Source organism: Uranotaenia lowii, chromosome 2 (genome assembly GCF_029784155.1).
Source record: "Uranotaenia lowii strain MFRU-FL chromosome 2, ASM2978415v1, whole genome shotgun sequence".
Lineage (NCBI taxonomy): Eukaryota > Metazoa > Arthropoda > Insecta > Diptera > Culicidae > Uranotaenia > Uranotaenia lowii.
The window spans coordinates 88658146-88730234 of NC_073692.1; positions in this window are offsets into that span (position 1 = coordinate 88658146).

Consider the following 72089-nt stretch of genomic DNA (forward strand, 5'->3'; position numbering starts at 1 on the left):
CGAGTTCGGTATGATTTTTTTTGCATTTAATCATAGTTTAGATTCTCCTCTATTGATGTGTCAGAAAATATTGTCTTATTCTTTTTTCTGTGCTTGGTGACACCTTATTGAAAGTGTTTTAAATTTAGATCGAAATAAAGAAAAACCTAAATTGTGAAATTATCACGACACAGGAGCATTTTAAGGAAAAATTCATACTTGTCATGACCAATCACAGCATTTAGAACAAATTGAAAATATTTTGCAGGCTTAAAATGTTTCAGATTCTTCAAAACAAGGGTGGCGCGTATTAGCCACATGGGGCGTTATATGAACTTTTCCCCTATAGAATACAGGGGGCTATTTTAGACCGTCACAATTATGGGCGAATGATGATTGTTTGATGGTTATCGATAGAAATTCATAAAATAACTGAACACTAAAGAGAAGAAGAAAAACAAACTAGGTATGCGTCGTTTGATGCAAACGCCAGACTATCCATGTTGAGGAGCTAAATCGTTGGTGACTAGGATCGGGGTTGAGAAAAGTTTGAGTAGGCTAAAATTGGTGCGTTGAAAATGTGATTTCAAAAGTATTTCCTGCGTGTTTCGACACATTTGGATATATTACGCATGCAGAAAAAAATCAAAATATGAGCGCTAGTAATCAAAGCAGCTTTGCCTACTAGCGACACGTCGCATACGTCGCGACGTTGAAATTAATAACGACGCATCGCGAGTTTCCTAGGAAACTTGAAGCATGCGATTGATGACCTAGGGAAAATGAACAGTAAATAACGTAAACAATGTTCTAGTACTACATTGAAATCGCCTACTGGACTGAAAAGAGAATAACAAACCGGCGAATGACAGGAATCTCGCTAGTAAAAAAGCGTCGCTAGTCTTGCTGTCGCTATTCGGTTTGGTGCGTTACACATAATACTTCTTCAGCTTAGGCACGAATCTGAGGTTGATGAAAATGGTGTCCAGCAGGGTTGCCAAACTTTTTTTAAAAAAATTGAGCAGTTTGCAATTTGAGCAAAGTTGCAAATGATCAGTGTCAGACAGCCAACATCAGTCGCCTTTGATATTGTTTTGAATTTCAATGTCATGCAATACTAAGTTTTGGTCAGCGGCATGAGCTTATAATGTCACGACCAATGAGAACTAAAAGTAATTGCTTGCTGTGACTTTTTTTTATTAAAGCTCACAACTACATTTTTACAACTGCTGCTTATATTATAAATCCCTTCCAATACAGCCATAAATAGAAATAGGAAGATGACCGTATGCGAGGGGAATACAAAAATGTCATTCAATAATGGTATTACTGCCTGGCTGAAGCTCTGGAAAGAAAAATAAAAATCAAGGTATATGATTTAACGGAAATGTCTGTCGCCGTGAGGACCTTATTTTTGACGTCAATCTACATTTTGACCTCAACCAATGTCTTTCATGCACTCATTTTCTATCATATTCCCATCTAATCAGGATCATTTATAAAAATCAGAGAAAACCCGGAGGCTTATCTAGTTGGCTTTACAAACATCAGGTAAATCCTGAAAAATTAGGTACACTGGCAACCCTGGTACCCAGTGTAATTTCAGTTTCTAATTGGTTAAATAATGTATTAAAACTCAAATCTTGACACTCAAAAATCCTACCTCGTCTTCGAAATGGGTTTTCTTTTCAAGTTCAGAACATAAAATCTTACGATTTACTTCTTACGATACTCAACCGTCAGTACCGTTATCCGTCAGTAACCTAGTATCCATTACTCCATTACTAATCACTTTGATTCTAAACAACCGAGTATGTCATTTCATACTAATGCTGATATGGATTGTTTTTCAAAATCCAATATCACTCCAATTCTATTTTGTGTTTCTTGTTCTTCTGAATGATCAACTTTATACACCAAATGGTTTTGATAAATTACACAAGTCCACAAAATTCATATTTTTCTGAGGTGCAAAAATTTTAGAGCTTTTTTTTCTATCAGATTATTTAAAATAACTTTCAAAAATACTTTGAAAATCATGCAAAAAAATTAAAATTTAAAATAAAGGTTAAAAACTAATGACCAACGATTCAGGAGACCGCAAGTAATTTTAACTAATGCAAAAAAATGTTAAAGAATTTTTAGTTAGCTTTTCCCCATTCTGTAACTAATTTTTAGATGATTTTAAAGGAGTATTTAAATCATTTTGAAATCTTCAACAAATTTCTTTAATGAAACTTTGAAACTTTCTATAGTTAAGTCGGAAATAATTGCAAAGATATTTTGTCAAATTTCCAAATATTGTAGAATTAAAGCTTTTAAGATCACCGTATTTCAGTAAATAGATTTTGTAGGCAAAATATTATTGTTTGATTGAATGGAGAATAATTATCAAATTTAGAATCATGCCTTTCCCGTAGGTTCGTTGTTTCACCATTTATTAATAATTGATTTCACTTAACCCTTCATTCCATGATTTTTTTTATTTTTCATAAAAAAAATCATTTTTAACAGTTGAAAATGATTAGTACATCAAGAAATTTTTTTTTAATAAAATACGATTTTTCAAATTTTTCATACATTATTTGTTGCAATTTTTTTACTTTATGAAACGAAGGGTTAAATCTGATTCATTTTTCTACTCATAAATCGCTATATCATCAAAACTAGAGGTGATAAACATAATCTGATAAAAAACTCAGTTCAATCAATCAAAAATGTTCTTAAAGTCTTGAGATAGAAAAAGGTTATTAATATTTATTTATATTTACAATGTTAAGAAAGTAATCTTTTTCATTTTCATATTTTGCAATTAGTTTTAATCAAATTTACCGAATTTTATAGTTCTTCTTTTATTTTTTTTTTAAATTTAATTTGTGTTCTTAAAACTTAATCTTTAGTAGCATTTGAATTAAATATTCAATCCGAAGAACATTAATTATACCTTTTGTCCTTGGCAGGATCCAAAATCGGCGAATCGGCTACAAAATAATCAGAGCTTAATCTATGAAACTTGTGCTTGGAATGCCTCAATTTTAATTTTATCAGTTTCTTGTTGATTTTTTATTAAACAAAATTTTCCAATCTATATTTGTCAGCCATCAATGATCAATTGAGCATGTTGTATTATGAATATATAAGGCTATATAAAATGAAGCCTTTGATAGTTGGAAGATTTTGAATATAATTTGTACTTGGATCATCGGCTGTCTTGAATGAACATTAAATAAATTAAACTTCTCATCAAATGAAATAGAATCATCAATTATGTGTGTCAACTTGTGTGTTCTCTTAAATTGAATAGTTTCCAATCAATTTAATTTGAAATTTAAATTCAAATTTGTTTTCTGATGTTTTGAAAATTTTGATTCCAATCCGGAATTTTTCAAAGGTTCGTAAAATTGATTCAATTATCAAAATAAGAAACTTTAAAACTGCTCTGAAATCGTGATTAATTTTGAAAACACCGTAAATAATATGAATACTGAACTTTTCACGGCTGTTCGGGTCAATATGACCCGAACGCACATCATAACGATCCAAACAATATACTGAAGAGCTCAAATTTTTGAGAGACTAAGTATGTTTTATGAAAATGATAATAAAGTTATCAAAAAAACTAATATTTGAGATTTGAAAATCAGTTTATTGAAAAATGAATTACAGCTAAGCAAAAGTTGAAAGTAATTTTTATGTAAGAATTATAAAGTTTATTTTTGGTTCAAAACTCATCTATGATTTTTTCAAAATTTGTAATTAACGTTTACATGACTCATGTAACATGAGTAAATTTGAACTTGTAGGTTTGTAGCTTAGCTTAGCTTAGCTTACTGACTACTCATATCCACCCTAAATCATTGAACTCGAAATGCTTCATGTATAGGTTTTTTTTTTAAATTTAAATAGATTCTAGAAGAACTTCGTTTTTTTTTAAATTTTATTTAAAACTATATATTTCGAATTCCATGATCGCTGGCGTGGCTGAGCAGAACAAGTTCCACGTCACCAATGGTTGCTACTCCGTGATTAATTGAGGCCATCAATTTTTCACAAAGTCCAGAAGAATGATGCTTGGGATTAGCAACCATTTTCATTGCACAAAACTGATGCTCTCACTTTTTTATATGATTTATATGATTAATAACGGCGCCGGCCACGTCCTAGTAGTCTATGGGAAAAGGGAAGGATTGTTAGTAAGATACTCTTTAAGTTCAACTAGCAACCTCTTGCTCTTGCATACTTCAAAATTTTTGTTTCGAAATAGTCAGAACCAAAGACAAGCTAGTATCACCAACTATGGAAACCGTCTATACGTCTCCGAATCCGTATTCAAGTATCCAAGGAAGGAGTTGTGTTAATAAGAGAAAGGTAGAGATCAGGGTCCATTTTGGCAAATGGTGCTATCATGATCCCTGTAGAAGCAAAGAGTTTGCAAAAGGGCTTAAATGGTTGAAGACGGAATGTAATTTAAAATAAAAATGAAATAAATTATGATATTTAGACCCAGATTAAAAAAAAAATTTAACTTTTAATTTTGCATGGAAAAAAGTTGTTCAGTGGATAATTTTCTTAAAAAAATTCATAAAATGGTACAAAAAGCATAAGCGAGCTTGATTTCATAGAAGAAAAAAATATGTAGATTTTTTAGTGCAAATATTCGATTTTCCCATACAGATCTAAAAATTCGAATTTACTCATGTAAACGTTAATTAAAAATTCTGCAAAAAATCATGGATGAGATTTAAACCAAACGAAACTTTTAAGACCCCAGGGTTTTAGAAATTTAAAAAAAAAACTCCAATTTGACTTAGTCTACTGAGCATGCCTTTTGCATAAAACAATAGGTTTGTCGAATTTGTTTGATTACGCATTAATTTTTATCCTAATTGATTACTACTCTTTTCGATAACTGTTCAGTTTATGTCGGAATGTAAAAAAATCTGCAGGCAATTTTTATATGCCTCGCCTCACCTAGAAAAAAAATTACAGGACTTCTGGTTTAATTTTCCCTATACATAGGGAAAATAAAAAATTATGTGCATGTGCAACTTTTTTTGCTTAGTTTAAACATTATTTTCTTTTTCAATTAACTTTCTCCTTAATATAAAATATTTAAATGGAATTCAGAAACATTTTAAAGTATATATATAAGAAATATCAGCTCGTTTCATTAAGAATTATCTATGAGTTCTTGAAAAAATTAAAAAAAAAAGCTGCATAGTCAATGATTGACTAGATCTTTTTTGAACCTAACGGCAACACTATTTTTTATGATTGATTCAAGAAGGAGATTTTAGACTGAAATGTATATAGAGTCACTGTCTCAATTTTTGAGTCAAGTTCCATCTCTGGGTCGCACTAGGAAATTAAAAACAGTATTAAGATAGTTTTGCCTTTGATACAATGCATGAAGCGATTTTAAGTATAGATTTTTCAAAAAGATAGCATAAATGGAGAAAAATCCCTCTTCCAGGTACTCAAGAAATAAATAACAAATGACTCCATCGTTCCAACGTCGTCAACCTTCTTGTCAACACAAGTCATGGTTGATTTTAAAATTCTGGGAAAAATCCCTCATCGATGACAGGGATCGCCATTAATCAATCCGCATAAAATATGTTGGCAACGGGACTACATTATCACGCAAAGAAGAAGCCGAAGTCTTTTGATTTCGATCCGTCCCCCGTTCCGGTAGAAAGCAATCAATTATTTGTTCAAAAAAGCCCCATTACTTTTGGCCTTTCAACGGCACAAGCGTCCGGTTCAGTCCATCGTCGTCGGTTGTTTGGCAGATTTGGTCCCGGTTCGATCAAATGCCCGGGATGGCTCTTTCAAATCAAGAAGAATGCTCGGTGCGTAAACTTCCGGTCAATATTTTCCCAGCTCTTTCTTCTCTTGATTGGCCGACAACCAAACAACAAAACAATCCAAACCGGTAGAGAGACTATTCCGGGCCCATTGATGTAGTATGCTCGCTTTTTGGGGGGAAATATATTGGACGTCCAGCAGTTTCGAATTTTGGGGGAAACAAGCAAGTGGCTTTGCGGAAGTAAAGCATCCTGAGAAAAATAGGCCTTCACCTTTTTTTGCTTCATCCTGCTGCTACTGCAGCTTCTGGAGCTGGTAACGACCATGTTCTTCGTCTTTTTTTTTTGCTCTCTCCTTCATCCAGTTGCCGTCATCATCCTGGAGGTCAGAATCCTCCAACGCTTTCTGGACTACATTGCTGGAGATGCTTTGCTTTCTTCTCATTGATGAAGGAAAACTGTTCCTTTGTTGTTCATAATATATTTTGTCACCTCCATTAGAAATTCAAATTAGCTCCACAAAGAAAGCTACCCGTGCTTCTACTGTCGGGAAAAGGGGACGAAACGAGACAAAAATGCACAGAATGCTCGGGATGGTTCACTGGACGGAAAATCCTTACAGATTTGGGACCGAAAAGGCTTGGCTCTGACAAATCTCTCGTTCGTTTGGTAAAGATTTGCACAGGAACAGGATTTTCTTTGCCTAATTGATGGATCAAGGTGTGTCAGTAGGATTTTTCCAGAATTTTTTTTCTGCATATGCAGCGGTTGACTTAATTGGATAACAACTTTAAAGATGCTTGTTTAAAAGTCTAAATTATCCTTGAATCAATTTTCCTGGAGCAGTTGTCCAATCTTACTGACCTCTTAATTCAACCCTGCTGTATCGCTGATGAAATGTCGAGAAGTCTACGATCGCAAATCAGGGGTCACTTTCGAATCCATCCTGTCCTTTTTTTTCCCCCTAGCACAATTTCCTCCCGCTGGGATTGACATTTCTTCTTAGCTGCTGTTGAATTCGGCCATTTTCTTTCTGTCCACCCACGCGCTAAATCAAACCAATGCGTGCCCCAGAAACCCCGGAACGGTTCGGAAACTCTTGGGAAATGAATCTTCCTATCCGGCACCATCTACCTTCCTACCGAGCTACCTGCCTAGGAACGTTTCGGACCTGGGCCAAGGGGTCTCCGGAATTAATAATTTATGAGTTTCATTCGAAGGTGACCACTTTGATGGCTAGCGTGAGCTTTTTCTTTTCGCCATTCGGTGCCAATAAACAGGTTCGGTTCGAGCAGGGTTTGTCTGGCAGTGAACTTCAAATGCAATGAAGATGAATATTTTTATTGCACCTGAATCTATGGATTAAACCATAGGTATCCAATCTAGCCTTGAATTGCAAATGCTGACTAAGTGAATCCGTCTTCTCCATAGACACTCACTTCGATCTGATGAAGTGAAGATCTTTCGGAACTGGCACCAGAGTCCAAGTACCACAGGAAAACCAAAAATATTGGGGAACATTTATCGGCATTTTTTCAAAAAAAAACCTGGCAAAATCCGAGCATGGATTTCAATTTTTCAAATCCAAAAATCGGGCAAAACCCGGGCAAAATTAAGATGTTATTATATATAAAAGCAAAGAAAAAATGCAAAAAAATTAAATTAATTATTTATTAATGTAATTGCAGACTTCCAAAAACTTTTTGGAACACTTAAATATTTAAAGGTTTATGAAAGTAAATCAACGAAATTATTTTAAACAACCGTTGAAAATTTCCCTACCGTTAATCGATTTTGCTGAAACTCACTCAAAAACTTTGATTTTTTTTTTTTGGTATCTTTGTGAAAAAATCCGGGCAATATCCGGCCTTTTTTCACGATATCCGGGTAACCGGGCCGGACCGGACTTTCTCGAAATTTTGCATCAAATATCCGGGCAAACCCGGATAAAACCGGGCAATCTGGCAAGTTTACCCTAATACCATCCCATGACAAATTTGGTTCCATTTGCTAGATTATTTCTTCAGCTATACAAAATGTTGCATTGGAGCCCTTTTCTCCCGCTCCTATTTCCCCATTGGAAGGTGGTAAGGGTTCCAAATAATTGTAAAAACAATGTATATCGCATACAAATATCCTCCCATAACTAATTTAGTTCCATTTCCTCGATTTGTCCTTCAATTATGTGAAAATAGTAAGGGAGCCCTCCTCCCCTCTTTCTATCTTCCCACTGGAAGGAAGGATGGGTAAACAAAATATTTGTTGAACTATTTCTTGAACCCTAATAGCATCCCCTACCAATTTTTTTACCCTTTGCTTGATTAGTTTTTGAGTTGTTTAGAAAGTTTAAAGATCAAATAATCATAGAAATATTTCGCGTACCCAAATAACTCCCATGCCAAATCTAGTACCATTTGCTTTATCGGTTCTTGAGTTATGCAAACATTTGACTTTAGTTTGGGAGGCCCTCTCCTTCCTTCCTTCCTGTGAGAGGGAGGCGTCTTAAACTATAACAAGAACTTTCCCCAGCCTTCAAAACTCCAACATTCCAAGTTTTACGTAAGTCGGTTAAGTAGTTTCCGAGTCTATAACAGACAGACAGACAGACAGACAGACAGAAATCAATGACACCGACTTTAAGAAATTGCAACAACCGGATCTACACTGAACACAGTACTTACTTCAACGATATGGCTCGAAATAAAGTGTACCATTAGTGTATGACTTGGCAGTAGTTATAGAAGGTATGATGGTGGTGTAGTTGCCTTAGTAAACGAACAACATTACCCATATTCAGGTATTACACGAATAGGCTCATTGCTAGAAGTCAACTTCCAAATGCGTAAGCAAAAAGCATTCTTTCAAGTTCGTCTCGACGATTTATTCATCGATGCCATATGGTAGGTGGAGTTTAGAGATGCAATACGAACTCTTTTAGGAATATGAAAATTCGGCTAAGACAGAAACCCAAAGGTTGAACCACTATTGATGTTAGGATATTGCGTTTTCCTTTGCTTTCGAACAGGTACCCAGTTCAGGTGTTTATACCGCATAGGAATTTTTAAGTTTCTTTCACGAAAACTGTAAGTATTTGTAAACTACTGCTTGCGGAATATCATCCGCGCTTGGTAGTCTGCCAACTGGGTCTCAAATGAGGAATACATCGCCGGTGTCATCAAAGGGCCCTAGAAATCGAGATTCGAGAACGTAAGTGGAGATGGATTGGGCCCACGCTGCGGAAAGATGAGAACGAGATTTGTAGAGAGGCACTTGAATGGAGTCCAGAAGGACATCGAAGAAGAGGCAGACCGGAGGATCGTCGTGGGACCATTAAGTTAGTAGGTTGAACTAGGGTGGACTAACCGGTTTTACCGCAACCGGTAAAACCGGTAAAACCGTCCATTTTCTCAATACCGGAATACCGACTTTTGGGACGGTAAAAAACCGATATTTCCGGTAAATTTTTCATCATTATTTGGCATGGTTTTTTATTACCAAATATTTATGAGTCCAAAATCCAAGCTCAATAAACCTTACTGAAAGGTTTATTAAACTTGTCTATGTATTTTTTTTTTATTTAATGCTTTTTTCATGAAACTTTACACATTTTAATTCAGCTATCGAACTAACGCCCCACAACATTTAAAGACTGTACAAGTGTACAATGACTGGAAAAATATACTGCTACAAGAAATTTAAGATTGCTTTGCTTCACAATAAACACAAAATTTTTTATTTATATGCTGGAATTTGATGAAATTTGCAAAAATATTGTATCTATAAACCAAGTTTATCAAAATCGTTCTAAGCGGTGCCAGGCTTTCACAAACTTGAAATTTAAAACGAAAAATATTGAAAACTTAAACGCTAAAACTTATAAAAAATTTCCTAGTTTGTCCAAAACATAGAAGAGTCAGCATTGAAACACATGTTTACATCAATTCTAACTTCAGTTCTAACGAAACTTTCAACAGAGTTAACATTTAAACACTTGTTAGATCGTTTGTATAATTTTTCTTAACAATATTTTAAGGTAATTGATGGAACTTTGTTGTTTTTATTTTTAACGCTGTGAAGCATTTTCTTTTTCCAGGCAATGCAGTAATTAAGTTTTTATAAATTTTAAAGAGTATTATAGCAACAAAAAGCGTATGGATCAGATCAAAACAACTTAATTGTTTACTGTGTTTTGACTAATTTTTCATAGATTTTTATTTCTTTTTTTTTTGGAAGGCAAACTTAATGCGATCACGACCTAGGTTGCGGGGAAAACATCCGTATTTTAGATAACAATAATCTGTAATTCTGCGAGTCAACTAAAAACTTTGTGACTGTGCTTTAAGTTTTGTTTATTTATTAGTAAAGTCATTGTTTTGACGAAAAATCATTTTGTAACCAATTTCATATCATTTTCATGAAAGAATATACAAACTTTTACTAAATCTGTAAAATCTGTTCTTAAATATGAAAACTGTTTTACAGAATATAGGACAAAAATTCGTTGAAAGCAATATGAAACTTCTAGAATTCCCGCAACCTCACAGCGAAATTATATTAATAAAATGAAGATGATAAATATTATGATTATCATGAGGATGATGATAGATTTATGATAAAGGGATGATTTAAAGGACCATTTTTTTAAATTTAAAATGTTGCTGACCGTTTTGCGTTATAAATTCTGAGCATTTTATACCATTACTACTGCAATTAGACGAAACCTTTTCATGAATTCGATATATTTTGAAAAATACCGGTTTTACCGGTTTTATCGGTTTTGTAAATTACAAATACCGAAATACCGGATTCGAAAAAAACCGGTAAATCCGACCACCCTAGGTTGAACTGATATTGATTTAAATTGTTATTTCAAACATGAAATAAATTACATTTATTTGCATTGTCTGGTAAAACGGGTATACTCGGGAAGAAAATACGAACACTCCGTAGATAATGTAGATTTTCCTTAGAAAAAACTCAGGACGGGATTCCTTATAGGTAGGTACCGTAATCCGGGGTAATATTGATCACTTTTTTCAATATATTTCGATTATTTTTCCTGTTAAGGGAAATGTGGCATGTTTTATATTTTTAAAACCAGTACTGGACTCCTATGAACGTAAAACATGGATGCAGAAATTTATTAGACCGTTTTAAATTTGATTTAAAAATCGTTTTCGTCTCTGTTCAGAATTTGATGCTTTGGGGTGACATTGATCAGTCTCTATTCTGACGGTTTTAACGAGTTTTCTTGATCACAAAGGATTCAAAATATCTTTATCATATTTACAAATGGTAGTTTATCAAATTAACCTTGATTTTTAATGTTTTATTTTAAAAATATTTATAATCTAAAAAAAGAGCTATGATGTTGCCTACATTTAGGGGCAAAAATTATAATAATTGCAAAATAGTTTGAGCTTCAAAATACAAATGAAATTTTACTTTCACACATTCCCCTAGGCTCTCCCACTATTTCCATTTTAATTTTTTCTTCAAAGTTAACGATTTGATAGGGTTCCTATCCATTTGTCCAATATGGGCTTACTCTTGGAAAATGTCCTTAGTTTTTGAATATCAAAAATTTATCATTAAATGACTATAAAAATAGCACTATAATTGTTCATGTACAAAGAAAAAAAGTTATTCTTTCACATTAAGCAACCCGTTCGCTTCTAAACGCTTTTTGGTATCATAAGAAGAGCTGTTTGTTTGCGAGCCTTGAAAAAATAGATATTTAAAGATTTTGAAATTAGATTTTTTACTAACAGAAAAAAAATTCAATTACAAACCCAATTTTGCCTATTTGATGCCCAATTGATAGGCTATCAAACGTAGAAAACAGTTTCCAAAAATTCAAACTATAGACTGAGTTATTGATGATAATGTGGAAAAGTTTATTGTTGGTCAAATTTACCCCGGTGATCAAAGTTACCCCGTTTTACGGTACTATCTTTCCCAGAGATCCTCGTTTGACGGTCTGTATGGCATATTTGAGATGCTGCGAGGCTACTGATTGACAATTGCTCTAGCTGAAATTCTTTGAAGGCCTTCAGGTGGACCAAACCGATAAAAATAAATGTTCATACCTGGCCAAACTTATGCGTTAATTTTATCTTGAGTCTCAAGCCTTTTTTGAAAAATCATCTGGGAGTCCTAAAGGTAATCAATGAGGAGGTAAATAAACTTTTCACCGTTGAAAATGGTTATCTCACGTCTCGTGTCTATTTTAGCAGGTCTTATGTCTCACATTTTACTTCTGATTTCCCGATGATCCCGTTTCATTGCTCTCGTCTTACGTATAAATTCTCACGTCTAGCTTCTTACATTTCACTTCTCACTTATCACGTCTCACATCCCATGTTTCACATCTCACATCTCATTTCTCACTTCTAACTTTTAACTTCTCATGACTCATTTCTCGCGTCTTACTTCTCTTATTTCTCATGTCTCACATCCCACATTTTCTGGTCTCAAGTTTACGTCTCAAGTTTACGTCTGAAGTCTCATGACTCTGGTGTCATGTCTCATGGCTTAATCCCATGTCCCAGGTTTCAGGTTTCACGTATCAAACCTTAAATCTCAGGTCTCAGGTCTGAAGTGTCAGTTCTCAGATTGCAGGTCTCTGGCTTCGGGTTTTATGTTTCAGTTCACAAGTCTCAGGTGTTCTCATTTCTTTCGAATGGGTATTGTCGGTAGTCACGACTGAAATTTTAAGTACCGTCAACTGGGGCAACATGCAACAATTTTGAACTTCAATAGCTTCTAAAAAACTTATGTTCACAGTTAATCGTATCCTTCATGCATCAAAAGTTTTAAGGATGCTGGGACATCAAATTGGCGTAGTTAAAAAAATTATTGGTTTCTTCAGTTATTTTTAATTTTATAAAAAATTGCGATTTTCACCCTCCTTAGAAAATGGGGTAACTTGCAACAAACTTTGTTTTTAATGAAAAATCTTATGAACACGTACGAAAATTCATAATTTTTAATATATTTGCGATGTCTTAAAGACCATTACGCATGACAACCCCAATTGCAGTAGTTTTTGGGTCTGTAAAAACAAATTTTCACATTTTTTGTGAAATTAAGGATGCTGCATACATTTAGGGGTTAAATAATACTACGAAAAATTCTAAAAGCTGAAATCATAAAAATAAATGTTTGGATGAATGAAATTTCAATGTTTACAAACGCGTGATTCAAAACATTCATATTCCAACACTTGGAAACGAGATTTACAAGGTATTTCTTTGATTTGCATTTTGTTGCATTTAACCCCAGACACCTAACTGAATATAAAAAAATATTCATTTAAAAAAATTGGGTGATTGTTCGAAAAATATTTTTACACCAACAATGTTGGTATAATATGAGGAAACCTGTAAAAAGTTTGTAGGTAATTTTATCAAGCCGATCTGTCATACTGGGTAAAATTTTTTCCGGCATCAAAAAATGTTAAAATTTGTACATTTATTGCTCGATTTTTCAAATTTTAAATAAAAATAAAAAAACTTAAGACAACTAGCTTAAGATGCGAGAAATTATGTCATCATCATTTTGTTATCATTAAAAGATAACTTTATTACAATACATTAAATTTAAAATTGATTCAATGTAGTGTTATATAAATGTTGCATCGAACCCCGCTGTTGCATGATGGCCCGTTTGACGGTACAAGGTTTATCTTTCGGGTAGATAGTATAGCATAGCATTGGGTGACTACACACATCCTGCATTGGCTGAGACACCAGGTACTACTTGTAATGAAAACCAACACCAGATGCCAAAAAAAAGTATCTGGAAGCAACACTCATTTCAAATGTTGATTTTAAAGATAAGTTTGGTACCTTAATGCAGAACGTGACAAGTCAGTGTAATTCCAATAGAGATAATCTGATACATCAAAATGATCTTTTGAGATGCAGAGAACTCATTCGACCCAGGGTGTTGCATTAAGAATGGTTGGGGAAAATTATTTTTCATGGGAAATCCTATTTGGCAAAAAGGATGAATAAGTAAAAGAATAATACAAATATGATAAAAAAGATATAATTTTTAATAAGAAACGATCTCACCAATCTAATACAAGGTTTATCATTCGGGAAGATATTAAAAAAGGACTTGAATGGTGTCACGCATCAAATTGCATGAAAGTAAAAATGCTGTTAAAAATTACCTAGTTGTCTTTCCAAACTTTCAGACAATAAACTATGAATCATTTGTGGTCTTTTGATATTTTTACTTGATTTTACTTCAATACCATATTCGTACACTCGTATATTAGGCCCCACTATAACAACAAAGTAGCCATTAAGACGACTCCAAAATGGTATTTGTGATGAAAATTGGTCCAGTAGTTTTGCAGATAATGCTAACTCTAAGGAGTGTATTCGAAAAAATGCTAAACTTTGTTTTGTGATTAACTTTTGAAGGCATGGACTAAAACTGATGAAATTTTCAGTAAAGCTGTATGTAATGTAATGAATAAGTGTAGAAAATTTAATGACAATCTGTCAAGTGGTTTTTGAGATAACGCCCAGTACAGAAGTTTATTGACAAAATTTTTGGGCAGGATCGAGAAAAATTCAGAAATATCCCAGTCGAAGACTCAAAAACATCTGGAAATCAAATATTTGACCAAAGTTCACATGATGAAGTGTTCAAGAAGTCCATGAGGACCCAATAGTGAGCTAAAATTTTGATTGTAAAGAAGATTACTGATTCTATGAAGCGATAGGAATGTGAGAGATTTTTTCTTGCTCAATTCGAAAATATGATTAGAGGAAGTAATAATAAAGTCAGATTTTTTAACCGGTTTTTCTAGCTGACTTGAAAATAGGCCTGAATTCATTTCTGCAAGGTATGAAAGCTGCCCACCGATAAAATAAACAAAATAAGGTTGTCAAATCGTGCGAAAAATATTTGGACTGCTTGTGAGGAGATATTATGAAAAAATTAATAATGAACAGCAAAATTAACTTTTCAGCGGTCACTTTCCACAATTCTTACCAGAAACTTTGCGTTGACAAGTCTCAGCTATATTTCCCAGAGATAAACAAGGAGAAAAAAATTGAAATATTTTATGTCTATCACTTGAGGAGCCTAGCGATCGCAGGAAACTGCAAATTTCGCAGTCTTTTATAACGATTCACACGATAAATGGCTAAAAATACTTAGAACACTGCCTCCAAATGCGATCGTTTTCTCTGCAAAGCACATCAATAGGTCCCACAAATTTTATACACTGTTATTGGATATGGAATCGTGTCATTTTGCGAAAATGGTGGTGGAGTGATAAAAAGTCGAATATGTTTTTTTGTACCGAGGAGAAAATTGGCTAAATTTGTTATAACTTCAACCACAGAGAACAGACGTTCAAGCTCGAACAAAAAATCTTCAAAAAAGTGTGTAAAATTCCAAATGCTGGCATCCAAAAAATACGTGAAAAATTGACTTGAAATAGTGCCATCTATTGCGGCGTTCAAAAGTTACAAATCAAATTTTCAAGTGCCAGTTTTCGAAAAGGCTTATCGTGTATGAACACATTAATAATGCAGCTCTAAAAAAGACGGGTTAATTTTTTTTGCTAGATAAATGCAAAAAGAGTTACTTTTGATTTGGCAGAACTTCACTCCCTTTATTTTTGCACTACTGAGGCAGTCAAAATAACTAACAGTTTTGGAATAAATTTTTTTACTTCTTGGACATTTATCGTCAGAGGACGAATCAGCTATATCCAGTCAATTAGGTACACTCTTTGCGATCTGATCCCATTAGAACCAATTATTGACATCTAGAAGCGGGTTACTATCGAAGATCACTTTTGCATCCCATTGTTCAAAATTTAGTACTTTCTAGTTTGAAGGAAAGAGGGGTTAAATTTTAGGTATTTTTCCATTATGCAATGCGACGAAAATTTCACGAAACTTCAAAAACGATTTTCTTGAAACATGCCAAACATTTCATACGACCTGCTCAAAACTGACCAAAGTTTTGTTTGTTTTTCTCAGTTTGGTTTTGACAGTTCCCTTTGGTGTGTTTGGGGACATCTGGTGACCCAGCCAAAAAACAAAAATTGAGTTAAAACGGTCGTTTGATATTTTACACAAGTTTCGTGGGCTAGCTTGTACGTCTGTTCTCTGTGCTTCCACCATATTAAAAATTTTGAGTTATTTTGAACGTCAAGCTTCAGGAAACTGGAAACGTAATCTAAAATATTCTTTATTTGAAAAAAAAAGATGGTTCATAATATGCATAAAAGATGGCGCACGTGTTGCTCAAAAGTTGAATCCGAAAAAAATCTTCATTGGACGCTTTTTAAAACTTTACAGAACAACTTGACGCTTGACAGAAAATCACAAAAATTTGTTAATGTAAACATTACATTAACAGGTAACTTCACTAAAAATCTAATCGATTTACACTTATGCATTCAAAAGTTTTCACAAAACAAAGTGTTTAATTTTTTTCGAATACAATCCTTTTAACCCGTTTTTTTTTGCGAATTGTGATTATGATCAAGAAATTTGCTATAATCAGTAGTTATACGTTGTTAAAATTATATTTAAGTCAAATTTAATCAAAAATCTAATGCAATATCTTCAAAAATGCAAGAAAAAAAATGGAAAACTGTTTTGGTTAAGGTTTTGTATGGATCCGCTCTGTAATTTCCTGAGCGAAGTATACAGATTTTTTCTAAAACTTTATACACTGCAAGCGAGTTCTAACTTAGAACTCGCTTGCAGTGTATACAGTTTTAGAAAAAAATCTAACTACTGATATGATATCATTCGGACCCCTTATTTTCTTCTGTTGATTCTCAGAACTGTGTTATACCGATTTATCACAAATCTCACAGTTGCAGCACGATTACTAGTTGATTTCGAATGTTACGTTTAAAGAATTGAATATTTTTCTGTAGATTTGCGAAAAATACAATAGCCTCATTGCTCTTTGATTGACTTTATTTTCATGTTTCAAAATACAGTCAAAACAATAAAACACCTTGTAATCTACACACTTTTAGTTTTCTTTGTGCAAATTTTCAAGCAAAAATACGATGAATGATTTTTTTTAGCATTAGCAAAGTGATGCAATTTGTTGTGGGACACCCTTTAGAATAAAATACTTCAAAAATCATAAATCATCGGATCATAAATCAGACTTTGTTTTCGTTTACCTTTTGAACATTTTAAACGATTATATCACATATTATTATTACTCTTTGAAAAACAAATTAAAAGTTTTTATTTGGTTTTATAACATTAAAAAATACAACTTTAAAAAAATTAAAATAAAAAATGTAATAATTTAAATTGAATAATAAATCTCTTCACAGGAAATTCTTTTCCATTGAGATTCATTTTGTAATCTTATTTAGTTCAAAAACGGAAGTGTTCAAATTGGGAAAGGAAATAAAAAAAAAATAATTAAAATGTATTTAGTACTTTGAATAATCGCTAAATGATCTTGCAACACTTTTAAAATTAAAAGAAAAAATGGTCTACAAGGGTTTTCCATTTTGTTCATTAGATTTGAGGACAGATTGCAGTTTTTAACTCAGTAAAGAAACTTACAATTTATATTTAACATCATATTCTTCCTCCTCACAATTAATTTTAACGGTGTGTGCAATACTTATGGAGAATAAATTAAATCAAACTGTTTATTAATGTTTTTTTTAAATTTTGTGTGATGTGATCAAAAACTTTTATGATGAAGGGCGGAAGTTACTGAACTATTTTATGTCAATGGAAATTCTAGTAATTTTATTTTTTATATAGGCTAGTGCGGGGTGTTTTGTGCCGGTTATTTTGTTTGCTCCATTATTTCGTCCAAATACAAGATAAAATAAAAATGCAAAATGGAATAGTTTTCTACGTTTCTTACGCATCATTTTAAAATTTATGAATTTTTTCACAAATTGATTTCCTCCAGCTAAGATTGTATAGAAAATATTTTTTCTGAATAAAAAAAAAAATTTGGGAAATTGTGGGCAACCAAATAAAAAATAACCAAACATGCAATGTTTATGACTAAGATTTTTCTCGAAACAGTCATTTCAAAATTCATTGAGTTTAATTAAGATAATTTTATGTCAGAAACTATAAAAAAGAATTGTGTATGATCTAGAAGAAAAATTAGTAAGTTGGTTAAAAATCTCAATAAATAAACAAAATTAAAAAACGCGAATATGCCTGGTTCTATCGCATTCAATAAAATGATAATTTATTCTTCATAGTCCTGCATTAGACGTTGAAAAAATCAACAAACACGGGAAATGTATTTTTATTTTGCCGGCGGTCTCAAATCGATCACCGCTGGCGTTGACATCTTATGCCAATGACGTTGAAATATTGAGAACTCGTAATTGTAGTAAATGCTGAATTTTGGGTGTATCATTTGCAAATTGGTTGCGTTCGAGCGACTAATTGATATTTCATGAAAACATGCTTTTCCATGTGAAAGAGCATGACAAAACGATGATGAGTAACAAAGAGATTTTTTTTATTCGTTATGTTCCTCCCGATGCAATTTAAGAAAAATATCAGATTCAAAGATTATAGCTAGTTAAATAAAAGAATCTCATGATGCGTAGTCAGGGCATTAACAAATGGACTCAATTGACATTCGTAGAGTGACGCCAATGAAAGTAAGATTAAGATCGTTCTCGCAAACAAACATCTTAGATATCCGAAGTAGTCCATGTTTACCCATGGTCCACGATTCCCCATTCTCCTTATATAATTTTCAAACGATGTAACTTTGTCTAAGAGTCTGAACCAAGGTTTCCGAAATCACAGAAAAATCTGTAATTTCATTGAGTTATGAGCGAATTTTCATCACAAAATCTGCGTCACAGAACACAGAATTTTGAAATATTTAAAGATTTCACAAAATTTAATAATTTTGAATGGATTTCTTAAAATATAATTATTTTGTAATTGAGATTTCTTACTTCCAATTTGAAAAGTATGATAAGATTGGTGAAGTTAATTGATTTTTGCCAACTAAAACGTAAGAAACACAGCAATATTCAATTAATTAAAAAGAAATAGAATCACAAAAAACTATCAAAGATTTTTTTGGTAAAATCACAGAAAGTCTCCGACTTTTTTAAAACACAGAATTTGGTCTGAACTGCTTTCTAGTTTTAACTAAATCAAACAACGATACCAACCGTTTAAACATCAATGATGATTTCTGGTAAGTTTAAATTATTATTTTTAAGATTCCTTTCTCCATTGCAAATTTTTACCAAAAATTAAGTTAAACATTCACTTTGGTTTTTATCTTATTTCAACTCTTGATTCCCTAGGTTTTGCCCAAATTTGCCAGAATATTTGCCAGGTTGTTTGAAGTTTATCGTTAATTTCACAAAACAACATAATTTTAATGTGCAACCATCAACCTACTCAAATCTTTTAAAGTGATTTCACTTCCAAGCTCAGATTTTATCGTGTCTGAACACCACTGCCCTCGTATTATCTCAGGTCATTCATTGAGGCTCCAATGAATGCAAAACTGGACACGCGGATACACGCGGGAGTTTTTGCTAGGCCTTTGCATACTTTGAGCGCTTGTTCACGTTTTTTGCTGCATTCATTCCTATCACCTCGGGCCAAGCCAACCGCAGCTGCCTGACAGAAGAAGGTTGGCAAGCGAAGGACGCGACGATGAATTTTCGGTGGCCCCACCCGGATCAAATTTTTCGATCCTTGTAATGCCTGGTGGGCTAATTTTACGGATTCAAATGAACCAGATTTTCAGTCCGAGCTTTTCGTGTTTGGTGCGGATTAAATTTTATGATACTGTTGGGATTTGAAGGTTCAGACTTCTTTTGGTGAGCCGGTGTTTTTTTTTATTGAACTTTCGGTATCTTCCTACCGTTTTCGCTCGGGCTTCACTGTTGCATGACTGGGCCCAGTTTGAAAACAAACATTGAAAACTGCTTTGGGGGCAGTGAAATTTCCGCACCCTACAAACGACGTCCCAACCTTCCGGTGCGGGTCCCTGTTAACTAGTGGGCCAAATCCAGCTGCTAAACTTTTCGCGACAATGATGATGTAATGCCCAAGTAATCGGTCGGCCAAAAAGTGAAACGTAAAGGCGATGACTTTGGAAAGAAACGATTGATCCCAGCTTGGTTTTTTTTCTTGACTTACCCAGCCTGTAAAACGCTATTGGCCAGGGCGAAAAAAACGAATAAAAAAATGGTAGGAATCTTTAATGAATCTTTAAAACTGTGAAATATTGGAAAACTTTGTGAGAAGGGATCTGGCCCGGAATAATTACTTGGACGACTTTCTGGTAGCTTAGAGCTCGGACTGACCGACCGACATCAAGTGCGTGACACAAAACATGCTGGAAGGTGTGGTTTTCCCTTGAGGTTGATAGAATAAATTAATGAGTTCAAAGTCAGCCCAGATCTGGGTTTCGAAGATCGACAATGTTTGTGTTTATCAGTTTAGTTCTGTGTCGATTAGTGAATTATTCATGAATTTTGAAAAAATAACTGCCAGTAAGAAATGTTTTCATATAATTGGGCTCAATTAAAAAAAACCTATTAAGGTTAAATTCAGGATTGACATTTGTCCTTCCATTTGCCTCAAAATGTCATATTTTCAGCTCCAACTGCTATGCATAAAAACCATTCATTATAAACATTTTGTTTTAACTTGATAAGATTGAATTTTCAAGGATTTTTTTTTGGAACAATTAAATGTTTGTAGGTACATAAAAGATATGCATTAAAGGTTGAACTGGGAACATTAAAATTTATGTCTGGCTGGATCATTAGCCAGAGTCGACTTGGGTTCTGTTCACGCGTAGCGGAATATATTGTCGTCGGTTTGCCATAAAATTAGGAAGAGAGCTTATCTCTCTTATCATATGAAAAAATCTATCCCGATCGCACGATCGAGAATCCGATCACCAGCACATACGTGCCTATTGTTACTAGCTAGGTAGATAGCAGCGATATCAGCTTAAAAAGCGTGTGAAGCAGAAGGCTTCCAAGTCAGTAGCCAATAAAGTGCCTCACAGTTAACTTTAAACCGCGTTTCGTTTTCGTTTGCCTAATAAATTGGAATTTTGCTAAGTTCTAATTTTTGTAGTTATAATTTCCTCAAGAACAATCTTCCGAATTTCGTACAGGTTCGTTTTTGAATTTCTCAACCCCTGGGGTCTTAAAAGCTCCGTTTTGGTTCAAAACTCATCCATGATTTTTTCCGAATTGTAAATAACGTTCACATGAGTATATTTGAATTTTTTGGCTGGTATGAGAAAATTCTAAATTTTCTACGGAAAAACAACATCCTTTTTAATTCTTCTGTAAAACCTGCTAATGGTTTTTGTGCCAATTTAGAAATTCTCTAAAGGAAATTTTCCGCTGAACAACTTTGTAGAAAACTGTAACTTCTTATCTTATCCAACATAAAGTTTTCAGGTGTTGAATAGGGGCATGTTTTTTGGGATTGAATAACTTAAAATTCACCACCACCAGCACCAGTAGTGATGTCAACCCAGCAAACATAAAATCGCATTAAAAATGATATCTCAAGTCATTAAAAACGATACTGTGAATCAAAATTTCAACTAACGCAAGTAAAAGGTCGTAGAAATCGTTACTCGTAGTCGGACTAAATAGTTTAAATCGGATACGATAAAAATCCTCCATGTTTGTAGATTTTGAAGACGATTTCGTTCCTTTTTTTATCACCTAATTGACTCGTTCATCTACAATATACCTACACAGCAAAAAATATTGTTAAATAACATTAAATACCTGCACATAACTTGAGTTGCAAATTTTACTTTTTATTTCATCGTCTTGATGTATCCGGCTGTTTGAAATCATTGAATAACTATTGTACTGCTCTTGCAAACGACCGAACTTCCTTAAAATAAAAAACTATGAAATTATATTTGAAGCTATAAAAGACATACACCGTCTTAGCCGAATAAGGCTTTACAGACTGAATAAATGACGTGGACAACTTAAGATTTACATTTAACAATCAGTACCGAGATGGGAATCGAACTCATGCCATCGGTGAACCAGCGATTACCGTCGTACCACGCTAACCACTCGACCAGCGAGACGTACGTCGTCCATTGTTACATTATTTTTCGCTGTGTATATTAAAACATATTAAGCAATGGATTTTGGGTATGGTGTACGCGCTGCATTGGAGATTTGTCGAACTTAATAATCTAAGAATGAATGTGAGTACATACTTAGACAGAAGCCGCGGTGAATCCGTGCACTTATGGGGAATAACCAACATCCAACATATATACGTAGGGTTAGTTGCCCTTCTTTGGATCCTTTAAGAGGAGGTTTTCAAATAATCACGTTTTCTCATAAATGGTGGGAGGTTTTTATCTTTCAGCAAAATTATATATAGTCCATGACCTTATCTGCCATTATCAATGAGAATTTTCAACATAGGTTTCGCCGTTATTGAACATTTTTCAAAGATATGGATGATCATAATTTCATCATAAATGTTTAAAATTGGTTCTGATTATTTATTTATTTTTTATTTTCATAGTATTCAACCGTTCTCCAATTCCTCGGGCACCCCACGTTCGCCAGATCACGCTCCACTTGGTCTAACCACCTCGTTCGTCTTGTTCCTACCGGATTCGTGGCGAACACCTGTTTCGCAGGACAGTCATCCGGCATTCTCGCAACATGTCCCGCCCAGCGTATCCGGCCAGCCTTCACCACCTTCTGGATACTGGGTTTGCCGTAGAGTCGCGCGAGCTCGTGGTTCATCCTTCGCCTTCACATTCCGTTCTCCTGTACGCCGCCAAAGATGGTTCTTAACACTCGTCGCTCGAATACTGCGAGTGTACGCAGGTCCTCCTCGAGCAATATCCATGTCTCGTGCCCGTGAACAACCGGTTCAATAAGCGTCGTATACAGGTTACTTCGTGCGAGGGCTAAGTCTTCTCGACCGCAGTTGCTTGTGGAGTCCATAGTAGGCACGACTTCCGCTGATAATTCGCCTCCGGATCTCACGGCTGGTGTCATTGTCTGCGGTCACCAGTGAGCCGAGATAGACAAAGTCTTCGACTATCTCCAGCTCGTCGCCGTCGATCGTGACCTTGTTATTACTGGACAGGCGGGTTCGGTCGGTCTCGGATCCGCAGGCCAGCATGTACTTCGTCTTGGACGTATTAATCATCAACCCAATCCTTCCTGCTTCGCGTTTCAGTTTGCGGTAGATCTCCTCCACCGCCGCAGATGATCTGCCGACTATATCAATGTCATCGGCAAAGCAAATAAGTTGACTGGATCTGTTGAAAATCGTGCCCCGCATTTCGCCCACCGCTCGTCGAATAACACCTTCTAGCGCCACGTTGAACATCATGCAGGATAGACCATCACCTTGTCGAAGCCCCCTGCGCGATTCGAATGAACTCGACAATTCACCCGAAATCCGCACACAGCACTGCGTTCCATCCATCGTCGCCTTGATCAGTCTGATCAGCTTCCCGGAAAAGCCGTTCTCGTCCATGATTTTCCATAGCTCGTTACGGTCGATCGTGTCGTATACGGCTTTGAAGTCGATGAATAGATGGTGCGTAGGGACTTGGTGTTCGCGGCATTTTTGGAGGATTTGCCGTAATGTGAATATCTGGTCCGTCGTTGACCGTCCCTCCAAAAAGCCGGCCTGATGACTTCCCACGAATCTGTTTGCTTGTGGCGTTAGACGGCGGAGTAGGATTCGGGACAACACTTTGTAGGCAGCATTGAGGACAGTGATCGCTCGGTAGTTCTCACAGTCCAATTTGTCGCCCTTCTTGTAGATGGGGCATATTACCCCCTCCTTCCACTCCTCCGGTAGCTGTTCTATGTCCCAGATCCGGATTATCAACCGGTGTAGGCAATCGGCCAACCTGTCCGGGCCCATTTTGATGAGTTCAGCTGCGATGCCATCCTTCCCAGCCGACTTGTTTCTATTCAGCTGGCGAATGGCTTCCTTAACTTCACTCATCGTTGGGAGTGGCTCATCTTCGTTTGGTTCTGAATTATGCCCGAATCGAAAATTTGCATCTTTGATGATTTTTTGGTATTGAAACAAAGTTTTGGTGATGTAAGGTCTAAAAATTAAACACCTAGGTCGAAAGTCTCCTATTCCCTTAACATATATTTCGGGAATTCCATTGTTTTTTTTATTTATTTTAGGAAAAATGGTAGTAGATAAGTTTCATATTCTTTACAGTGAAAGTAATTTTTTTTCACACTTTGGCTTGGACTGTGAAAAACGTAAAGATTCCTTATTCACTCTAATTTCCCAAAATGCGCCCAACTAATTGAGCTGTCTGATTAACCACTGATGAGGAGGAACATTTTTAAGGACGTTCAGGAAGAATAAGAGTTCATGGTGTGCATACGGATATCTTTATCCGATGCTAGCAAAATGAATTATTTACAATGTTCGGCATTTTAGAACTATATAGCCTCTAGGTCCAAAGTAGGAGCACTCACCCTATATAAATTTGAGGCCTCAGTGTTTTGATACAGAATCTTTTTTCCAAACCACTTCCAAACCAAACCTAACGATACCGTGATTTCTTTTATTCCTTCCAAATTTTTTTCCTGATGTAACGTTTCAACGTTTTATAATCATTTTTGAGAAAATATAAAATTTTCTGATAAATGAACTTAATATAACAACTCAACAAAATGACTTGTGCAGATTGTTTAACCAAAGGCACTCAAATAACCTTTTTTAACTTGAAAAAAAAAGTTTCATGTTTATAGCCGTAATTTATTTCTTAACAGATCCGCGAAGAAATCTAAGCCAAGAATCACCGATACTTAACATTCTACATCTCAGGAACTACTGGACCAAATTCTATAAATTAAGTTTCTTCAAGCTGCCGAAAGTGCTTAGTTCAAGTTTGTAGAATAAAGCTCCATTATTGAATCTATAATTTTCATGTTATGCTAATTAGTGAAGCACATTTGCGGCGAGCGAAAAAACGAGATATCTCGTTTTTGCTCCGCAATGTGTTAAGAAACAACACCTTTTCATGAGTTCCATTTGAATCCGAAAAAGTTTGTGATTTCTTGAAGTTTGTTAGTTCTTCAACTTTATCTAACTTTTGGTCAATAGTGTCGGATTCTTCTCTCAGTCTTCTGGACCACAATTTCAATAAACATCTATCACCGCCAAAATTCGTTAATCAACTGACCCATTTTCATTTTTCTTTTTTTTTTCTTTATCCGTTTCTGAAAAAGCCTTTTACACGCTCAGAAAATAATATTCAATTGAATGTATATATTGATCAAAAGGATTAACCATTATTTGAAACCATTCTCATCTGTATCCTACAATCTCCTTCTCCCCTACTCTCCAAAGATTATTTATGCATCATATATTATTAGGAAAAATGACTCTTCAATTAATTTTTTTTTGTGTTTTCGTCTTCTGCAAGTTTCAATGTTAACAAGTTATGTTTCTCATCATATAATTAAACAATTTCGATTTTTTTTTCTATTCCTTCATAGCTAAAATTTCCCCGTTTGTTTTGTTGACAAGCTGCTAATACGACTACCCCTTTTCTGATTCATCCTTGTTTGTTCTGCTTATAATTTTATATCTTATCTTCGAAATTATTATTTTCTTGTTAACTTAAATTTATCACACCCATTTTTATTGAACTTTTTATTTCTCTTATCTTTCAATTGCTTGTTTGCTATTATCTTCACATTTTCAAATTCATAATTTTTTTTTGTAAAATTGTTCCTTGTTATTTTTTTCCGTTTTGTTTTCATTTGTATTTATACTTTTTTTTTACTTGAATAATTGATTTTTTCAGTTTTTGCCTAATTTTTTATTTTCACATTGGATTTTCTTCTTAATTTTCAAAGCCCTCATTGTTTTTATAAATTTATTTTTTATGGTCATCTTCGTCATTCATGCACCCCACAACCAATAAAATCAATACATTAATGCCGTGAAGGCATAAAATTTAAACTCAATCAATAATCACAGTAAATCCTTCATAGTATTTTTTTTAAATAATTTTTCAACATTTTTTCTAGTATAGCATACTACCTTTGGATTTGGTCTCAATTATACATCACCGTTAAAAAATATTCTTTTTATTCCTTTTGTTTTGATAAAAATTCGGATCAATCTGAAATAATTTTTTTTCCTGTTTTTTTTAAAGAAGCTTTTACACCAATTTTGTTATCTTGGATAGGTTTATTTCTAACCTTCGAAGCTTCCTTTTCTCTCTAATTCAAAATTATTTAGGTTTATTTTCTCCCTCTTTTTTCCAAGTCGAACTTATTTTTCCGAAACTTTGCATTTCCATCGAAATTCCATTACTACTGAAATATATATATTTTTTAATCATCAATTATTTCTCGTTTTTTTCCTTATTTTTTCATTTGAGTTTTTTTTTAACCTTAATGTTTTTTGAAATTAATATTTCTTTTAAACTTTCAAAGCCTCCATTGTTTTCTGGTAACTTTTTTTAAGTAATTTTCATCATTCATTCAATTACAATCAATATTTTTTTAAAGTGTGGATTCTGAAGTTGCTTTATTGTGTCATTAATTTTTCTTATTCCTTTTTATTTTCTATCTTTTTATGTTTCTTTTTTTTCCAAGTCGAACTTATTTTTCAGAATCTTTGCATTTCCATCGAAACTCCATTAATACTGAAATTCCTTTTTTTTTTTGTAAATATCAATTATTTCTTGTTTTTCCCTTTTTTTCATTTGAGTTTTTTTATTGAACCTTGATTTTTTTTTAAATAAATATTTCTGTTACTTTAATTTGTCGGCCTTAGCGGTGAAAAGTAGGCCCGTGAGGAACAAAAATTTGATATGTGATGATATGCTTCTAAATAAATTCTACCCGCTCATTTTCAACATCTTTCATTTTCATCTAACCCTCTATCTATCTATAAAATTTCATAAGCTTTAGATGTCCCTACTAAAAAGGACATCACTTTTCACCGCTAAGGCCGACAAATTAAAGTAACATACAAACATTACGGTGGTTCATCTCCTCATTAAAATAAATATTTCTTTTAAACTTTTAAAGCCTCCATTGTTTTTGGTTGCTTTTTTTTTAAATAACTTTCATCATTTATGCAATTCCAATCAATATTGTTTTAGAGTGTGAAATTGCTTTATTGTGTCATTAATTTTTCTTTTTTCACTCACCCCCCTGAATCAATAAGATCTTTTAATAAAATTCAATCAATAATCACTGTCAGTTCTTCATAATAATGTTGTGTTTTCACCATTTTTAATATGATTTTGTTTTTTTTTACCACTCAAGGATTTGGTCTTAATTGTACCGCTCGGTTTGGAAAAAAATTCTCTCTATTCTTTTCGTTAAAAAAATCGTTCAATCTAAAAAAAATCATTTTTATTTTACTTTAACAGAATTTTCTACCAAAGCTTGATTTTGTTTTTAATAAATTTTGTAAGAAATCTTAGAAGCTTTCCATTTTTTCGAATTAACAAATATTTATATTTCTTCATTTTTATTTTCTCTTTGAAGAATTTCGCCTTCTCATCGAGATCCAATAGTTAAGAAAATTATTCAACTCCGCCTTCCCATCGAAGTCAAATATTGTCTAAACAGAACTTCGCCTTCCCATCGAAGTCCGATTATTTTTTTTTATTTATTTTTTTTCCAAGTCAAAGTATTTTTTTTTTTCTTTAGAAAACTTCGCTTTCCAATCGAAGCTTTATTAATTCTAAATAATTTTTTTTTATTTCTTTTTTTTTCAAGTCGAACTATTTTTTTTTTCGAAAACTTCGCCTTCCCATCGAAGCTTCATTATTTCTATAATAAAATTTATTTATTCTTTTCAATTATCATTCATTAGGATCTTCGCCTTCCCATCGAAGTCCTGGTTTTGAATAGTGCCATTTTTTTTCAAAGAATATCATTTTACTGTCTCTTTTAATTCGTATATAAGCTTCTAAGGTTCTTTTTTTTTTCAATGTATATGAATTCTCATGCACTTTCTCTTTTAAAACTACTTTCACTTAAATTCGTTGGCTTTCGCATTCACTTTAGATGTCTATCCACACTGCAAAGCATCTGGAAGATACTCACCTAATCTGGGGAGCCACAACCTACCGATTGTGCCATTGTCGGATTCTTCTCTCAGTCTTCTGGACCACAATTTCAATAAACATCTATCACCGCCAAAATTCGTTAATCAACTGACTCATTTTCGTTTTTCTTTTTTTTTTCTTTAACCGTTTCTGAAAAAGCCTTTTACACGCTCAGAAAATAATATTCAATTGAATGTATATTGATCAACAGAAAAAAACGATGTTAAAATCCAAAAAAAATGTATGTTCAACTGGGCTTGCAAAACGTAGTATTGAGTTCGGTCTTGTTTTTGATTTTAAAAACACTTAACTTTTAGAAAAAAACTCTCGAAAAACTGTACCACAATCTGTGCAGAAATGTTTCTCATTTAAACTAGGGGCGACAACGACGTTGTAAGCAAATAGAAAGATAAAATTAGCTTCGTATCAGCTGTAACGGGCCGTAGTAGGCAAGGTGGTAATATCAGTAGTTTTTCCAAATCATAATAAGAACATGTATCATGTCAGTCTTACTGAGAATGGATCATTGTGTACTGAAGTGTAAGTTTTCGGAAAAATGAAATTGCACCCATAAGGACTACAGGATAACTTATCGTTATTCTGGCAGTCATCATGAGTTAAATACCAATGGAGACTTTCCTTTGGGAAGTTGTAAAATGGAATTTTCTTGGACCAAAAACAAGAAAACGGTACTTGCGGCGGTTTTTTACTGTTTTCAAATATTTTCACCCGTTTAATCGGTACCAATTATACGCGCCGCGTAAAAAGTGAAATGAGATAAATTGCCAAGGAACTGTTTTTTAAATATTCAAAATTGGTCTAATTGGGAGAAAATCTTTTCAAATTTTTTTTTTAAAAATAAAACCGCTGAACATTCAAATTGCAGAATGTTACTTTCTCAAAAAAAAAACATTAACAATAAAGGATACCTTTGAATTAATTTTATCTTTTGATTAATGGTTCTTACATTTCGAAACTGAAAAAGTTGCCATCGCCACTTTTGACTGAGAAGAAACATAAATTAATCAAAAAGATCAATCTAGTGGACCATCTTAACCGGTTGATCATAAAATTTAATTAACTGTCAAATTTTCAGCTTATGAGTCTGGTCTATTTGTCTCTTTAAATTTTATATATATATATATGTCTCACAAAAAAAGAAATACCGTAAATCGTGGTTACATTGATCACCGGGGTAACATTGATCAACATGAAATTTTTCCGCATATTCATCAATAACTAAGTCTAAAAGCGAAATATCTCAAAATTTTTTTCTACGTTAAAAACCTTTAAAATGAGTTTCAAATAGGGAAAAACTTGGTTGATTTATTGAAAATTTCAAATGTTAGTAAAAATGTTATTTCAATATCTTGAAAGAGCCCCTGAGAGCCCCACTGTCCTTCGTTTCACCCCCTGCTGCATTGAGGTCGTGGTCTTGAATAATCATACACATTTTTTCGAGCCCCAAAATCCTCTCATATCAAATATAGTTACATTGATTGATAAATTTTTAAGCTTTACAACAAAATTTCTTCTCCTCTCTACACTGTAAAGCGTAAGGGTCTTTAACACTCGTAGAAAAATATCTCGTAACCAAATACCTTTCCATGCCATATTTGTTTCCATTTGTTGGCTTCGTTAGCATAAATTCAGAACATATGCTTAAAAAATTGTATTGGGCTCACCTCCCTCCTCCTATGTACCTACTCACTGAAAGGAGGATGGTGTGTCAGATAATCATAGAATCATTGTCCATCTCTCGGATTTTGTAAAAAAAAATGTTTAATGTAAGCTTTCCTCTTCCCTTCCTTTACTCCCAATTCTATCATCCCACTGCAAGAAAGGAATTTTTTCCAATTATTTTTCAAGAAAGGAATTGTTTGACATAAAAAAAAATTCTCGTATTGAAATACCATTCCATGCCAAATTTGGTTTTATTTGCGTTGTAAATTCTTGAGTTATGCATAAACTTGAAAGGAAGTACCATTCCCTTTCCGTTCTCCCCATTGAATGGAGGAAGGAGAACTTAATATTAACGAAAGTATTCTTTGTACTCAAATACTTTTTGATACAAAATTTTATTTCATTTGCTCTATTAATTCTCGAGTTATGGATAAAAAATTGTATGGAAGCCCCCTTTTCTCCTTTATATCTTTTCGCTGTAAAAAAAGGGGGGCTTCTATTTATAATAGAATCATTCCTCGTAACCAAATACTCTCACATGTCAAATCTGGTTCAATTTGCTCGATCAGCTCTCAAGTTATACTGAAAATTGTAAGGGAGACCTTTTCCTCCTTTTCATCCACCTTTTTGAAGGAATGAGAAGTACCAAATATTCATAGAAGCATTTCTCGTACCCAAATATCGTTCCATGCCATATTTGGTTCCATTTACTGTTGTAGTTGTTGAGTTATGCAATAAAAAATCCCTCCCTCTTTCTTTTCTCCCCGCTGGAAGAAGGAAGGGGTCTCAAACAATCATTAGAACATGTCACGTTTCCCCTCCCTCCTTTATATCTCCCTACTGGAAAGAGGAAGGGGTCTCAAATAATCATAGAAATATTTTTCCCTTTCCAAATACCTTCCTATGCCAAATTTGGTTCTATTTGCTTTATTAGTTTTTGAGTTATGAAAAAAAGAATATGAAAGAGGCCCTTCCCCCTTTCAACTGCAATGAAGGAGGGGTCTAAAACAATCATGCCAAATTTGGTTGCAATATCTTAATTAGTTTTCGAGTTATATGAAAAATTGTAAGGAAGCCCCCCTCTTCCTTCCTATCACCCCACTGAAAGGAAGGAGGGGTACCTAATATTCATTGATATATTCCCCGTTCCCAAATACTACCCCATGCCAAATTTGATATCATTTGCTTGATTGGTTCTGGAGTTATGCAAAAAATTGTCTTTTCTTTGGGAGGCCCCTCCCTTCCTTTCTGCTAGGGGGAAGGGTCCCAAACCATAATAGGAACCTTCCCCGGCCTCCAATATCCCCACCAGCCAAGTTTCACGTAAATCGGTTCAGTAGTTTCCGAGTCTATTAGGAACAGACAAAAAGACAGACAGACAGAAATTCATTTTTATATATACAGATTTCAACAAGATACTGTTGTTATATTTTTTTTGTCAATTTTATACACAATTAAAAAAAATCACAGCCGATAAGTTTATGAAATATGAGAAGGCACCTTCACATTTTACTAAAAAAGGATGCTGTAGTTTCTCTTGCTGATTCTATACGAGCGATATGTAGTTGGCAGTCAACCGAGAGAAGTAGAAAGTATCGAATTACGAAGTAACTGGTGTTACTGGACTGGTTAGATGTCAAACCGCCAGACGACAACAAATGGTGACACTGAAAGCAACGAACAAGCTATTGTATCAACAGGTAAACTCAACCAAGAAAAACATTAACTTCGAAAAAGGCTGTGGTTGGATTTTCTCTTTCCTTTATTTTTAATTGAAACAATGGATCCCTCACTATGAGGTAGCTTGTTTGGAGAAAGGTGGATAAACAGATTAAAGTAAATAAAAATATTTTATTAATTTTGAATCTAAAACGCAGCAGTACAGAACTTCATCAGGATATTCCAGATAATTCCAGATTCAAAATTTATGCTTATAAGAACTATTATTTCAATGTAACATTTCAAATTTTTCTTCCACATTTTACTTCTTGATACACAGAGAATCATTTGAGATTAAAATTCACGCTTCATGTGTAATTTTGCTTTCTGGAATATTTCAAATGCAGTCTGGAAAGGTTATCCTCACTTTTTTGTCAGGTTTTTAGAAAGGGGTGTTAGAGCTCTGTTATTTTGCAAAACCGTTCTTTTTAAAAGGCTTTCAGCAAGTTTGGTAAACAACGGACAGGAATGATTGATTTTAAAAATGGCGCGAACCCTTTGCCCAATGGGAATCGAAGGTTTTTGGAACATGTTTAGAGTTTTTTCCAAATCCTCAACTTGGCTAGCCCTAGCTAAAAAGCATGAATTGTTTTGCAAATGTTATGTTTACTTTCAACGCTATCTGCTCGGGTAGGTAGAATTCATTGGGCATGGATTTGTTTTCTTCCTGGGTAATTCCCTAGCGCTCCCTGACGACGGACGGATTATCGTGCTTTTTCCGGTTGAAGTTTGAATTTCGCCTGCCGGCCCGGGACAAAAACGCTGCAAAAATTCGTTGGAGCTTTTTTCTACCCTGAAGCCTTAGCTAGCACCCCCGTTTGTTGGACTTGGACGTTGGGAAAAGTACCCATCCGCATCAACCGGGCCATCCACCCACTCACCGCCATACGCCCACAACCTCCCCAGGCAAAGGCAAATCCCATCGATGGGTACGATACTTTGTCGTTGTTTTAACAGTTTATCCTTCTTAGCGGATGATGGTTTTTGTGCCACAATTGAAACGAAAGGTTTTACGAAGCTTTCACAAGCCTCGCCCCTGGACCTGGACGAATTTTCCGTTCGTAACCGTCGTCGTTTTTTTCCCTCGGCTCTTTCATCCCTTCATTACGACGACGTTTCAACCGTGTTTCATTCAGTCATGTGTTCTTGCTTCATCGTTCATCGGATGACTGGAGTTTGTGCTTCGGGTTTCTGCTGTTTGTTTCCCGCTCCTCTCTTTTTTTGTGTTGGTAGGAGATATAGTTTTTCCTGACACCTGATGAAATTAATGAATCGTTGCCCGGGTTGATTCGATAAATCATTGCCAATGGTTCATGACCGTGAGAGAAAGAGAGCAAAGGCTATTATCTTGTCACGGGCTTTTTTTTTTTAAATAGAATCAGTTTGAGAACGTTTCTTGAAATGTATTTGATTGTTTATTATGATCGAGAGGTCCCTCTGAAGACTGTTTTCCTTTTAATTCAATCTGCGTGAAAAATGTCAGCTTTTAGGTGCGCAACCAAGTTTCTGGTTCTTGATGGTAGAAGGCTCCAGCAGCAAATGTTGGTGGATTTCGACATGCCTAAATCATCATAACCAAAGCTGTGACATTCAAAAAATTGCCTCGATACATAAGAGTTTTCCATGATGCGCCATACGCTTTAAATTGTGTAGAAATAAGAATATCTGAGAAAAGTTAACGGCGGGCATGTCAAACTGGGGGTTTGCGACCCGCATGCGACCCACGGCCTTGGGCTACACATAAGTACGCTGGCTTTATCGCCACAAAATATTAAAAAAGATTTTTTTTTGCCACGAGGGGAAATAATATTATTTTTGAAAATGAAAGGTGAACGTGTTGGACATTTTCAAGCAGACGACTGGGTTCAGGATATGGCATTTGACGTTGATCTCACTGGCTCACTGGCAAGAACTGAAAAGATCAAATGAGGCTGCATCATTTTGTAAATACATACTTCACCTAGAATCGTTAATAGATGCATTCAAAAGCCGTTTTCGTGACTTTAATTCGTACGAGCAAGAATTTTCGTTGTTTGTATCTCCATTTCCGTTTGCTCCTAAAAATACTGCTGATAATTTGCAACTAGAGTTGATAGAGCTGCAGTGCGATTCTTTATTGAAAGCGAAATACTTTGAAGTGACTATACCAAAATTTTACAGCTATTTGCCTGAACGCTGCGTTAAGTTACGGAAATTTGTTGCCAGAATTCTTGCTTTGTTTGCAAGAAGCTATCTATGTGAGCAGTTTTTTTTTCCATAATGAAAGCTACAAAAACTCCTCATCGTTCGAGATTATCTGATAAAAATTTATCATCAATAATGAAAGTGTAAGTGACAAATAAACTTCAACCTGATATCAGAACAATAGATATAAAGCATTATAATTCAAAAATGTTAAACATTAAAAGCTTACATAAAAATTTAACGCAAAATTTCATTCCAAAATTACTTATAACTACAGACCCCGTTCGTTTTTGGCAACATTTCCGAACATTTTGTGTTGCCAAAATCGAATGTTGCCAAAATCGAAAGGTTTTTTTTTGAAATTTTTTTCACTTATTTTTACAAAATAACAATTTTTATTATCATTAACGTTATTTTAAGTCGACTTCCGACCATTTTTAGATTTTTAATAGTTATTTTCTCATGTTTTTGATGCATTTTGCACTATTTTTGTTTTGATTATAATCTTTGTTTTTTGTCATTTTTGCTGTTTTTGTCATTCTTTATAACTTTTAAGTTGATTTTGTCATTTTTTAATCTTCTGTTTGTATTTGTTTTTGAATTTTTTATTTTTTTCATCTTTTTGTAATTTTTGAGTACTTTATAAATTATTTAAAAAACTTTGGTTTTTGTTGTTGTATTCGATCACCATTTCTGAACGTTAAAACGTTTTTTGGTGTTTGTCTTAATTATATTGGTCCTGCTTTAGAGAAAACTAAAAGGTAATGTTGCTTCTAAAACCCGTTTGATTTAGGCATATGTGCCAAAATCGGATGTTGCCAAAATCGAATGTTGCCAAAATCAGCCTCTACGTGATAAAAAAAATTTAATGCGGCCCGCACACTTAACACGTTCGTCGCCACGCTCATCTTGGTAGTTTTGCTAGCCGGGCCCAAAGAAATTTTCAGAGAGAGAAAGCAAAGAGGGAGAACTCCCATATTTGAAACGTGTGGCGAAGCTGAGCGGTAAACCCAAGTAAGAGAGCGACGGCCCCCCCCCCCAGGAAATACACCCGTCTGCCAAATATGGGTGGCGACGAACGTGTTAAACGAGTTTGACATGCCTGGTTTACGGGAATACTTCTTTGAGTGAAACGACGTGTTGTGATTGGTTCCGTCGCTTCAAAGATGGCGATGGCGTCAAAAAATCGTTTGAATTTTCGAAAACTACGTGGAAAAAGACCTGCTACATCCAGGATTTTGCTAACAAAACCGCGGTGTATATGATGTGAAATCTCAAGGGAATTCGTTCAATGTGCAAACAAGGTTGCCAGAAAATTAAATGTGTTTTTTTTTCGTTTAAATGATTTCTTGTAGTCTTTGATTTTTTATATTCATTATGTGACAAAATTTTGAGAATAAAAATAACATTGCATAACATTAAGCTACATTGCGTAAGCGTACTATGAAATGCTAGATAGCAGTGTTAGGCGCAAAATCGTTGATCCACTAATTGCTAATTAGTCCACTTGCTTTAGCGGTTTAATTTTTAAGTTATATTTTTACCGAGCCAGCGAATTAAAAAGTTCCATTATTATTTAGTTTCACTAATTCAAGACAGCTAACTTCTCAGGCGCGGTCCTAGATATGACTCTTGGGGGTGGAGTGCGGGTTGGTGATTTTCCAAAATTTAAAAAATCAGTCAACATTAAGGAACGTTAATAACTGGTGAAAAAACGATAATTTTGAAAGAGCGAAAAAAGAGATTATTCGGAAGGGATCAGTAGCAATATGAACTGAACTCCTGAGCTCTCCTTCTCCCCTTGAATTTTACTGAACAAAATCAGTTGAATTTCGATAAATATGAAATAACACGTATAAAAATTTTTATGTTGTATGTAAAATTTATGTTAGCTCTTCCATATCACAGATTTTTTGTTGAATCCATTATTTTACTTAATCAACATCTATAACTATAATTAATATAAAATAAAATAAACTAGCGTTCATGTTAAGTTTATTTGACTGTAGAGGATTTCTCAACCGTTTATCCCTAAAATTATTCAACAGCTAATAGATTCGGCTATATTTTCCTAGTCTAGATTATAAAATCTTATGGTTAGTTCTTGTGCTTAACTTGACGTTAAATTTTTTCATGAACAAAGCAAGAAATTTTTCTGTCTGACGATTTATTTATTCAGATGATTTTCTTTTCAAAATCAATATTACATGTTTTCAGATACATTGAGAGAGGGCGTACTTTGAACCCCTGATGGTCAACCCAGAAGGTGAAAAGAAACCAACGATTATCAATATCATACCTCGTAAGTTGCAAAGTATTCTTTAATTATTGAAATTTTTATCACAATCATATTTTAATAAGAGCTTTAATTTTCTTTCAGCGGCGCGCAGTTCAACTTCCACCAGAAAAAATAACAGCATTTTGTTTCAGGGCCCTAGCAGCGGCTCCCCCAGGAGCAGCAGCAATAAAAAAACACAAACATTGCAGTGGTTAAAATAAGAAATCATGCCACTGATCTTAAATATAATTTAAACTAAAAGAATAGAAATATGTTTCATTTAAAACAGAATTGAAAAAACCATGCATTTTATCTCGTCAAATTAATATTATTAGTATTTTGAATCTACAATGTCCCATGTTCACGAGGAGCAATATTTGCAGTAAAAACAGTCATACTAAATCAGCAAATTTATACTTTCGTAGCATCGCATCCTCTGATGGTTGGCTTGATCGAATTTCCGGGTGAAAACCACACAACCATATTTATGTTCTAGTAAACGCGTTAATTTACTGATATAAGGTGAGTGCTCCTTCTTTGGACCCAGGGCATACTGTTGTCCTGAAATGCCAAAAATCTGAAGTAACCCATTTCGTTTGCATAGATTCAAGACACTCCTATGCAAATCATGAACTCTTATTATTCCTTCATCCTATCATACCACTATTTGCAATAATTTTTAACGTTTAAATAAAAATCCTTTCTCTTTAATGGTAAAACAGACGACTTAATTAGTGGGAAGCATTTCGAGAAATAAGAGAGATTAAGATTAAGAATAAATCACATTATTTAACAGGCCAAGCGTAATTTTAAAGTAAAACTGCCATTGCTGTGATTAAAATGAAATATAGGGGAGAGTGAGGATATTTCATCCCTGGAGATACTTGACTCTATATCGAAACTGGAATGTCCTTTAAAGATCAAATGTTCTAGACAATTTTGCCACATAGAGCAAAACAACAATGCTTTAAGCTCCAAAGATTGTAACAAAATAATTGTTTGAGTAATTGAATTTTATTTGAAAAACTTCACGAAATGTGACTTGAAGATCTTTTTTCATCACTTCAAAATGTTCCTTACATGGAAAAATATCAAACGAAATATTTGTTCACATATATAAATCGTTCGAACGTATATGAACATCATAATATCATATTTGCAAGGCAATGGAAAACTATCAAATTAAAAAAATTATTCTAAAATATTGATTATGAATTCAATTGATCCCTAGAGTTAAAAACTGTATATTATTCTTCTGAAATGATCGTGATTATTGCTGATTCCGAGATTACTTATATTAATCCAATAAGTTATATTTATCCAACAATTGTCTGCAGAAAAAGGCTAATATTAATAATTTTCTCTTAATTGAAGAAAATAGCGCCTTAAAGTATGCAATGTAGTTAGCGTTAAGATCAAGTTATAGAACTTTCCTATTGTCAGTTATAAATTGTGAAATGAGAACAAAAATGATCAAAATAGTCAACTGACATTATATCTTGGGGTTTTGTTTAATTTTTTTTCAATAGAGAATCAAGTCTCCCTTAACTTAAAAAATATCCGAATTTTTTTTTTACTCCCACGAAAATGCTTCTAACTCGTCTACGGGTTCAAGTATCGTTCTTATGTTTGAGGCTTAGAAACTTGAAGTAACATGCTGTCATAAAATGTAAAAGGGTGCGAGTTGCATTTTTTTTTTTCAAAAAGATATGGTGAAAATAAGGAAAGGGGATAATGTATATCAACTCTATCTTACTATCTATTTTTCTTGAAATTATAAAAAAAAAATTGGATTACCCGAAAAATAGGTTGATATAGGGTCCAAAAATTGGTATAGGGTCAAAAAATAGGACACTTTCGTGCTAACGAGGAAAAAGTTTGACAAATTCATAACAAAATTTAGGTTTTTAATTGAATCGTTAAAAATTCCCAATGTTAGTTCATGGTATTTTTTATGTAAAATAAAATATTAACATATATAGCATTTTGATGTTTTTTTTTCTAAATGTCTCATTTTACAAATGTAAATAATACACACGTTGTGGTGAGAATGGAAATGTAGAATCAATTTTTTCTTGAGCTTCTTATTATAAGCAATAGGTTCAAATAAAAAAAATTTATGATTCTCAGTCTGCAACAATATGTTTGAAAAGGCAAACATTTGAGATAAGTGTTAATTGCTATGAATTTCAAACTGATATCACACTCTGTAATTTTTTTTTTATTTTTATGAAGTATTTCACGTTCCACCGATAAGACCGATCAACTGACCAACAAACATATGTATCTAACCGTGATTAAATTCTTCATTGGAGTATTTTACTGTATCTGGATTGGAGAATTTCGATTTATCATTTTTGATTTTTGAACATTTTTCTCGTTTTAAATTCTGATTTTGATTTTTCAATTTCTTAATTTAAAACATGGACTCTCTTAATATAAATTTAGTTGAAAACAAGATTATTAATATCAGTTTCAGGAGTATGAACTTAATTCCAATTGATTTGCACTTGAATTTCAATTTATCATACAAATCTTTCAATTTTGTTGAACTGAATCGAATGACATAGTCACAAATATGCAACATAAAATTATAAATAAAGTGAAAAATCGATTATTAATTTTTCATGTAGTCTACACATATGTAATTCCAAATTATTTGAATGATTTTGAACTATAATAAAACATGATGATTAATGATAGTTAAATCTTTTCTTTATCAATTGAATAGCCCAACTTTCAGATTCAGAGTATCAAACCGAGGGCCCCTTAAATCAACCTGTTTTTTTCATATAATATACTAGAGAACACATAATATTTTTAATATATGAAAAAACTGTAAAGCTTTCGTTATTTTGCTTTAAAATAACCATTTTGTCTAAAATCTTCAAACAATAATTGCTAATCCATCACGTGCAAACATTGCGGTAGAATCAAATAACTATTCGAAAATAAAAATGCTCATTAGAGCGATTTAATGCAAAATTCCACTCAGAATTTATTCAATAATTCTATTGCCAGCCAAAAATCTCTGGATTAGAAAAAAATAAGAGAGAGATATTTAAACTTCTTTAATTAAATTATCAAATACTTGGTATGAGCTTCATCGAAGGCAAAATAAATATTTTCCTAATGACTATTGGGAAGTAACATTAAGACTTCAGACAAGGAATCTAATATAAAAATAGATTACTACAAAATGAAACTCAAATGTTTTGTAAATACAGACAGTTCAACAGTTAAATTCAAAACCTTAAATTGGATTTTATTCAGACACAGTCTCAAATTAATCATTACAACAGATATTTAAATTCAAAATTAAGAATCAAAGTTACAATCAGAGGAAAGCAGGAGTAGCAAAGTTGATAATTCAAATCCAAATGTTTATTTCTTTTTCACATTTCCAAAACACAATAAATATCTTGTTCTATTAATGCATTGATTTTTTTTTAAATTTAATGCGGGTTTAAAAACCTAAGTCTGAAAATTATTAATTTATTTTTAAAAAAATATCAAAAAATAAAGTAGCTTTTGTATAAAGTTCTTCTAATGTGACAAAAGTAACCTTCGAAATCAATAATTCAGAATGGAAACTAAATGTTCAAGACAGAGAACCATACAAGCAGACAAAGATTAGATTGAAAATATACAAATACGCATGTTTAAATAATTGCTCAATGAAACTCGCAATTTAACTATGAGAATATTTTTTTTAATAACAATAATATGAGAATGCTCATTTGGAGAATGATATACATGCTGAATGCAGGATATATTTTTAAAGAAGAGGATAATTTAAAAAAAAGGTACATCAGAACCAAAAGTGTGACATTCGGGCTTTATCAGTTGGAAAAGTTTCATTAAGAATTAAAAAACTTAGATTCAAACTGGAATAAACATTAAAATGTGGAACTCAGTTTTGCCAATTTATCCTAGTTAGTCAACTACAGTTACCTTCTAATTTAATTTTTCAATATTCAAGAGGGTGGAGAGTATTGAGTCCCAAAATTGCATAATGTCTGGGAATCTGAAAGTTCACCCTCTAAATAAAAAATAAGGATGTGGAAAACATACTTTTGTATAAAAAAAATTGTTTAGAGATTCCGCAAACCCGATCATTGAAAAAAGTCCACGTTTCAAAGATCTGATTTTACAAAAAAAATCAGGGTTCTAAAGTTTTCACAATTTTTTTTTTGTTACTTTAAAGTTATTTTTTTATTTGACGTGAAAAAAATGAACTGAACTTGTATCAAAATTTAAAATCAGCAAGCTATTTTCCAGAAAAAAAATTGTATTGTTCAAAAATGTTTTATTCAACTGGCCAAAATTTGTACCTATAGTGAATTTTTTTTTCTATCAATGCCTTCGAAAGGTGTGGATTTTTGTGCATTTAAATTTTGCTCAGCAAAATATGTTGTTTGTATCACAGTGTGAAGAGTCATTTACGGTTTAATCCCTAATAAAAAATCACAATTTAAGATATTTTTTAATTAATTTATCAAATCCGCCTTAAACTTCTTGAAAATCAAAACACTTACAAAAAAGATTTTTATGATTTGAGGAAATTATCGCTAAGGTACACATTTTGGTCAGTAGGGCCAGTAATTTTTGGACAAAAAAATTTTGTTTTCAAGAAAATTGATTGCTGATTTTAAATTTTGATTAAAATTTGGTTCATTTTTTATTTTTTGCATGTAGTTTTTATCTCAGACCAAATTTAAAAAATACAAAATTTAAAAATTTTGTAAAAACTTTTAAACCTATTTTTTTCTAAGTCAGATCTTTAAAGCGTGGACATTTTTCAATGATCGGGTTTGCGGAGCCCCTAAACAAGATTTTTTTTATGTTGGCTCCATGCAAAAGTTTTTACTCCACATTCTTATCTACCATTTGAAGGGTGAACTCCCAGATTCCCAGACATTATTCAATTTTGGGATACCCTAGTTTGGAGTGTATAAACTTACGCAAATTTCAATAATGATCGAAAAACTAACTTTGATTTTGCATTTTTCATACATAGTCATGCTTATAAAGTAAGCAGTCCAGATTTCCTGGTTTTATTAATCTACAAAGTCTGAGAAAACTTATAATTTATAAATATTTTCAATGTTTTTCTTCTGTTTCTTTGCTTTTTCAAATTAAGGCATATATACTTTAAAAAATGATACTTTAGTTTTTTTTTAATTTTTGACAAATTTTACAAAAAGTTTATTCATCTCCTGTTGAAGCCGTTTTTTGATGAGAAGAAAATATTTCCTTATCATAACATTATTCTTGATGCGCTGCAAACTCCTGGAATATGTTCTGTATTCAAGAAATAAGTGAAAGTGATGTTTTATTTATTGTAGGGTATGGATTCCGAATTCCCCGGATTAATTCGGACAATTTAAGATAACTAAGGTCTAAATTAGGCTCAATTTTTTGCGCTTGTTGCATCCAAATCCCAAAGTATATTTTGGGAGTTTGAAAAGAGAACGCTGCTGACGTGTTTCGATGAAAAAAAAATGAAAATTTTAGGTGGTCTTAGTCACTTTCTTATTGATTTTTTTTAAAATAATCATTGTATTCTACTTGGATTTGTCCGGATTTTATGTCGAAAAATTCGAGACCAAATGTCCAGATATTACCAGGTATTATAACAATTTGTGCCAAAAAATGCGGAAAATTTCTGGAATGCTGACTAAAGGGGCTCCCCTTAACTTATATTGGAGTGAAATTATTAGAGATATTATTTCAAGAGGGCCCCTTACCTGTTATAATCAACATTTTACTTTTGATAATCATTTCTTTCCTAGTTTTCTATGCTTCTTCTTGAGATTGATTTCTTTTAAAAATGTTTCCAAAATTCCCATAATTGATTTTATATTTTAAAGGTTGATTTTTTAATGTAAATAAACCATCCTTAACATCTAATCACTTCACAATCAATAATTTGTTGGTAGAATACTATTCCAAGTCTTGGTACAATCAGTGATGAGAAGTTCCAATGTATTTTTCAAATGAATTAATATTTACTCTGTTTGTGACATTCCATCTCTTTTCTCTCAATTTTTATCACTTTGACGACGAAAAGCATGCTCTAGACCCCCTGATTGATTATTTCAAATTTAAGATCAAATAAAGGGGAAAAGTCCCAGCTTTCGAATGGTGCTATATTTTGAAAAAAAAATTCTTCTAGAGACACACACTATTGCTAACTTCCAAAGGAAGGTTTGTTTAGATAAGTATTTGATACTGAAAATTTTGATCTATTCCAAAACTCTGTTGGATGCTGAAAAGCATATTCATTTGTGTTTTTTAAAATATTCAAGATTGATTTCAATTTCAAATGTTTCCTAATCTCCAAAATTTACAAAACTTTTAAACAAACTTACTTCTAGTTTTTTTTTTAAAGTGCACAGACTTTTTCAATGAATTTTTACCTTGTAGTTTCTCAAGCTATACCGAAAACAAGATCTGTTACTTTATAATGGGAGTAATTTCTGAGAATTTAAGAAAATTGCATCTGATGATAACGTACATGTTCGTGACCACGAAATTGAGTGCGGTGTTGCTATGTGAGCATGAATTCCAGCTGGAGTTCGAAGTTAGGCCGATGAGGCTTGCTGTCAAAGTTTGCGGTAGCAGTTACTTAAAGGGACTTAAACAGGGCGAAAACAACGAAGAGCAGTTTCCGCCAGGGCTTTTACCCTTTACCCGCCAGGGCTTTTTCCCTTTCTCTTGCTGGCAGTCGAAAGATAAACAACAAATTGTGGATTTGTGAAAAAATTCAGAAACAAAATTTATGTGAAGTTTTTAGTTAAGCTGTTAAGAATAAATTTTAAGAAGAAAGGCATACAGTGAATAAATTTAAGTAAACTTATCGTTGAAAATACTTACCGGAACAATAAACTTGTTGAAAGACCTGACTTCAACTTCGGAATACTTACCGGAATCTAGATCCTGGAAATTCTGGAGACGAGTTTCACCATTCCAAACTGCTGAAAAGTAGAGGTACTTACCAGTACATTTATAGTTAAAGGAAATTTGTAATGTGTTTTCAACTATTCGAGCGAATAAAAAAACATGCATGGTGAAAACAATAAATGTATGACGTCAACAGAAAAATATTTCAAGTTTTTTAACCATATTTTCCCCTTTTTTCGACTTTTTCGAATGTCTCATTAAATTAAAATTAAAAAACAAATTAAAAATTTAGAAGCTCATAATTTGAAGCATAAACAAAATTTAATGCCATTCGATCAAGTTAATAAGTGACAATTTAAAAAAAAGTTGTCCCTAAATTTCATTACGTAGCTCAAATTCATAGTTGATAAATGGTCAGCGAGTTTTAAGTCAACACTCTAAGTAACTCAATAAAAGTTATTTGGTGTAATTCGATCCAGGGAATTGCAAGTTTCAGATGCTTGAGAGTGGTGGACCGATTTTTTTTTATCTTGAGCCTGTTAGTGACAAATAAACTTTTTTTTTTGAATAAACACTTCCGCAGAGTGATTTTTTTTTTAAATTTTAAAGCAAATCTACTAGAAAAAATAATAGTTTTTATAGAAATTCGAGCATTTGCAGGTATTTGGTAAAAATTTTTTGGACGCTTGGGAGGAGGGGAGCTGATCACCTCGATCACCGCGCGTTTAACTCCTATAAATTTGTTTTAAAATCAAATACCCTATTATTGATTGAAGTAAACATTTTGTCATTTTGAAAATTTAGGAGACATTCTGTTGGGAATGTGTTACGAAAGGGAAAGGGGAGGGCATGAAAATGTTCCAAAATAGCGTTAAGTAATTTTTGAATGGCCTCTAAAAAGCTTTGAAATCTTCAAACTTAGTAGAAAAAACTCATGAGCGTTGAAAAAAGCCCATAACAATCAAATGTCATCCCAAAACGAAACCAAATCCCCCCGAAATCATTCCTGATTAGCAACATGCCATTGCAAACGAACCCGACGTCAAAAACTATATCAATTATCAGCAATTTTGCACGGATGCAATCAAGCTCCATAATACCTCGTTAATCCGACCGTTGATGTCTCTCTTTTGCCGTTGCTATCGCCCCAGACCATGCAAAAGGTCCAATTTACATTCGCACAAACCGGGCTGCAGCAGCCCTACTCCCCCACACTAATCGATGGATGCTTGCTTTAGTAGCTACCCCTTTTTTGAAATAACCAATGGTCATAAATAAATACGACCGCAGTTTTAGCTGCAGTATCTTCTGGCATCGATGAGCTATTAAAGTAGGGGGGCAGCTACAGCTTAACGATCCGGCCGAGGTTCCCCTTCGCTCCAGAACCGGAACATTACGAGCCACTATAATTGCAGTAAATGATGCTGAAAGAGGAGAATCCAAACGCTAAAAGTAGCCCATAAAATAGTCAATTAATTTTTATATCAATCGAGTGCTCAAGAGTTACCTCACTCTGCCTCGTGAATCAACCGTTGATCTTGTTTTTCTTTCACTCGGTAGCTTTTGCTTTTTTTCGGTAGTAACTCTGTCAAATTACGGCAACGTAAAGAACACACATAACTCACTATCACGAAAATAATCGGACAAAAAATGTGATTCGCCATTTGAACATTGATAGCATGTGAGTTTGAAGTACAAGGGGAAGATTAAGCTTCCTAAGCCGCTCCGAATCAAACCAACCAAAAGCCAGCCAAAGTTCTATTGGTGACCGGGAGAGCCCCAAAATAATTTATAAATGAAGTCGAATCACTCACAAACTAATGCCTGAAAATTTATTGTCCCAAACCAGCGCCATCTAACCAGTTGCCTCTGCCTCAACCGGGTTGGTCCTGGGTCCTGGGGAAGTCAGGGATCGTTATCTGTTGGTTCAGTTTTTCCTTCCGCAAACTCTCGTCTCGGACAATTGCGGCGGCCACGGAAGCACGTACTTGACTCTATTACGATTCAGAGGCCATTCCGGAATGGAAAGGGGCGAAAGAAAGAGTAAGAACAGCGAAAGTGAGCTGCGGGCCAGTAGATATATTACCTTTTTGCTATTTGGAACGGCTCAGCTTCAGATTCGTTTCCACTTGCGTTTTTATATCGGATAAAAGCTATTTGGCTTCCTGACCCGATAAACCATTATCGTTATGGGAGGATTGAATGGATGGGATTTGAATATGATGACCAATATTTGGAAAATTATTCAAAATCTCTTTACTTTTCTCATAAAAAAAACTGAATAACTGAACTGAACTTGGCATTTGTATTATCCTGATCAGAGCACTCTCTGGTTATTGTAAGCTCAATTATCACATGCATAATATTCAGCGTGCTGAATCTCCTGTATGTGGAAGTTGTGAATCAGAAGTAGAAGATTCATTCCACCTGATATGTAACTGCCCATCCTTTGCTCAACTACGTTTTCGTATTTTGGGACAACACGTTATAAGTGAATCCGATTTCAAGAAACTAAACCTTAAACACTTATTATCTTTCCTTACTCTTTGTGGAAAACAGCTCTAAAGCTTTAAAAAGTTTTTAATCTTCCTCACTGGACATATGTTTTCTCAGGTAAATGATGAAATCTATAAAATAAAAGGCCAGGCACAATTTTCCCATTTGTTTGGACAACGTGCCGCTGATTGAGCCAACCCCTTTCTGATAACTGACCTGATACCTGATGCTGTCATGTGCAATTTTCTTCGATGTTTGATTTTTTTTTCAATATTTTTAGGCCCATGTTTGACATGTGAATCATCAAAATGCATTTCTGAAAGCCAAGATAAGGAGCATGCCAAGTTAAGGCTCAATTTCCCTTATACTGAAAAAAATTTAACCTCAATTTTGTTTTGTATTTCTTGTCCTTCTGAATGTTCAATTTCATATTCAAAAGGGATTTGATTACACAAGACCATAGAGGTAATATTTTCCGAGGTGCACAGAATTTAAGAGCTAACTTTTGATTGATTGGGGTGCCCTGAATCCAAATAATATTTTTTTTTATCAGCTTTTGTTTTTTAAATAACTTTTGAAAATAGGTACAGATCATTAAAAAAAAATCTACACGATCCTGACAAAACTGTATATCGTTACACGAATTAAAAAAAAAGATTTTTAACAATGATAAACTTTCTGGAAATCCGTCAGAAACTTTGACTTTCACGAAAAATAAAAAGAAGTATTCTTTTAGTTTTTTTGTCTACTCTAATATTCAAAAAAATTTTAAAGTTATTTAAACCAAATTTGGCTAAACCAAATAAAACAGGAGTCAAAGCAATTTTCAGTCTTCAAAAATTTATCAAATATAATTAAAATTAAGAAATTCAGTAATATCAGAAATACTTGTTATGTTATCTTTAAGAAATTCTAAAAAATGTGAAATTTCACTTTTTAAATCAATTTTTCCTTTGAAATTTTGCAAAATATTATCGTTTGATTGAATGGAGGAAAACAAACATATTCAAAATTAGATTTTGTCTTTCTTGTTGTTTTGTGAGTTTACCAGTTATCAATTTCTTTCAGATTTGATCAATTTTTAAACCAATAAATAGGGGAGAGTGGGGTATCGTGAGCCATGGGGAAACGTGGGCCACTTTTAATATCTCAGATGTGTGTTGAGATAAAAATCTCAAACCAACTGTCATCGTCGTCGCTTTGCGTGAGCCTATATTCCTATATGTTGTTGACTGAAATACGCATCATATGCTTCTTTTATTTATTAAGCTAAAAAAAGTTAGAAAAAATTACTTACATGGTTAAAAATCACTCGCTAATTTCATCGATGGGGAACCTAGAGTGCCTAACAAAAATATGCTCATACACTTATGATCTTAGTTTTTTCATGATCTTTCATGTGGAAAAGGAATTAATTTTTATATCAATCGAGTGCTCAAGAGTAACCTCACTCTGCCTCGTGAATCAACCGTTGGTCTTGTTTTTCTTTCACTCGGTAGCTTTTGCTTTTTTTCGGTAGTAACTCTGTCAAATTACGGCAACGTAAAGAACACACATAACTCACTATCACGAAAATAATCGGACAAAAAATGTGATTTGCTATTTGAACATTGATAGCATGTGAGTTTGAAGTACAAGGGGAAGAGGAATTTATGATGAAACATCAATAAGTCACACAAACGCAAACAATTTGCAAATCATAGCTTGTGGGAAATCGTGGGCCACACATCTTGAATCACCTATATTTTAACGTTTTTATACACATTCAGAACTTTAAATACGTTTTACCTATCTGTAAAGTTTTCTAATGCCAAATGAAGAGTTTTGAAAAATATTTTGTCCATCCTTTATAAAAAATTTTGCCAAAACGTTCGCGAGCTAGGTTTTGGAATCTATGCGATCATACATAGCTCTCTTTTTTATTTCATCATCTGAAATTGCTTTTAAATAACGAAATGAATTAGGAAATCACAGTTTTGGGTCAACTCATACACTTTGCATGTTATTTGGTCAATTTGGATTTGGTGGCCCACGATTCCCCACCATTTTTTAAAATCCAAAAAAATATTGCTTTTTTCAAACAATCAGAATTTGGGTAAAATAACTTATTAAAAATTTAAAAAAATACCTTATGGTACCTTGAAAATATAGAAAACCATACCATTTTTTTTTTTCATTTTATCTTTTATAATAAAGTTATGGAACAATAAAAAAAGTGGCCCATGATTCCCCACTCTCCCATACAAATCACAAAAACTAAACTTTATAAAATACAAACTCTGTCAAAATCTTAAAAATCAAGAAGCAAAAAGTATAAAATCTCAATCATTAATAACATAGGCAAATGAAATGCTGTTGATTTTAATAACTAAGATTTTCAAAAGGTAAGATCTTTTTATTGAAAAATGTTTTTCTCTAAAAACTAATCTTTTCCAGCAACATTATGTTAATGATTTTATAAAAAAAATCTCAATTGAAGATTCCCACTATTCATTTTTTTAAATTTTTTAGATAAATTTGTCTTTGTTTCTCAATTCTGATTTTTTTTGTATGAAAACATATCATTCAAACTAAATTTAAAAAAAACAATAATTTATCATTTGTCCTTGACTCATCATTGAAATTGACTACGGCAATATATTCAGATCTTAAATTTTTCTTTCATTTTCATTATTTTTAGGTGGCTTGTGATATAGCTCAGTTGGCAAATCTGTTGTCTCCTGAGTCGATGTCCGCGAGTTCGAGCCCAAGAGTAAACATCGAACACAGTTGCTTTGTAAATCATTGCTTGTGGGAAATCACGGGCCACATTTTGTGGGGTACCTTGGGCCACCTATATTTTGGTGTTTTTATTCACATTCAGAACTTAAAATTAACCTGTAAAGTTTTCTTATGCCAAATGAAGTGTTATGAAAAATGTTTTGCCCATCTTTTCTAATGCGATAGAGACGAACATAAATCCTATTCAAGAAATTTTGCCGAAACGTTTGCGATCCAGATTTTAGGAACTCTTCGATCATACAGAACTCTCTTTTTAATTTTCTTATCTGAAATTGCTTTAAGATAACGTTTAAAATATCACGCCGTCCTGCAATTGAATCGAAGTGTCTCGCTTTTTGCCTTTCTTACAGAAAGGTATAGTTATCGGTCGATTTGGGAGATCATTAATTATGGGTCTTAGATATACCTTTATAGGTACCTATCGAAACAGCTCGACGAGTTCTGATGATGTCTGTGTATTTGTGTGTATTTGTGTGAATTTTTGTAAACTTTGTTCTCGACGTTTTTGTGAAACTGAGCAGTACAATAAAAATGATTTTTATCTTGAAAAATTTGATTTTTTTTCTTCTTCAACTTATAAAAGAAAGAAAAAAATACAAAATAGTTTGAAAATTTATTTTTCATAGTAAATATCAAAAATCATCACTCCAAAAAACGTGTCAATTTGGCTTGCTAGCCACAACCAGCAATCACTAAAATCAAGATTAACGTATATATGACGTCAAATTATACGTGACGTCATAGATACGCGCTTGCTATCTAAAAGTATGGATCTGTCGATGTGTGGAAGGGAGAACAGACAGGCTTCACTCCCACTCAGGTTTGATGTCATCGTGACGGAAACCGTGTGGGAGGAAACGACAACTAAAATTTTCCCGACCAATCGTTAAATTTTTAAATTAATGGTTCAGTTTGCAACCGAACCGTTCCAAAAATTTCGGAACCGAAGCTCCGAATTATTAAACAAAAAACTGGTTTTCACCAAGGGGTACAACCCCGAAATTATTTAGGTCGTTGATGAGTACGTCGTGCCCACACTGCATGGTACGAAAGCGATAGTAACTTCGAGACTTCAACCAACATTATATTCAAGCACAGATTGCTCTGAGAAGGGGAAACAACACGGGTACGCGGACGATGTATGCACATCCTCTCATCTTCTCACGTGCCGTTCGTGCTTACGAAGCTTTTTCAGCAGCAGCAAGCAGCAACGAGAGGAGAGTATTTCGCCCGTGGAAGCAAATTAAATCCAATAAGATAAATGCTTCTGAATCCTCTCGAGCTTTAAGCTCTCGGGCTTGTTTTTTTGTTCCCTTTTCTCTTCCTCTCTTCAGATCTAACGTTGCATTGTTGTTGTTGGGGTTGGTGTCTAGAGAAAAACGATGACGGCTTGGAGGTCAATCTGAACTTTCACTTGCTGAAGCCAATGGAAGATGACAACCAAACAGTAGCGCCACCAAGCCCTCCATAGTAGAATTTGAAGCATTTGGGATTTTTTTTGAAACATGCATATAATGCTTAAAAGCTAATAATCGTTATTGACAAAGTTGAAGAAACAGGAAAGAACTTCGAATTAACCATTTTCGCCAGGTTGACCAAATACAAAAATGACAAAATCGACTAAATTGACAAAATTGAAAAAAAATTATTAAATAGACCAATTTCACTAAATTGACGAAACTAACAAACTTGACATAATTCATTGATTTTACAAAATTCACTTAGTTGAAAAAATCATAAAATAGATAAAATTTATAAAATTGACAAAATCGAGAAAATTGGCAGAATTGATCAAATTGACGATGACAAAATGGAAAAAATTCACTGAATTGACAAAACTGACAAGATTGATAAAACTGACAAAATTAACAAAATTGAAAAAATTGACAAAATTGACAAAAATAACAAAATTGACAAAAGAGATGACAAAATCGAAAAAATTCATTAAATTGACAAAATTGACAAGGTTGATAAAACTGACAAAATCGACAAAATTGAAAAAAATGACTAAATTAACGATGACAAAATCGACAAAATTCACTAAATTGACAAAATTGACAAGATTGATAAAACTGACAAAAATCGACAAAATTGACACAATTGACTCAATTGACCAAATGGACCAAATTGACGAGATTGACAAATTGACAAAAGCGAAGAAAATTGAAAAAAATTGTTAAAATTGGCCAAATTGACAATGATAAAATCGACAAAATTCACTTAATTGACAAAATTGACAAAACTGACAAAAGTGACATATTTGACAAAATTGACAAAATTGAAAAATTTGGCGATTGAAAAAAATTTTAAACTTACAAAATTAAAAATATTGCGATAACAATTTTTTCAAAATTATTGATTTTCAAAATTCATTCTACCGATTTACTAAGTTTCGGTATCGTATTTTACTCTAGCAATTGAAATTTTATCCAATAGTTTTATGTATTTGTTTCCATTACTTGAGAGGTTGGATTATTTGAAATACATGGTCAGGCATCATTTTCAGATTGTATTCTTAATTATTATACCCCTTCCATTTTGAAGTTACCATATGCTATAACTCGAAAAGGAGTAAATTGAGTTAGATTATAATGTCATAGAAACGATATCATACAAGATATTCCAGAATCTTGTCATTCCAAAATCTCCAATTAGTTGCAAATAATGTTATTGATATGAAAATTATGATTATATAAAAATACTTTTATCCTATTAAAAACTTCAAATTATTATTCCCTAAATTCTCTTTGGATTTACTGCGTATGAAATTCATTAATCATAATGAATTTTGTGATAATTGACAGGCTGTAAGAAAGGCTACAATCCACTGTCAAGTGTATTAAATCGGGTTTTTTTATCATAGTTTTCGAATAAAAACAACGAATTATAAAATTTCAGTTTTGGGTCAACTCTTAAACTTTGCACGTTATCTAGTCAATATGAATAAGGTGGCCTACGTTTCCGCACAGTTTTCCAAAATCTAAACAAAAAATACTTTTTTTGAAAACAGTCAGATCTCGAGAAATTAATGTATTTAAAAAAATTTAAAAATAATGCCTGATACCTGCAAAAAACCTTTCCATTATTTTTTTTTTCTTTTGAAGGCAGAGAAAAAAAGTGGTTCATGATACCCCACTCTCCCCTACATTTTTGATTAATATATGCAATGTTGGTATTAACTGATTTTTTTATGGAATGTTCTTAAGCTTGAAATTTCTAGAATGTGAAAAAAGTGTTATTATATTTATTAGCATATTTTTTTTACTGTTTACATTGTTTAATGATTGAGAAGATTTCAATAGTAGAAAAATCGAATGGACCATTGTCTAGAACCCATTTTAGTGTGAAAATTCATTTATAAACCAACAAGAAGCGCATTTCAACAAATCTGACATTAAATGGAATTGCATAGAAGAATTTAAAAAAATCATTTCCAAATAATTCAAACGTAGGCAACCCTGTTTTTTATTCGAAAACTATGATTAAAAAAAAGCGAGACACTTGGATTCAAATGCGGGGTGGCGTGATATTTTACAAAAAAAGAGACATGTCCAGACTGAATGCAACTGTTGGGTAATACATTGAGAACCGCAAAAAAATTGAAGCCGAAAAACATTATTCGGCATTCTATTCACAGAATTTAATTTCATAACAGATTTTTACGCGTTTATTACATGGTTTTAAACATGGTTTTTGGGAATTAACGCGGATTTTTTACGCGGTAACTGAGAGAAAATTTTCCCTTCCAAAGGCAGAAACTTGTATTTTTTTTAAGCTGGACGAACCTTAGCTCTGAAACTGAGAAAATGAGACCTGAGACCTGAGTAGATGATTCTAACCCTAGCTTTTCACTAAAGCTTAGTTCTTTTAAAAATGGGACATTTCTTTTGATAATAGCTCATGTACTTGTATTTGGACATTTAAAATTTTGACAGCATTTTGATGCCTGTGAAAAATTCTAACCGACCTATTTTTTTTTTTAAATTCTAAATTCATGCGTTTTGGAGATAATTATGATGCAAGAGAAAAAGAAAAAAATTATCTTGCACAGTTTCCTTCAAAAACCATCATTTTTAAAATTGATAGCTTACAAAACCGTCGATTAATCAATGAATTAGTGTGTGTGAGTGATGGAAAAGTATGCAAACACTGTCAAAAATGTCCACCAAGTTTAAATCAAGCATTGTAGTGAAGCATATGATCGGCAACAGCGGTTAAGGGTCATCAGGGAAAACAAATCTCATACCAGAATTTTTAATTTTGAATAAACGAAAAACTAATTGTAGATCGGGGAAATGCCCAACAATTTTTTCTCTGATAAGCTGACAATGTTTCCTAATTATGAGTCATTTAAATCTTACCTTAAACAACAAATGTTTGCTAGTTCCAGAACTCGTAAGCTGTAAACAATGAAGTAATGAGATAGGTGATTTCTGAAGAATAACAAAACTTGTGGAAACCCCTATATCAAACAAATTCCAGAATTTGAATCCCATAACATGTCCGCTCGCAGCATATTAAAGAATGTATTTGCTGGTTGTTTTGTATAATATATAATGATTTGTCAAGATTCTGCTCCTAGAGAAAAAAACAACAATTTTCAAAACGAAAACACTGATTTTCGTTGTATTTCTAAGACTAAAAAGAGTGGTCTTGTATGTACCCTTCACAACCTACGTTCCATACTAACCGATTATACTTGAAGTTTAATCTCATGATGGTTTTACTTCGTTATTGTAAGATTTTGTCCGTAAAAATTCCACTTAAAATGCTTCTAAGTGGCTCAAAAGTATTTTTTTTTGTTTATTTTGAAACAGCTTTATCAAAAAGTAGTAGAAATTGAAGGAGGTGGATGCAGCCACCTAGAATACAGATTGAACGAAGTAAAAGTTAAGTTGAAAAAACTGATCAATATCATGACTGAAAAAAAGTGTACGCTGGCAGATGGGAGGTACCAAGAATAAAATAGATTTTTTTCTTACAACAATCGATAATTGTTTTTTTTTTCAAATTTTTTCATGAATTATCATAAGATTACCTTCATTTCCTTTAAAGAAAGTATTTAGATCAAACGAAAGGTTTTTAAGATACACGCATTCGTAACTGTCCCATTTCTAAAAGAACTAAGCATTAATAAGATAAAACGCGAGATTAAAACACACTAATGATGATTACCGGGGATTTTAATTAGTGACCTTTCCAATGCAAGAGTTTGATTTGTAAGTGACGAAAAATAGTGTCGTGAGTTTGCTAGTACAAGATACTAATGTAAGTATCAAAGGTATTCAATACAGACCCCGTTCGATTTTGGCAACACGCCCGTACATTTTGTGTTGCCAAAATCGAATGTTGCCAAAATCGAACGGTTTTTTTTCTCAACTTTTTTTTCAGTTATTTTTACAAAATAGCTATTATTATTATCAAAAAGTCAATTTCCGATCATTTGAAGTCATTTCTAATTTTTTTCATCATGTTTTTGATGCATTTTACACTTTTCTTATTTTGTTTAAAGTGTTTGTTTTCATTTATTATATTTGCTGTTTTTGTCGTTCTTCATCATTTTTAAGTTGTTTTTTATCATTTTCAGCCTTTTGCTTGAATTTATTTTTAAACTTTTTGAATTTTTCACCTTTTTGTCATTTTTGAGTACTGTATAATTTTTTTTGAAAACTTTTGTTTTTATTGTTGCATTTGATCACCATTTCAGAACATAAAAACGTATTTATGGGGTTTGTCTAAATTAACTTGGTCCTTTTATAACGAAAACTAAAAGGTAATGTTGTTTCTAAAAACCGTTCGATTTTGGCACATGTGCCAAAATCGGATGTTGCCAAAATCGAATGTTGCCAAAAACGAACGGGATCTGTACTTGAATTACCAAGCTCCAGAAATAGTCGGTAAAAAATTCTCTTGATCCTAATTTTTGTCACCTACAAGTCAAACCCTTTCACTCGACTGCTCGCAAGTTGAAGCCGGATTTTTTTTTCTACCCGTACTGACACTAGTAGCTTGTACTAGCGAACTCTTGACACTTATTTTCGTCATCTACAATTTAAACCCTGTCTCTAGAGTGATCGCAAGTTAAAATCGAAGCTAAACTTATTTCTAGCGATACTAGTGCCGTTAATCATCATTAGTTTGTTTTAATCTTGCATTTTATCTTCCAGGGTTTGATAAACCCGCGTAAAAACTTTACTGTATTTCAGAATCCACTAGATTAAATTCTTCAGTTTAAGTATTTAGTAAAGCTACCGAAAGTCTAATGTTTAATTTTGTAGAATACAGTTTCATGATTATTTTTATAACATTTGAGTTATTCTTCTGTATGTAACATTTTCATGGCAGAGCGAAAAACGAGATTTACAAATGTTCCAGTAAATAAAAATGTTCCACAGTGTGTGAATATGGACGCTTTTACATTCTGTAAAGACTCACACCATAAATTATGTAAATGAAAATTGATTTATTTTCAATGTTGAAAATTGACTGATGCATTAATTTTGTTTATTCTCTTCCCGTGTAAGTATGGAAAACTGACATTATTAATTATAACACGTCAATAAATTCAAGTTTCGAGCATCCACAAAAAAGGTTTCAAAGTTTCCAATTTACTTGACCTATCTTTAAAAAAAACGGCCTACAGTGTCGATAAAGTTCCCGGAAATCGAATGACCAAAGATTGGTTGCAAAAATCCGAAGTCTTATCCAATGAAGTGGTTTCTTCGTCATCAGCAGCAGTAGAATTAGGAAATGTGCGATTGGATCTGGTTGACAAAGTAGAATCCCCTTGGATCAGGCGCCGGCTTTTCTGTTGGCTGAAACTTTTTCCACCACATCATTCTTGGGATCGAGGCTAACCACGATCCGATGTGGAGCCCAAAATTTTTCCCCTTAACAGCAGCGTCTTTGCCACCCACTTTTGCTCGGCTGAACATCCAAGCTGCGTGATTAAAAAGTTTCCCAATAATGCCTGCTGCTGGCGGAAGCTGGACCCGGAATAGTTTTCTGTCACTGGGAGCTGACTCAGGCTGACTGCGTACGACACGAAGGCAAATCTTTATCGATGCTTTAAAAATCACACCCGGAACAACTTCTCATTCAAAGTAACGAAAAGCTTAGATGATGATGATGTCGCTCGAAAGACGGTCGAGATAGAGTGAAGGCGAGAGAGAGAGAGACAGTGAGTGAGAAAGGAGCACTCATGTGGAAACTTCGTGACTGCCACTTTGGCAAAAATTTTCTAAAGCTTCTGATGGCATCGTTGAAAACTGAAGTCGATTCCAAGCCCCTTCTCTCGCATCTCTGAAGTGCTTTCAATTTCCATGGAAATGATCCTGCCGAAGCAAGCCCAAAGCCATGGGGCATAGCCCAGATATGGTGGAGCCCTTTTTTCGAAACTCATTACCTTGCTCGCTAAGCCGCTGCCAAATAACATGACTAACGTCAACAACTTTTCCAAACGCTCACACACACTCCTCAGACTGTCTCTCTCTTCCTTTCCCTATCTTCAAGTCCCTCCATATCTCTGTCTCTGTCTTTGGAAGACCGACCGGTGAGTTTTTGCCTTCCAAAACTTTCTACGAGAATGTTTTAACTTCATTTAATAGTGCTTTTCAACCCGGGGAGTGAGTCCTGCCGAAAAAAAAAACTTGGAGTGAGTGAGAGCTGTGTGAAAGCCTTCTTTACAGCACAAAACGTCCTTAAAAATTTATGCCCGAGCTGAGTCGTAAATGGTGGGTGTGAGAGGATGGAAACAGAAAACAGGCGACAGGAAACAGGGAGACTTCTCAAGGGGTAGGTATAGCGTTAAAATTGCAACTCAAATCGACAGCACCTCTCAACGGACCTGTGGAAAAAGTGGCTTAGGCGGGTGTGAAAGAAAGGAGGAAAAATCTGTAAAAGAAAAGTATAATAATGGGCACACAAACAAAAGGTATGGAAAGAATGCCAACGAAAGTTATTACCTCGAGAACAGAGGAGAGCGCCGACGATGCGATGGCGAAATTATGAAACAATGTCTCTGTATACTAAACACTAGACGTGTAGTTGAGTTATAGCTATTTTCCAATAAGAGTAAAAGTTTTATTGTAAATATATCCTTTAAAAAAATACTGAATACATCTGGATATTAACATTAAATTCAAACCATAACTTTAACGTTAGAAAGCGAACATTGAATATACTTGAAAAACCCCGATGACCGTCTCAAATATTCAATGTAATTTGAACTCTAATAGAGCTATTAGGGTTTTCCAGAACACTTAGTTCTTAAAACAAACGTCGTGACCCTCGTTACGGCCGGAGTAGTTATTATGCTTAAAGCTAAACAAGTATTTCTACATTGTTCAAATTCTTGAAAATATCCAAAAATTAATGACTTGTTCCCTTCTGCTTCGAGGCTGAAAAAGGCATGTTAATAATTACCCCCTTGTCTATAAGACAATTATGAACACTGTTACGATTCATGTTTTGTGATGACTCTATTCCTCGATTAAAATCACATCTAAACAATGCATTTTGTTGCTTTTCAATATTTACTGTTTAGAAGTTATGAGTTAATTTCAGTTTAACATAGCTGGATGATATTACCGTAGGAACAGGAAATAGAAGGTTCTAAAGTAAACCTCCTCTTCTCATAAAGGTTCAACAATGTCATGCAAAATGTTTTTCTCTATAATTAAAATTTTAAATTTTTTATAAAATTATGAAAAACGACTTAAGTGAATCGAGACTATCAATCTCGGTACAGAACTAAGGCCAAAATCTCGAAATCTTTTCCCCCGTGCGCCATTCAAAAGTTTTCAAAAAATTTCTCTCATGTTGATAGATATTTAAAGACTGTACTCGAAAAGCGCTTGCAAAAGTTATTCATATAAGAATCAGGTGCATGAACTTTGGGTACAGTCCTCAGTCCCGAATATCGAATTTTTTAAAATAATAGACCCACTTAGGTTGCTTATTTGCCCGGATTTTGACCGAATTGTTCCACTGAAACATTTAAATTGCGTGCTAAAAGTTATGTAATTTACGTCCAAACGATTTTTTTTAACAAAGTATATTCAAATATACTAGCTGATGGGTTTCGATAAAAAAAAATTAACAATTATCCTAGTTTTTTCCCTTGATTTTAATTGAATAATTTCCAAATTTTCCTGAATATTGCCCAGATTTTGGGCTATAAACCTTAAAATTGAATGCCTGCAATTTTCAAGACTTTAAGATAAACTAACCCAGATTTTCCTTTCCCGAATAAATACGAAAAATATCTGGTAAGCTTAGGTTTGAATCACTTCCGATATTCTGGTTCCAAATTAAAAAAAAATCAAGTTTTTGCTTGTGTTCGGATTCTGGAATTTGTACCCAGTTTATTATTTTTGATTTTCAGTTCGGTTCATCATTGGGACAAAATCCTGATTTTATTTTTTTTGGAAGTATTGGAATATTGAATGGAAATATTTAAAATTACAAACCATTTTTAAGATTTGGATTTGAAATTTTTACTCTTAATTTCTATGCAAAATGATCCAGTGATTCAGAGTTGATTCATCAAAGTTCATCATTCGGAATCTTCAATTAGATTCACAAGTTGAATAAGAAATAAATAATTGAAGAAAGAAATCATATTGAAAAAAGGTTCATAATTTTTTTTTTTTTAAATTCGTTTATTTGAAACGGCTCGGACCTTCGAGTTTTAAAGAGCCAACATCTTTTTGCTTTTTACAATTGGTTACTTAACCTAGTTTTACAAAAGGTTCATAATTCAAAGAAGAGATTTCTGGTTAAAAATACCGCTTTTAAAGCCCCTTTCGGTTCATTATTATTGAGAATTTTTGTTTGGAATTTGGATTCAGAAAGCGATTTCATATAAGGAATTCAGAATTTCTATTTAGGTTCAAAATGCCAAATTCTGATTCGTAATAAAAAATCAAAATTTACAAAAAACACAAAACAGGTAAAATCTACTATTATTAAATAAAATCTGAATTCATGTTTAAGATTATGTTATTTGAATAATCTTAATTTAATATTCAATTTTTTGTTCAGAAGATTTTAAAAGTTAAATAAATTATTATAAATGATGATTTGTCTATATGTATGCATCAAATGCTTCTTTTATTTAACAAGCTACAAGAAATTGACTCACACTATTTAACAAGCACCCGCAAATTTCATCGGTTGTAAAATTAAAGTTCATAACAAAAATATGTTCTTATGCTTTTTAACTTAGCTTAATCTTGCTTTTTCACATGAAAAAGGATTTTTTCATGAATAATAATAAGTCATTCAAACGCAACCGTTTTGCAAATCATAGGCTGTGGAGTATCTTGAGCCATCTATATCATTTTTTTTAAACGCATTCATAAGATCAAATCATCCTATCTGTAAAGTTTATTTTTATGCTAAATGAAGAGTTGTTGAAAATAAATAAAATTAGTAAAGAAATTACAGTTTTGGGTCAATTCATGAACTTTGCATGCAATTTGATCATTTTGGATTCCCCACCATATTAGAAAAAAACTTTTTTAAAAACAGTTTGAATTCGAGAAGCAATGAAAAAAAGTGGCCACCCAACTCTCCACTATGCATTTTTTAAGAAAAATGTTATATGAAAAATTTTGTCACCAAAACTGAACCCCCCGCCCCCAACGTAGCAGTTTTTTCTACGGCCCTGCTGGAAGGCATCTTGTTACTTTATCACACTTTTATAATTATAAATAACTAATAAAATATCGTAAAAAGCCCAATTTTTAAGATTTGAAAAGTTGTCATAAATTTGACTGTTTAAAGTGAATTTTAAACATTAATCAATGCTTGGGAAATAAGTGTTTATAAGGGAAATATAAACACTGCTTCGTGTGTGGGTTAAATTATTGCTTAGCAAAAAATAAAATGACACCTCGTGGAGCATCCATTACTGAATGTAAAACTTACAAAAATAACATTCTATCTCAATTCATATTGACGAGGGGGTCAACTGTAAAGGCACGTCTTCAAACGATTTTTGTTTCTCATAGACATGAATTTTATTAATGGCTGTAGCTACAATATTAACGTACCTAGTTAGGTTTACAAGTTTTAACTGTAACTTATCAATAGAATGATAGACTATCCAATTTGAACAGTTTTGAGACGCTACTATTCAATATTTTCAACAAAATCTGTATTCGAATTAACTTTGCGTACCGAACCTCCGTTCTTGAAATTACATATATAGTCTGCAAACTGACTCTTAAGCTCTCTACACTCATGTTCATTCTATCAGACTTTCTTCTACCAAAACTTTAGAACAGGGTTGCCAAATTCTTTTTTTTTTTTCAAAATAAGAGACATGAGAGATAAAAATCAATAAATATGGTAACGGGAATTCCGGTCGAAGTGAGGACCTTTTATTTTGGTCAAAAATCTACATTGCGACTTCCATCAACGTCTTTAATGCAGTTCCGTACTACCCATCATATTCACAAAAATCAGAGAAAATCATGCTTATTTCCAAAAATCAGGAAAACGAAGGCTTATAAGATTATCAGGTTAAGCCTCTAAATATCAGGCAAATCCTGAAAAATAAGGCACATTGGCAACTCTGCTCTAAAATGTTTTTCCTCTCTGTTTCAACGACCGCTACAAACATTTTCCGAGTAAGTATAATAAAAGGAATTGTTGCAAATCTACTATCTGTTTATAGCAAGTTCACTGATGTTAGGAAAAAGTGGTAGATATTTTGACACTTTTGGCACGTTTTGCAAAAACATTTTCAAGATCTGTCGCCTTTAAGTTTTTTTACAACACGTGTTGTATTCTCGCATGCTGTGATGCAAAAATAGCAATATTCTTATCACATACGGTTGAAATAGGCGATGGAAGCGCTGCCGAATTTGGGTGATGGTTTTGCATTAGTGCAAGTGGCGGGTTTTTGTTAAGGAGAGAAAGAATAACTTTTCGATTCCATCGCCTATAGAAACAGTGCTGTATAAAAATACAACGCCCACAGATCTTGAAAACATTTTTGCATGGTAAAACAAAATATGCTACAAGTGTCAAAATTTCTACCACTTTTTCTTGCTCTAAGAGCAAGTTCACTGGTGTTGGGGGAAAGTGGTAGAAAATTTGACACTTGTAGCACATTTTGAAAATTTTGCCATGCAAAAATGCTTTCAAGATCTTTGGGCGTTGTATTTTTACAGCACTGTTTCTTTTCTAGCCGTATGTGATAGATACATATATTGCTATATTTGCATCACAGCACGCGAGAATACAACACGTGTTGCAAGAACTCTTGAATGCCACAGATCTTGAAATGTTTTCGCATGGTAAAGTTTTCAAAATGTGCTAAAAGTGTCAAAATTTCTACCCCTTTACCCAACACCAGTGAACTTGCTCTTATGTATCGTTTATTCCAACAGAGATATTTATTCTAACTTAATTCCCTACACCTACTATGACAATTGCAGCTTAATGACTCATCTTCGGAAACGGAAAAGTAAAATACCGTTAACCTTCCGTGTTCAAGAAATCAAACTCGAAAAAATTAAATCAACAAAAATTCCAGAATTTAACATGCATGCACATTATTATAAATAATGTGAATGAGCACACAATAATGATAATGATTTTTATTTTAAAAATTTATTTTTTAAAGAAAGCAGGTTTCATCATTAGATGACAGTACACAATTTTTTATGACAACTTCTACTTTCGACCGTGGAATGCAAAGAAAAAAACTATCTGGATTCCGTTTTAAGATCGTTGATCAACCTGAATATTCAAATATTTATCTCCACAACTCATTTATTGATTCTCGGACGAAGATTAATTGATTTTCTAATACTTCTTGTTGGAATCGGTTTGGTGAACTAGGAGATCACTATAGCAATTTAAAGAAAATAAATATTATATCTGGAATATTTCTTTCAATAGAAATATATTAACATCGTTGGAACGTGCTCAAAACAAATGCTTAGCTGAAGCCAATTGTTATGGTGATGCTAAGATAGGCTTGCCAGATTGCCCGGTCTTATACTGACTTGCCCGCACATTGGACACAACATTTAGGAAAAGCTCGTTCTGATCCGATTGCCCGCCTTTTGTAAAAAAAGCCTGGATTTTGCACAGATTTGTTCACTTTATTTCCGAAACTGAACAAAAAAGTGGAGGAGGTAGTAATTTGGCTACGACCGCTAAACGTAGAATTACGCAATTGTTTTTTGTCAATGTATAGAATAACAGAACTTATAGTGCATTTTTGAAATGACCAACATATGAGTGTCAAAATGGCAATATGACGTGACAAATTTCACTCATTTAACAGAATTTAACCATGTGACATAAACCTATCACCAGAAATAATCTGAGCATGCAGTACATGTGACATAATCGGATCATGCAACATAATCAGATCATGTAACATAATTCGACCAGGTGACCTAATTCAACCATGCAATAAAATCGACCATCTGACATAATCCGACCATGCAACATAATCGACCATGTGGCACAATCTGATTATGCAATATAATCAACCATGTGACAATATCCGATCATGCAGTTAAATCGAAGATGTGACATTATTTGATCATGCAACATTTTCGACCATGCAATATATTTTGACCATGTGACAAAATCCGACCATGCTACAAAACTCGATCATGCAACATAATCCGACCATATGACAAAATCCAACCATTCAACATAATCGAATCATGCAACATAATCGGACCATGTGACATAATCCGATCCTGTGACAGAATCGACCATGCAACAAATATGTGACATAATCCGACCATGTGACGTAATCGGACCATGTGACATAATCGGATCATGCAAGATAACCAGACCATGTGACATAATCCGATTATGTAACAAAATTGGACCAAGCAAAATAATCCGTCCATGTGACGAAATCCAACCATGCAACATCATGGGACCATGTGACATAATCGACCATGTGACATAATCGACCATGCAACATAATCCGACCATGCAACATAATCGGACCATGTGACATAATCCGACCATGCAACATAATCCGACCATGTGACAAAATTAAACTATGCAACAGAATCGGACCATGTGACATAATCGCCCATGCAACATTGTCGACAATTTGACATAAATCGATCATGCAACATAATCGGACCATGTGACATAATCCGATCATGCAACATAATCCGACCATGATACATAATCTGATCATGCAACATCATCGAACTATGTGACATAATCGCCCATGCAACATAAATGGACCCTGTGCCATAATCCGACCATGGAACATTATCGACCATGTGACATAAATTTGAATCATTCAACATAATCGGACCATGTGACATAATCCGATCATGAAACATAATCCGATCATGCAACATAATCGGACCATGTGACATAATCCGATCATGCAACATAATCCGATCATGCAACATAAACGGACCATGTGACATAATCGCCCATGCAACATAAATGGACCCTGTGACATAATTCGACCATGCAACAATATCAACCATGTGACATAAATCAATCATGCAACATAATTGGACCATGTGACATAATCCGACCATGTAACAAAATCCAACTATGCAACATAATCGCCCATGCAACATAAATTGACCATGTGACAATCCGACCATGCAACATAATCCGATCATGCAACATAATCGGACCATGTGACATAATTCGACCATGTAACATAATCCGACCATGCAACATAATCCGACCATGTGACGAATTCCAACCATGCAACATAATCGACCATGCAACATAATTCGACCATGTGACAAAATCCGACCATGCAACATTATCGACCATGTGACATAAATCGATCACGCAACATAATCGGACCATGTGACATAATCCGACCATGCAACATAAATCGATCATGTGACGAAATCTAAACATGCAACATAATCGGACTATGTGACATAATCGGACCATGTGACATAATCCGACCATGCAACATAAATCGACCATGTGACGAAATCTAACCATGCAACATAATCGGACTATGTGACATAATCGACCATGTGACATAATCCGACCATGCAACATAATCCGACCATGCAACATAATCCGACCATGCAACATAATCCGACCATGCAACATAATCCGACCATGTGACGAAATCCAACCATCGACCATTTGACATAATCGGACCATGTGACATAATCCGACCATGCAACATAATCCGACCATGCAACATAAATCGACCATGTGACGAACTCTAACCGTGCAACATAATCGGACCATGTGACATAATCGCCCATGTAGCATAAACGGACCATGTAACACAATCCGACCATGCAACATAATCCGACCATGCAACATTATCGACCATGTGACATAAATCGATCACGCAACATAATCGGACCATGTGACATAATCCGACCATGCAACATAAATCGACCATGTGACGAAATCTAAACATGCAACATAATCGACCATGTGACATAATCCGACCATGCAACATAATTCGACCATGTGACGAAATCCAACCATCGACCATGTGACATAATCCGACTATGCAACATAATCGGACCATGTGACATAATCCAACCATGCAACATAATCCGACCATGTAACAAAATCCAACTATGCAACATAATCGCCCATGCAACATAAATTGACCATGTGACATAATCCGACCATGCGACATAATCGGACCATGTGACATAATTCGATTATACAACGCCACTTGCGATGACCTGTAGGATCCCTGCCACTGCCACTGGAGTCCTCCGCCACTGAACGCCTCCGCCGCTGGCTGTCTACGCTGGTGTGGTGGCCGTCATCGCTGCTCACCATCATCGTTGCTCACTGGTCCACGGTTGCCACTGAACTACTGCAAATCGATATCTAAGTCGGATTACCACTGGTGGGGTCCACACTCAGATCGAAGTGCAGCAACGGTCTGTTCAGCTTGACGGCTAACAGAGAAAGAAACCGAGCCGGTTTTTTTTTTTTTTTTTTTTTTTTTTTTTTTTTTTTTTTTTTTTTTTTTAAGGATTTTCATCCGTTTAGGACGATTCATCCCTCATCCATCCGTGTCTAGTGTTTTTTTTTTTTTTTTTTTTTTTTTTTTTTTTTTTTTTTTTTTTTTTTTTTTTTTTTTTTTTTTTTTAAATTAAATACACATAACATTTAAAGAATGTAAAAGGGAAGAGATAGTGTTAAAAAGAGAAGATTTAACCATTTTGGTGATTTTTCAAGTTTACATAGAATAGAGAAAGATAGCCACAAGTTAGATTTTGAATATGAGGTCAGTTTTCTTCAGAAACTTAAGCAGTTTCTCCTCTTCGTCGGGGTCGTTTGACAAGACTTCCCGAAGGCTGATGCTAAGAAGGCTGGTAAACGGTGGATAATGTGCAACACGAGACCCCATAGTGGTCATATCACCTCTTATTCACAACTCCTATCTCTACCTCCCCGCGGTGCCGGCTGGGGTGCGAGTAACCTAAGCGGAGATCGGGTACCCAACCCCGGTGGATGCTTTGGTCGCATGCAGACTGAGAAGGTGGCCGCACGCGTCTGTTCCCCAGGTCAGGGGCGGCGTGCAACAACAACCGAGCGTCTGTTCTCCAGGTCAGGGGCGGCTCAAACAGCGTCTGTCTTGCAGCAAGCGGCTGAATTTATGAAATGCGGCTCCCGCCAGCTAAGTCCAAGATGGCAGCCCCATCGCGGGATAGGGACTTTAGGCTAACAACCTACTGCTCCCGATTTAAAATTGTTACGGAATCCGAAAGAAATGACCGACCTGGAACTTTGGCGACGACTTTTAGCATGAAAACACGGACACGAATTGGAACTTGGAATGTTTTAACCCTTGCCCAACAAGGCAAACTGGAACAACTTGCTAGAGAGGCTAGCCGCCTCAAGCTTGAAATTCTGGGACTGAGCGAAGTCCGTTGGCCTAATACTGGAGAACACAAGACACAATCCGGGCAAGTCCTGCTTTACTCTGGCATACGAGGAGAACATGCTACTCGGGAACGAGGAGTTGGTTTCCTGTTAAGCCCGCAGGCCTACGCGGCCCTCATTAGATGGGAACCTATAAACGAAAGAATAATCGTAGCCAGATTTAGAACACAGGTTAGAAACCTTACAATGGTCCAGTGTTATGCGCCAACTGACGTTGCCGACTTGCAGGAGAAAGAGCAGTTTTACAGTCAACTGAACAGCGTGGTTCAGAGAATTCCGAAGGGTGACATTCAAATCCATTTGGGCGACTTCAACGCAAAAATTGGCTCCGACAATCAGGACCTTGAGCGCATCATGGGGCGCCATGGCCTAGGACAGATGAGCGAAAACGGAGAGCTGTTTGTAGAATTTTGTGGCAACAACAACATGGTGATCGGTGGATCGCTCTTCCCCCATCGACCAGCACATAAGGTCACTTGGGTATCCCGAGATGGCCGAACAGAAAATCAAATTGACCACATCTGCATCAGCCGAAAATGGAGAAGGAGCCTTCTTGATGTCCGCAACAAGCGAAGCGCAGACATTGCATCTGACCATCACCTCGTCCTTGGCGAGATACGACTGAGAGTTGCACGTGTCCAACGGCGCGAGGAGAAAGTCGGGTGTCGATACGACGTCCACCGGTTGGAGAATCCAGAGGTGAAAAGGGCATACGTTGAACAGCTAGAATCCCGAGCCTCGGAGCTGCCGACAGACGGAACAGTCGAAGAACAGTGGTGTGGAATCAAGAATGCCTTTATCACGACGAGCCATGGTACTCTCGGTAAAGTTTGTGGAAGAAGGAGTGAATGGATGTCGGATGAAACTTGGAGGATGGTCGATGATCGGAGAAAGGCGAAAGTCGGAATTGAGCAGGCATGTACCGGGTCAGCCAAAGCAGCCGCCCGCTTACGATATGCGGAGCTGGAAAAGGCAGTTAAACGAGCTTGTAGACGAGACAAGAGAGCCTGGACAAACTCCCTAGCCGAAGAGGGAGAAAGAGCCGCCGCCAATGGAGATATTCGATTACTTTATGACATCTCTCGCCGCCTCAGTGGTGCAAGGACTAATGCAAGAATGCCGCTAAAAGACCGAGCAGGTCAGTTATTGACCGATCGAACAGATCAGCTCAAACGATGGACTGAGCACTTCGAACAACTCTTCCGAGTCACGAATAGCGATGGCCAACAGAATCTGCAGCTCGAAGCGCCAACAGTAAGTCGCATAAATGGCGTCAACTCGGAAGCGCCTTCGCTGGCTGAAATAGAAGCGGCAATCAAAAACATGAAATCCAACAAAGCACCTGGGATCGATTGCATCCCTGCTGAAATGCTGAAAGCCGACCCTGCCCTATCAGCACAAATGTTGCACCGTCTTTTCGCTGACATCTGGGATACTGCAACATTCCCGGCCGACTGGATGCAGGGTATCCTCGTAAAAGTCCCGAAGAAAGGAGACCTGACAGAGTGCGGTAACTGGCGAGGCATAACGTTGATCTGTACAACCCTCAAAGTACTCTGCAAAGTGATTCTGAACAGGATCCAGGAGAAAATAGACGCAACACTCCGACGGCAACAAGCTGGATTCCGATCTCGACGATCATGTGTGGACCACATCACAACGCTACGAATCATACTGGAACAAATCAACGAATTCCAGGACTCTCTTCTGCTGGTGTTCGTTGATTTCGAAAAAGCATTCGACCGACTTAACCATGAAAACATCTGGGCGGCTCTAAGGCGACGAGGGGTCCCAGAGAAACTAGTCCATCTCATCGAAGCACAGTACGAGGCATTTTCGTGCAAGGTCTTGCACGACGGTGTTTTGTCCGAACCAATCCCGGTAACTGCTGGAGTGAGACAAGGATGTATTCTATCACCGCTACTTTTTCTAATCGTAATGGATGAGATTCTGTTTGGATCGATTGACTGTGCACCGAACCGAGGATTGCCGTGGAATCCTTCAACAATGGAGCAACTGAACGACCTTGACCTGGCTGACGATATTGTTTTGCTCGCCCAAACACAACCAGATATGCAGAGCAAACTCGACGACCTCACCGAAAGTTCCAAGGCAGCAGGTCTCAAAGTCAATGTCGGAAAGACCAAGTCGATGGAGATCAACACAGGAAATCCCTCCAGTTTCATGGTAGCTGGGCAACAAGTTGAGAAAGTGGAGTGCTTCCAGTATCTTGGTAGCCAGATTACGCCTGATGGTGGTACCAGAAAAGACATCGAAACACGGATCAGAAAGGCCCGATTTGCGTTTGCGAGTCTCCGAAACTCTCTACGAACAAAAATCCGAATCTTCAACTCAAACGTCAAATCCGTATTGCTGTACGGGTGCGAAACTTGGTGCACATATGCGGTAACGACGCGAAAACTGCAAGTATTTGTAAACCGCTGCCTGCGGAATATCATCCGCGCTTGGTGGCCTGGCAACTGGATCTCGAATGAGGAACTACATCGCCGGTGTCATCAAAAGGCGCTAGAAATCGAGATTCGGGAACGTAAGTGGAGATGGATTGGGCACACGCTGCGAAGAGATGAAAACGAGATTTGCAGAGAGGCGCTAGATTGGAATCCAGAAGGTCATCGAAGAAGAGGCAGACCCAGAAATTCGTGGCGGCGAAGCCTAGCCGCTGAAATCCGAACTGTCGATGAGAATCTTGACTGGGACCAGGTGAAGACGCTGGCTCCGGATCGTCAACAGTGGAGGTCTTTTACCACGGCCCTATGCACCGGAGGATCGGCGCGGGATCATTAAGTAAGTAAGATGCTAAGATCAAATATTTGTCTTTGGGTCGAATAGATGGGACAGTTTATGAGGATATGCTTGATTGTTAGAAGACAGTCACATGAAGGACACATTGGAGGATCTGCTCGCTCCATCAGATAACTGTGGGTGAGTAGGGTGTGTCCAATTCGTAGCCGTGTGAGAGCTCGGCGTTCTTTAGGGTTGGGACGATCTACCCATTTGAGGGTGCAGTTTTTGATTTCCCGGAGTTTGTTGTTTTGCACTAGTCTCCATTTAGCTTCCCAAGCATGTAATAAGTTCGTTTTGATAGCTCGATAGGCGTCTTGTTGGGGAATGGGTATGGAAGGCGGGGACATTTTTGAACCTTCAGCGGCTAGTCTGTCTGCTGCTTCGTTTCCCGGAATACCCGCATGGCCGGGAACCCATACCAGGCTAACTTTTTTCATCAGGGCTTCGTCAGTGATGCTGGATATCCAGGGGTGTTTCAGGTTGCCGGCGCAGACTGCCTTTAGAACACTGGCCGAATCGGAGAATACAACATAGGGGCTGGTTTCTGCGACTGAGTTTCGCATGGCGTCAAGTAGGGCATAGGCTTCTGAGCTAAAAACGGAGCAGACGGCCGGCAGGGCGAGACTTCTATTGTTGCGGCCATCATAGATTCCACAACCCACTCGGTGTTCATCGGTCTTGGAACCATCTGTAAAGATATGAACATGGGAGCAGTATTTTTGTTCGACTAATGAATGAAAATGCGGTTGAACAACATTTGCTGGTTGACCAGCTTTCAGTTCTTTAAGCAAACTGAAATCGATTGTCGGGGTTTTGTCCGTCCAGTAGCGGAATTTTGTAGTTTTCCTTTGACATATAGTTGGAAGATAGCTGTCGGTCAGTTCGTGGAGTAAAAGATTGGTACGGGAGATCAGGCAAGCGTTTTCAGAGCCACCCATGGCTAACCATCGTAGGGACTTAGAAGACAGATGTTGGGTAATGAGATATTTGAAGGGCATTTCACCGCTTTCAGCCATAAGTGATAGGATAGGGCAGGATTTGAAGGTATAACCTATGGTTCGAATGCACTCATTGTACAAGGGTTCAAGTTTTTTGAAAAGTGTTTCACCAGATCTGCTAACAAAACCCAATCCATACAACGAGGCTGGTAGCAGCCAACCATGGACGAAACGAAAGAGAGGTTCCCGGTGTGCTAGGCTAGTTTTATTACTGAGGATGCGGAGGATATTAATTTTATTGATGGTGGCTTTACGGACTAAATTCAGATGGAATTTGAAGTCGAGGCGATCATCTAGCCAGATGCCTAGTAATCTGAAGGAGTGAACTAGTGGAATCGGTTGATTATTCATAGTTAAAGGGGGTAGTTTATAAAGTTTTCTGCGGTTAGGACCGAGGTGTATTAGTTTTGATTTTGTTGGAGAAAAGTGGAATCCCGCGGTGGGTGCCCAGGCGGTGATACTATTTAGGGCAGTTTGGAGCCTTTTACGAGCCAGACGGGCAAACGGGGAGATGGAAGTAAGAAGAATATCGTCAGCGTAAATTAGTGTGCTGATGTTTTCAGGAATAAATTGAAAAATAGAATTGATAGCTATCAAGAAAAGGGTAGGGGCGATAACGGAACCCTGAGGAACTCCAGTGTGAATAGGTTTTGGGCAGGAACGGTTGCCATTTATTAGTACTTGTATTGATCTGTTAGACAAGAAGCTTTTAATATATCGAATCATGTTTCCTTTCACATTCCAGCTGTTTAGGTTGTTAACGATAGTGGTTCGATCGACTTTGTCGAACGCCTTGGCAAGATCGAGGGAGAGGACTTCGATATGCCGGTTTTCAGTGAGGGATTCGTGTAGAAGGGTTTCGAGGGTACCAAAGTAATCGTCAGTTGATCGACCAGGGAGGAAGGCAAATTGCCTAGAATCGAGCCGATTTTCCCGATCTAGAAGGGCTTGTAAATCTCTCCATTATTTTTCCTGAGCAGTTTAGCAGGGTAATGGGGCGGTAATTATCAACGTGGTGAGTGTTTAGCTTGGGTTTAGGGATGGGAATTACTAGTCCAAGTTTCCATTCGTCGGGAATGATGCCATCGTTCCAGATTTTGTTGATTAGTTCGAGGAAAGTTATTTTGGCATGAGTAGAGAGATTCTTATAGAACGGGTATCCAAGGTCGTCTGGGCCAGCGGAGTAACCCTTTACCTTGTGTAGAACAAATTCAAGTTCGTCTAACTTAAAGTTGGTATTGTAAGGAAGTATATTGTTGTCAGAATCCCGTGGGTTAGTGGAAAAGTCGTGAAAGAATGAAGATTCGGTGTTAGTTGAGGACGAAGAGATAGAAGAGAAGTGTTGGCAGAAGGTTTCGGCTATTTGAGATGGGTCGCTTATGTATTGTTGATTGATCAGTAGGTGAAAGGAATTTTTACGGGTTTGTCCATTCAGAATACGAATTTTGTCCCAGATTATTTTGGATGGAGTGTCAGGGTGAATTTCTTCAGTGAATTTTTCCCAACTTTCACGTTTGGCTTTTCGAACAGCAGATCTGCAAGCAGATCTGGCAACTTTATACAATTCTAGTGCCAGAGATTTTCTGGGATCGTCCTTGGGAATTCTCTTTAATGCTCTCAATCTTTTTCTACGCAGTTTGACGGCGTCACGTACCACTGAGTTCCACCATGGGACAGCAGTTTTACCGGGGACACCCCTGGTTTGGGGGATCCAATTTTTGGCAGCTTTGTGCAATATGTTGGTGAAGACCGAGAGGGATGAGGGATTTTCATTTTGTATAAGGTCGTCAACTTCTGTTTGGTAACTATACCAATCAGCATCTTCAAATTTCCAACGGGGACGAGCAGAGACTTCAGGGGTAGAGTGTTCAACTTTTATCAACAAAGGAAAGTGGTCACTGCCATATGAGTCTTCGAAGACCTGCCAATTAAACTTGGAACAGAGTTCTAGTGAAACAAGAGTTACATCCAGGGCTGACATATTACCGGTAGCTGGGTCCATTCGGGTGGGTAAGGTGTTGTTTAGGATGGTAAGATTGTGGGAGAGAACGAGTTCTTCCAAATAGGACCCCTTGTTTGTGGTGTGTGTGCTTCCCCAACTAGTGCAATGTGCATTTAGATCGCCCATTATTAGAAAGGGAGAGGGGATTTGAGGGAGCAGTTCGTCAAGTTTCGTTTTAAAATCAATGAAAGGCATTTGAGGGGGAATATATAAAGAAACCACCGTTATTTTGAATGGATGATAGAGCTTGGCACAGATAACATATAGGGTAGAATCAACATCCACGAGGTCATAAGCTAGGTCATTTCTTATCGCAATTCCAGCGCCTTGTTTTGTAGTTGAGTTGGAGTTGGAAACAGTGTGAAGTTGGTAGTTTTTAAAAAGATTGTTTGGAGGGGGGGAATTGGTAAGGATATCTTGGATGGCAAAGACTGATGGGGAGAACTGAGATAGAATGTTTTGTATTTCGGGGAGTCTGACTTGTAGACCTCGAGTATTCCATTGAATAGCGAAATTGATTGGTATTTTACGAGTAGGTGAAGGGAAGGAGGGGTTATTTTGAGACTGCATTTGGTTGGTGTTATTCATTGTGTCCATTGTTGTGGGAAGGTTGGTTTGACTTACCGAAGGTGTTATGAAGAGTCTGCCGAGGGGTGGTTTCCAGGAGTTGCGCTTTTTCGGATTTTGGGTTGGGACACACGTTTTTTCTTAGGACCGGTTGTTGATGTGTTTTCGGCTGGTGATTGATCTCCGGATGAACCACCGTTACGGTTGCGTTTCGGAGTCGACTGGGATGTGGATTGGCTGGATACACTGACCATCGTACTGTCCGAATCAACTTCGGAACTGGATTCGTCCTTTTCCTCCAATTTCCGGATCTTGTTGGTTAGTTTGACGATTTGGGCCTGCAGTTGGTTGATGATAGCGTCCTTATCGTCGGATGGTTTTAGGGAACGATTGGATTCGAGCCTTTGTTGGATCTTGCTGGGAGGGTTTTGGGCAGATGCATGTCGGGACCGAAATTCTTTAGCAGCAGCGGCTTGGGAAATACCCAAATCCACACGGATTCGAACTATTTCCTGCTCCTCCTTCTGTTTGGGACAGATTCGGTTGTTTGCAGCATGGGGACCGTCACAGTTAATGCATCGTGGTGGTTTGGAGCACTCTTTGTGGACGCCGGATTCTCCACAAGTGAGGCAAACAGGGTTATGTTGACATCGAAGCTTGGTATGTCCGAAAATGCCGCATTTCAGACACATGAGCGGGCGAGGATAGTAGGGACGGGTTGAGACACGGATGTATCCAAAAAAGATGTGTGTAGGGGGAACGGAACCTTTTACAGTCAGCACCATGGTGTCAGTCGGTTCTTCCTTTCCATTTATTTTGCGAACAAAGCGGTAAACCTTCGTTACACCTTGGTCGCACAAATGTTCTTGAAG